The sequence below is a fragment of the Tenrec ecaudatus genome, chromosome 6 (genome assembly GCF_050624435.1).
Source record: "Tenrec ecaudatus isolate mTenEca1 chromosome 6, mTenEca1.hap1, whole genome shotgun sequence".
Taxonomy (NCBI): domain Eukaryota; kingdom Metazoa; phylum Chordata; class Mammalia; order Afrosoricida; family Tenrecidae; genus Tenrec; species Tenrec ecaudatus.
Genome location: NC_134535.1, coordinates 11,181,025 through 11,249,976, shown reverse-complemented (window position 1 = coordinate 11,249,976; position 68,952 = coordinate 11,181,025). Strand labels below are relative to the sequence as shown.

The 68,952-nt window shown below is 52.0% G+C and overlaps 4 protein-coding genes, 1 non-coding gene and 1 pseudogene across 5 annotated transcripts in view; 3 read left to right on the top strand and 3 right to left on the bottom strand.

Moving 5' to 3' along the window:
* The window catches only part of LOC142451872 (cytochrome P450 2D15-like), a 5,957-nt gene extending 2,693 nt beyond the window's left edge, over window positions 1-3,264 (bottom strand). Inside the window, exons 1-7 of the mRNA XM_075553629.1 lie at window positions 3,092-3,264; window positions 2,849-3,006; window positions 2,586-2,762; window positions 2,280-2,421; window positions 1,859-2,046; window positions 1,398-1,539; window positions 1-1,304 (exon numbers count right to left, since the gene is read on the bottom strand). The exon at window positions 1-1,304 is cut by the window's left edge and continues 2,693 nt beyond it. Of these exons, the coding sequence (XP_075409744.1) occupies window positions 1,126-1,304; window positions 1,398-1,539; window positions 1,859-2,046; window positions 2,280-2,421; window positions 2,586-2,762; window positions 2,849-3,006; window positions 3,092-3,236 (1,131 nt within the window). The 5' untranslated portion in view covers window positions 3,237-3,264 and the 3' untranslated portion in view covers window positions 1-1,125. The remainder of the gene's footprint in view (window positions 1,305-1,397; window positions 1,540-1,858; window positions 2,047-2,279; window positions 2,422-2,585; window positions 2,763-2,848; window positions 3,007-3,091) is intronic.
* A 355-nt stretch (window positions 3,265-3,619) lies between these two features.
* Window positions 3,620-4,650, bottom strand: LOC142450646 (cytochrome P450 2D19-like). Its single transcript, XM_075552623.1, has 2 exons — window positions 4,447-4,650; window positions 3,620-3,835 (listed from the first exon to the last, which is right to left on the bottom strand). Exons 1-2 carry the CDS (start codon window positions 4,633-4,635, stop codon window positions 3,620-3,622), a joined length of 405 nt encoding a protein of 134 aa, XP_075408738.1. The 5' UTR covers window positions 4,636-4,650.
* Window positions 4,651-28,310: 23,660 nt separating this feature from the next.
* Window positions 28,311-28,559, top strand: LOC142450645 (mitochondrial import inner membrane translocase subunit Tim8 B pseudogene; annotated as a pseudogene).
* Window positions 28,560-33,332: 4,773 nt separating this feature from the next.
* LOC142452131 (small nucleolar RNA SNORA16B/SNORA16A family) lies at window positions 33,333-33,463 on the top strand. The gene has a single exon (XR_012785174.1). It is a non-coding gene; the product is annotated as a small nucleolar RNA SNORA16B/SNORA16A family (small nucleolar RNA).
* Window positions 33,464-37,346: 3,883 nt separating this feature from the next.
* CHADL (chondroadherin like) lies at window positions 37,347-41,634 on the top strand. Its single transcript, XM_075552622.1, has 6 exons — window positions 37,347-37,360; window positions 37,419-37,605; window positions 38,054-39,745; window positions 40,164-40,330; window positions 41,358-41,511; window positions 41,620-41,634. The coding sequence occupies exons 1-6, from the start codon at window positions 37,347-37,349 to the stop codon at window positions 41,632-41,634; spliced, it is 2,229 nt and encodes a 742-aa protein (XP_075408737.1).
* A 3,541-nt stretch (window positions 41,635-45,175) lies between these two features.
* On the bottom strand, window positions 45,176-68,184 carry L3MBTL2 (L3MBTL histone methyl-lysine binding protein 2). Its single transcript, XM_075553628.1, has 17 exons — window positions 68,082-68,184; window positions 66,284-66,521; window positions 65,564-65,697; window positions 61,088-61,211; window positions 59,925-60,004; window positions 57,494-57,611; window positions 57,038-57,172; window positions 56,723-56,811; window positions 48,527-48,758; window positions 48,207-48,283; window positions 48,015-48,119; window positions 47,562-47,709; window positions 47,374-47,456; window positions 47,013-47,247; window positions 46,613-46,678; window positions 46,007-46,129; window positions 45,176-45,717 (listed from the first exon to the last, which is right to left on the bottom strand). Exons 1-17 carry the CDS (start codon window positions 68,103-68,105, stop codon window positions 45,605-45,607), a joined length of 2,124 nt encoding a protein of 707 aa, XP_075409743.1. The 5' UTR covers window positions 68,106-68,184; the 3' UTR covers window positions 45,176-45,604.
* Window positions 68,185-68,952: the final 768 nt, after the last annotated feature.

The following is a 68,952-nucleotide window of genomic DNA, read 5'->3' as shown; positions in this document are numbered from 1 at the left end:
GTCATGGGCACCACCTCCTGCCACCACTCCCTGCCTGGACAGAGGGCAACTGCGGAGGGACCTTGGCTGGGCTTCTGACTCATGATCTGACACATCTAGTTCCCCGTGGAGCTGGGGGGAGGGAACTCTATGTCATGCCTCACACGGAGGGTCCTCTGGGGTGGCTTCCAGACCTGGGTGTCTGTGTCTCTGATCCAGCTGTCACCCTAGTGTGTCGGGGTGCGCCTGAGACTCAGGGAACCAGACAGTTGTCATGGACGCTTGGGTGCTGCCGGTGTGCCCGTCCAGAGCAAGCTTTTGTCAGGGTCAGGACAGAGGTGCGGGGCAGCAGCTCCTGTGCACGCGGTAGGGTTGACAGGCCAGCACATTCTAGAGAGGGAGGTGTAGCTTGGGGGCCACCTGGGGCAACCTCTCCTGGGCCCAAGGAAGAGCACAAGCCCAGGGCAGAGTGGGGCTGGCAGATAGGGTGCCCTGAGCTGGCAGTCTGGCTCTGGCTCAGGCTGGATCTGGTTGTAGGCGTCATCATTGGGCCAGGTGAGTACAATCCAACCTTAGGGAGGTTGTGATGCTCTGAGGCTCAGGGAGGTGGCTCACTCCTCAACTGCCCCCAGGCCTTCACAGAGAGAACAATGACACTCACGGCTCAGTTGTGGCTCCGTTACCACCCTGGCACCCACTGCCTGGCCCTCCGTTTCCCCACCTTTTAGGCGAACACTGATGTGAGGAAGCAGATGGGGTGGTCCCGCTCCTGGTGCAGGCTGGGTGAAGGAGCCTGAGTTGGGGGTACCTGGTTGAGGGAAGCCCTCCCCATCAGGGTTAACTCCACTTAGCACCCCAATCTCACCCCACACCACACAGCCCAGGAGCGGGGCATCTGTACTGCCTTTGTCAACAGACCAAGAAGACAGCAGTGGGCGTTGATGAGGAATGGGAGGGAGGGCAGGGAAGCCTGCTGCCTTCTCAACCTCAGTATACCCGCCTCTCAAATGGGCAGAGAGACTGGCCTGCTGACTTCTGAGGCCCAGTCATGCAGGGGCTGGCCTGGGATGTGGCGGGGACCAGATGCTAGGCGAAGGCAGTTTTATTGTCAGGGTGAGGCTGGGGAGAAGCCAGGCTTTGGGGCCTCTAGCGGGGCACAGCACAGAGCTGGAAGGGGGCTGGGGACACCATGAAGGCATAGACACCATGGTCGCTGGGCAGGGGTTGTCCGGGGGGCACCGAGAAGCTGAAGCGCTGCAGGAGGCGTGTGAAGAAGAGGAACAGCTCCATCCGCGCCAGGGGCTCCCCGAGGCAGGTGCGGCGGCCTGGGGGTGGGCACACTGGCTCAGTAAGTCTGGGGGCTGGGGTCCCCCATCCATCCCTCACCAAGGCTCGTGGACCAGGCACCCCCCAGGCACCTGCTGAGAAAGGCATGAAGGCCTCCTGCTTCACGAAGTGGCCCTGGGCGTCCAGGAAGTGCTCCGGGTGGAAGCGGAAGGGCTTCTCCCAGAAGCGCTCGTCCTTCAGCACTGATGACAGGTTCAGGAAGAGCCCTGTCCCCTGTTCAGGAGACGCTGGTGTGGATGGGGGCCTGGGCAGGGGGTGCTGTGGCCCCAGCCACCACTGTACACACAGACACACACTCCCCTTTGGACACCCCTGAATCCACCCAAGGAAAGTTCCCCTTGGGAAGACACCCTAACCCTCCTGCTCCCACCACAGATCAGGGGACGAGTCTCCCACTGCAGGTGCAATGTCTCCTGCAGGCTGGGACTGGACCTCATGCCCAGCAGGCTGGACACACAGGATGGATGGACAGTCAGCCTAGCACCTGTTGGTATCCCCTGGTCAAGCCAGGATGAGGTGGTCGCAGCCCTACCTTGGGGATGATGAAGCCCTGGATTTCAGTGTCGCGGGTCGTCATGTGAGGCACGTTTAGTGGGATTATGTCTCCAAAGCGTTGCACCTCGTGCACCACGGCTGTCGTGTAGGGCATGCGGGCCTGGTCCCCCAGCTCAGGTCTCTTCTCCTGCCCTAGCACCTCGTCGATCTCCTGCTGGACACGACCTGGCAGAATAATCCCCGAGTGAACCAGAGCCCAGGGCCCTGCCCATTCCTCTGCTCTCAAAGAGAACTTCCTCTGTAGCCATGTGTCCACATGCCCCCGGTGATGGCAGCCAGGGCCAAGCTCTGCTGTACCACTGACCCTGCTGTACAATTTGTAAATGGAGCTGTGTAAGGGGGGAGTGTGGAGTGGGGGTAAACTCCTGTCCACCGAAACGGTACTCCCCGGTTCTCACGCTGAACGTCTGGGTGCAGGATCATGAGGAGGAGGGCCCAGGGCAGCGTGATGGAGGTGGTCACCATCCCCGCAGAGAACAGGTCCGCAACCACCAGGTACAAGTTCTCCTCAGTGAAGCTGCTCTCAGGATTCCCCTGGGCCTGGGCAGAGCACAAAGGGGTCAGGGGTCAAGGGGCAGCCCGATAGGCCCCCACCCAGCTCATGTGGCCAGGCCAAAGGGTGATGCCCAGGCCCACTTGTTCGGGCCTCATTGGAGCGTGCACCACCCCTCCACTCTCACCCCAGTCCGAGCAGCCGCCCCCACCTTGTCTATCTCGTCCAAGAAGGCATCGATCAGGTCTCGCGGTGGCTGACCCGAGTCCCGGCTCGCACGGTGCTCAGTGACCTGTCTTCGCAGCTGGTCCATGACTGCGATCTGGCCCGAGAAGAATTTGCGTGCCAGCGCCGGGATGTGCAGGAAAACGGGGAACATGTTCATCAGCTGCGGGATACAGCAGGGGCTCAGTGTCCTGGGACCCTCCAGGAGGCTGCCCTGCCTGCCTCCGCGTCACCTCCTAGCCCCCGCACCTGGGCGAAGACCGAGTCCATCTTCAGGCTCTCCTCCACCGCCGCCAGGAGCTTGAGGAAGGTGGGGTCGTCATATTCAAAGCGGCGCCCATGGGTGAGGGAGGCGATGACGTTGCTCACAGCTCTGCTAAGGAGGGTGTTGGGGCTGAAAGGGCGTCCTGCAAAGAGGGGGTGGTTCACAGGCGCCCCACGGCCGGCAGGTCGTCCCCCGGGCACCCTCAGCTCCTGCTGCCCAGCTCTCACCGTCCTTGGCGGCGAAGGCGGCGCAGAGGCAGTCGGCCTCCTCGATCGCCCACTGCTCCAGAGACTTCTTGCCCAGGCCGAAGTTGCGCAGTGTGGACAGGGAGAAGCGCCGCTGCTCCCGCCACGCGTGCCCATAGCGCGCCATGACCACACCTGTGGGCGGATGGGCTCGTGGGCGGGGCCTGTCTGGGCCACGGGGGCGGGGCATTGCAAGCCGGGCCCGCCCCGCCCAAATACCTGCCCCGGAATTGGCCCTTTCTGAAGCCCCGCCCCGGGCGTGCTCCGCCCCCACCAGCCACGCCCACCACCACCCTTTTCCGGCCCTGCTTGGGGCCAGAGTGCACAGACTGCCCAATGCTTTGGAAGCAGACGGCTTAGTCTGAGGGTCAGGCTCCGCCCCTTTCCCGCGCTCGCCCCGCCCAACCCCGGCAAGCCCCTCCCAGAAAGGGCCGCCCTTCTCTCAGGTCACCCCTTGGTGGCGGTCTGTCCCTTTAATGACTCTTGTGGCACTGCCAACCCAAACCCCTCTCAGAAGCGTTGGCTTATACACACACACATCCCCTGTCTCTTGCCTTGGGCTTGTGGCCCGAAGCCCAGGTACTCGAAGCCAGGTACGGGCGGTCGGTCGGCTGTGTCCTCGCCGCGGAGCACCAGCGCCTCGCGCACGGCCGCCAGCCCGTTGACCACGACTATAGGCGTCCAGCACATCTGTAGACTGAACACGTCCCCGAAGCGGCGCCGCAGCTGCAGGCCGAGGCCGGGCAGACGTCAGACCAGGACCCCACCGTGAATAGAGACATTTTCACCCAGCAACAAACTCTGATCAAGCCAGCTGGGCCCTTAGCAGCAGGTAAGGACAAAAGGCAGTCTCCTGACTTCGGGGCCATTCTCTCTCAGGATCCAGGTCTTCACCTGGATCCCACCGCCTACATGTGATTTTGCAGTTTACCCCGGGTAGCCTGCGAGCTGGGCCAGCGGAACCTAGGCTCTTAGGTGAGGTGGACAGTCTGACCCAAGGTCCCAGGAAAAGATGGAAACAAGGTCTTTCACCTCTGCCCTCTCTAAATCTTGATTTCATGGTGCTCAGTGCCCAGCCCCCACCCTCATTCCCAAGTCCCTTTCGCCTGATTTGGGTCTTGCACCATCTCTGTCGGTCGTCCAAGTGCTGGCCATCCTGGTCTGCAGCCAGAGCTGTAGCCTTCCCCAATCTGGCTTCAGAATTTTGTCTTTTGAAAATCAGACCTGACTTCTAATTTCTGCCCCCAGTATGAACCTGTGGGCTTCTGGCCCAGCTCCTTGGCCAGCCAACAGTTTCACCCACCACCCACTGTCCAGTCCCACCCCACCGGCCTCACCTGGCCCATGCTGTGTGGCAAGTCCTTGAAGTTCAACTGCAGCATGTTCCCCAGCAGGGGCAGTGGCAGAGGCCCTGGCGGATAGCGAGCAGCCCAGCGCACTCGCCGGTACATCAGGTCCACCAGGAGCAGGAAGACGGCTACGGCCACGGCCAAGGGCGCCAAGCCCTCCCCGGTCAGCAGCCCCATGGCTGCCTCACTGGCCTCCACACCCTGCTGCAAAGCAGCTTCCACAAGTGGACTCTGAGCAATCCTGTGCACACTTGGCACCCTTGGACCAAAGCAGCTTCCTATCAGCTCTCTGGAACCAGATGTGTTTTATAAGGGTTTGAGAACTGTCCTTTGCCCTTTGTCCTTAGCTGGATGGAGAACTAGTCTGTCAGGTTTAGGTCAGGGTGGGGTTTGTGGGGAGCACTCCTTTTCTAGCTCCATTTGATCCTGCAGGTTTCTGCCTGGGGGTGGTGGTGGTGGTGAAAGCCCCCACTCTCCTGATCCCCACAACCTAAGGTGGTACAAACTGGTCCCGAGACCAGACTCTCCCCACCCATTCCGCACCTGCCACTTCCTAGAGGGGCTTTCTCTCTCTAGGGTTGTCTCTGTCGCTGTCCTGGAGACAAGATACAGTTCAGAGGGCTGCATGGGACAGGGGAGATCAGGTCCTCAGCTTCCTTTCTACCTTTTCACACTACACAGCACACACACACACACACACACACACACCTCACATATGCACACACAAACCCCTCCCTGCACATATTCATACATCTCTGAAACCACTCCCACACAGATACACACACTCACACAACACACACTCACACTGCCCTCCTTACTCAGCCCCAGCCCCAACTAGGAGGGACACGCCCTTTCTGACTGAGCTACCAGGAAGCCCTGCACCAGTGCCGCTCAGGACAGAAAGGAACCTGCCCTCAGAGGAGGGGCCTTCTCCCTTCCTCCCCATCCCCTGTCCTGGCCAGGGAGCTGCTCGCCTTCTCTCAGGAGACTAAGAGGCTGGCACTGCAGTGGGGTGATGTAGCTTCCTCATGCTTCTCCCTAGCCACCCACGGAGTTGGGTCCTGTGTCCAACGGAGGCCACAAAGCAAGAATGCCCTCTTAGAGTGGTGGGCCTCCAGTTCTGCTGGGCCAGCTGCCTACCTCCTCCAGCTCCCCCCAAATCTGCTCCCACTATCCCCTTTCCTGCCCCAAGGATGACTGTGGGGTTGTCTGGCCCAGCACCTTGTCCAACCTACAGCTTCACCCACCACCCACAGTCCAGTCCTACCTCACCGGCCTCACCTGGCCCACGCTGTGTGGCAAGTCCTTGAAGTTCACTTGCAGCATGCTCCCCAAATCTGCCTCCACCGTCCCCTTTTGTGGGACCCAACCTCCCAGGACAGCTACCAAACCTTGGTGCTGGCCTGTGCCAGTTTTTCAGCTGGCACCATGGCTACCAGTTGTCTCCTCCTGCCCCTTCAAGCAGGGGGTGACCACACTGGCCAGTTCAGGGCCTCAGCCCCATTCGTTCAACAGGTACAGGTGTGGGATGAAGGTGTTACTGAAACCCAGTAGCTAAGGCCCATCTCCTGATGTGGGGATGCAGGAGCCCGGGCAGCAGAGAAGTGGCATTTCCAGAGGGAGAGGGCTAGGAGGGCCTGGGCGGGTCTGGGCAGAACTGTTCCCCCTTGGGCTCCTTGCCCAGCCCTGGAAGCTCTCATTCTTGAAACAATGAAGTGTGTCAGCATCCTGCAGGGATTCTCCCAGTCTGAGGCTCCCCACCTGGTGCCCTCCAGCCCCCTGTCCCACTGCCCAGTGAGGAACAGGGGTCTTCCCCAGGTGTCCTCTGACCATGCCCTCTGGATTCAGGTGGAAGTCAGGGGAGTGGTGTGTCCTTGTGGCAGTGGCTCTGTGTTTGACTTTTGCTCAGTTTGTGACAGCAATAGCTCTTAAATTTTTTTTAATTTAAAGATAATTTTGTTGGTGGCTCCTACAGCTCTTAAAACCATCCGTACATCAATTGTATCAAGCATATTTGTACACCTGTTGCCATCATTATTTTCTAAATATTTACTTAAATTTTTTTCTTACTTTTATTGGGGGCTCAAGTCTCAGACAATTTATGAGAGTTGTTGTTGTAGTCAGCTGAGGAGATGATGTTGACTCTTAGTGAGAAACGGAAGGCCAGAGTAGAAGTGCCCATAGGGTTTCCAAGTCTGCAAAGCAGAGTGCTACATCCTTCTATGGAGAATCTGGTGGGTTCAAACCACCGACCTTCAGGTTAGCAGCAGGGCACTTAACCACTGAGCCTCCAGGGCTATGTTTAAAAAATCATTTTACTGGAGGCTCATACAAGCAATAGCTCTTTTATTGCCCATAATTAACTTGTACTTTCCCTCCTGATAACCTATCTCTTTTGAGCTCTTTCATCCCAGCAAAGTACCCCATCAGAGTAAGCAAGTATTGGTTATGACCAGAGCCGGCCTGCCCAACATGTGCCTAAAGGACAGTCACAATCTTCAGGTCACCGTGGAACAAAAGTACTTTGGTCCAGGAACCCAACGTCCCAGGAATGATGTCACCAGACCAACTCAGAAGATATTTGACAGCAAGATATCTGAAGAGCCAGGTCTGGTCAAGAATCATAACCTGCCCTGATGCATATTCATGACCAGTCCTTTGAAATTTGTTACATATTCATAACCCCCTCTGTTTACAGCATGGTATTTCATGATGGATTTAGCGAGATCCTTTTGGAGAGTGAATGTCCCACCATTCTTCTTGACTGTGTAATTCCTTGCATTGTAAATCATATGATTTTCTGTTGCAAAATAGCCAAATACCAGTCCTTTTTAGCTCACTAATGCCGAGGATATCATTCTTTATGTGTTTCATTTAATTTTAGAAGACATCCAGTTTCCTAGGTTCATACTTCACACATTCCAAGTTCTGATCATTGCAAATCTTCGGAGCCACTTCTTGCCTTGAGCCATGCGCCATCAGCAAAAGAAGACCTCGAAGCCTCCACTCCTCTCGGCGTTGCCCGACTCACCCACCACGGTTGACTCCAGGGGGGGAAATCGGCCCCTGCTCCATCACAATTCCAGTGCCCATAGACTTGAGGAGCCCATTTGGGGCACGACCTCAATGTCTTGTTTCCTATGTTTAGTCTTTCCGTATCTGACAAAGCTTCGAAGCTGGGCATAAGGTTTTCAGCAGCTTCTCCATCAGAAGTGGGGCGTCGAATCCTTCTTCCTTGGGCGGTTCTTAGTCTGGAAGCTCCTCTGAAACCTGTGGAGTTAGAGCAGCCTTGCTGGCATTTGAAATACCAGTCTCACAGTAACGCACAAGCCACCACAGTACGACAAAGAGACAGACAAGTGGTGGATGGGAGGAAGGCTTATTAACAACCATCTATATGCAGATGACACAACGTTGCTTGCTGAAAGTGAGGGGCCCTGGAAGCACTTGCCGATGACGATCAAGGATCGCGGCCTTCGCTATGATGACAGCTCAATGTAGAGAAGCTCCAAATCCTCCCAACTGGACCGATGGGTAACATCATGATAAACGGCAAAGAGGGTGAAGTTGTCAATGGTTTTCTCCTGCTTGGAGAAAGGGGAAGGGGCAGCCAGGCGATCAAAGGATGTGTTACATTAGTTAAATCTGCTGCACAAGACTTCTTTAGAGTATTAACAAACAAAGATGTTTCTTTGGTGACTAAGGTTCACCTGACCTAAACCACGATGTTTTCAATTGCCTCATATGCAAGTGAAAGTTGGACATTGAATAAAGGAGGCTACAGAGGAATGGATGCATTTGAATTGTGATGGAGAAGAATATTGAAAGTGGACAAACCCATCTGTCTTGGAAGAAGTAAAACCAGATGCTCCTTAGAGGCATGGCTGGTGAGACGTGTCTTTCATAGTTTGGACATGTTGTCGAGAGAGACCAGACTCTGGAGAAAGACAAGGTTGGTAAAGAAGGCGGGCAGGGAAAAAGAAGTCCCTCAACACGATGGACTGACCCAGTGACTGCGACAACAGGTTCGAACGTAAGAACAGTTGCGAGGATGGCACAGGATTGAGCAGTGTTTTGTTCTGTTGTCCATAACGGTCACTATGAGTTGGATGAGGCTCTATCGTACCTAACCACAGCAACAGAGTCCAAAAGGGAGCCCTGAGGCACAGTGGGTTATGCCTCGGGCTGTGAACCACCAGGTCAGCGTTCAAAACCACCAGTTGCTCCGTGAGAGACAGTGAAGCTTGTCTATTATCATAAAGAGCTTCAGACTCGGAAACCCACAGAGGCAGTTCCACCCTGCCCCAGAGGGTCGCGAGGAGTTGGAACCAACTTGGTGTCAGTGAGAGAGTCCCACGCACATCTGAGAAGCGAGCTCTTGCTAGTAATAGCCCCCAAAGTTCATAAAGATAGGTGTGATCAAGTTAACCAATGGCGTGAAGGTCAGCAGGAAAACAGAAGAAAGCTTACTTCTAGGCAAACAAGAGTCTCAAGAATTTTTTTTACTGCCATAGGATTTAATCATTCAATCATATTGAGATTTGTGCACTCATCACCAGAATTGATTTCAGAACAATTTCTTCTCATACTCATTGCTGTTAGCGTTCTATTTCCTCTATCCTTCCCTACTGCATCCCAGACAATGACCCATCAGTTACTGCCGTTACTGTCTTACTGTCTGTAGGTCTACTTATCCTGGATTTCATAGAAAGAAAACCATACAAAACATAAACAGAAATGTGGTGAAGAAAACTGACGGTGCCCGGCTATCAAAAGACAGAGCATCTGGGGTCTTAAAGGCTTGAAGGTAAACAAGCAGCCATCTAGCTCAGAAGTAAAAAAGCCCACATGGAAGAAGCACACCAGCCTGTGAGATCATGAGCTGCTGAAGGGATCAGTTATCAGGCATCAAAGAACAAAATATCAAATCATTGTGAATGAGGGGGAGTGTGGAGTGTGGACCCAAAGCCCATTTGTAGGCCACTGGACATCCCCTTACAGAAGGGTCTCGGGGAGGAGACGAGTCAGTCAGGGGCAGTGTAACAACGATGAACCATACAACTTTCCTCTAGTTCCTAAATGCTTCCATCGCCCGCCCCCACTATCATGATTCCAACTCTACCTTACAAATGTAGCTAAACCAGAGCATGTATATTGGTATAGATAGGAATTGGAAACAGGGAATCCAGGTCTTGATGATCCCTTCAGGACCAGTGGTGAGAGTGACAATACCGGGAGGATGGGGTGGAAAGGGGAAACCGATCACAAGGATCTACATATAACCTCCTCCCTGGGGGATGGACAACAGAAAAATGGGTGAAGGGAGATGTCAGACAGCATAAGATATGACAAATAATAATAATTTATAAATTATTAAGGGTTCATGAGGGAAGGGGAAAAGGGAGGGAGGGGAAAAAATGAGGATCTGATACCAAGGGTTCAAGTAGAAAGCAAATATTTTGAGAATGATGATGGCAACAAATGTACAAATGTGCTTGACACAATGGATGTATGTATGGAATGTGATAAGAGTTGTATGAGCCCCCAATAAAATGATTAAATGAAAGTAACATAAACAGAAAGTAAACAACAGCAATGACTGGACATAGCCTAGAAAATCCTCAATCTAAAAGCAAAAATTATTAAAAATTGAAACAAATTTTAAATGGGTCCAAAGGGAGATCAAATGATAAGGTATTACATTAGAAAAAAATCATTTTCAAAACACCATCTTTCTACTTGAGCCCTTGGTATCAGCTCACTTTCTCTCCCTCCCACCCTCTCCCCACCCTACGAACCCCTGATAATCTATAAATTATTTTTTCATATCTTACACTGACCGCTGTCTCCCCTCACCCACTCCCCTGCTGTCCATCCCACTCGGAGGAGGTTAAACGTATTACATTTTAACCCAACTTGTTGTTGTTAAGCGACAGAGTTTGTTCTGACCCATAGCGACCTTATTCATAATCGAAGGAAGCCCTGTCCAGTCATGTTTCATCGTCACAATGATCCTCATGCTTGAGCCCAGTGTTGCAGCCACTGTGTCAGTCTGTCTCATCAAAAGCCTTCTTTTTTGTTGCCTCTCCACTCTACCAAGCACTCTGTCCTTCTCCAGGGACCGGTCTCTTCTGACAACATGTCCAAAGTATGTAAGACAAAGTCCCCCAATCCTTACCTCTAGGGAGCACTCTGGCTGCACTTCTAAGACAGATTAGTTTGTCCTGTTAGCAGTCCGTGGTCATTTCAATGTTCTTCTCCAGAACCACAATTCAAGCGCATCCATTCTTCTGCTGTCTTCCATGTTCAATGTCCAACTTTCACAGGCATATGAGGCGATGGAAAATATCATGGCTTGGGTCAGGTGCACCTTAGTCCTCAAAGTAACATCTTTGCTTTTCAAGACTCTAAAGAGGTCTTGTGCAGAAGACATACCCAATGCAACACGTCTTTTGATCTCTTGACTGCTGCTTCCAGAAGCTTTGGTTGTGGATCCAGGCAAGATAAAATCCTTGACAACTTCAACTTTTGGTCCAATTTTTGTATACACAGAGTTGTAATCCATACTAAAGACTACAATCCTTTATCTTTATCAGCAAGTGCTTCAATTACTCCTCACTTTCAGCAAACAAGGTGTATCATCTGCATATTGCAGGGTATTAATGTCTTCCTTCTATCCTGATGCTACACTCTTCTTCATCTAATGCAGCTTCTTATGATCTGCTCAGCATACAGATTGAATAAGTATGGTGAGAGGATACAACCCTGACACACACCTTTCTGATTTAAAACCAGACAGCACGTCCCCAACCCCAGCCAGCTTTAGGGCTCGACTCAAGGGGAGTCCCTCTGGGACATGAGGGTACAGTGGATGGTACGACCCTTTGCTGGGCAGGCTGACACAGTAGGATATGCTGGGCCCCTCTAGGGTTTCCCATATGGGCTCCCATAAATTTCTTCCCTTTTGCTTAAAAAAATATAATAAAACCAGACAGCATTCCCTTGTTCTAGACACACAATTGCCTCTTGCTTCATTCACAAGGTGTTTTTATTTTATTTTATTGGGGAGGAGCTCTTAAAACTCTCTTAACAATCCATCATTCAATTAAATTGAGCACACAAAAAAGCTCCTCTTGTTCCCCTCCCTCCGCATCATGTGCAAGTTCTGAAGGAGAACAATGAAGTTTCTAGAATTCCCATTCTCCTCCAGATTATCCACAGTTGGTTATGATCCACACAGCCAAATGCCTGGCATAGACAATAAAATACAATTAAATATCTTTCTGGTATTCTCTGCTTTCAGTCGAGATCTACCCGGCATCAACAATGACATCGTTCATTCCAAGTCCTCTTCCGAATCCAGCCTGGATCACAGCTGGCTCCCTGTCAGTGTCCTGCCGCATCTGTGGTTGGATGATTGAGCTTCAGAACACCTTCACTTGTATGTGGTATCGATGGCATTGCTCTATCATTTGAAAACTGGGTCACCTTCCTTGGGATCTCTGTCAGTTGGACACGTTGCTGTTTTCCACATTTCCTGGCCTAGATGAGCGAGTGCTTCCAGGGCTTCATCCGCTGGTTGAAACATTTCTATTGGTGTTCCATCGGCTTCTGGTGTCTTGTTGTTGGCTGATGCTCTCAGGGCAGCTTGACTTCTTCCATCAATACCATTAGTCCATGCTCATGCGCTCCCTCCTCAAATGGAGTAACGTTGACCAGTTCTTTTTGGAACAGTGATCCTGTGTTCTTTCCAGCTTTTGATACCTCCTGCATCAGTCAACATTTTGCTCGTGGAATCTTTCCATATTGCAACTTGAGGCTTGAATTGTTTCTTCAGTTCTTTCCGTTTAAGCATTTTCTTCCTCTCTTGGCTTTCTAACCCCAGGGCTATGCCCATTTCATGATAATATTTTACCTTGTCTTCTCCAGCTCTCCTAGGAAATTTCTGTTCGGCTCTTTGACTTCATCCTCTCTTCCAGTTGCTTTACCCATGCTAGGATTAAGAGAAGGTTCCAGAATCTTTTCTGAGAGCCAGTTTAATCTTTCTTTCTTTGCTGTTTTTTTAAACAATCTGTTGCTTCCTTCATGAATGATGCTCTTGATGTCCGCCCACAGCGCATCGGGTCTCCTCTCACAGGTGCTCAACGTGACACAGATGTTCTTGAGACCTTCTTAACATTCACATGGGATAGACTTTAGTTTAGCTCTCCGGGACTTGTTTTCATGTTCCTCAGCTTCAACCCGAACTTACACATGAGCAACTGATCATCTGCTCCATAGTCAGTCTCTGACCTGGTTTAGTCGCTGATATTGACTGAGGGGACCAGTCCTGCCGCGTGGCCCGGCTTCAAAGAAGCTGGACGGTGGGAGTTGGCTGCCCAAACCTGCTCTCGACATGTATTTGGACTTGTTTGATTGGCCTTGCCATAATTATTTGGAGTGCTTTTGTGCAAGATTCTAAAAAAGTTTATCATCCTCTTCCCACGGTTTTTCCCTTTCCTTATCTTGGTTACCGCATAGGGGGCAGAATACGGCGTCCCCCTCCAGGAAATAACCCAGAGAAATAGAGTTCCTGACCCTGATTTACCTTATACGAGGGCCTATAATAAGAAGGGCATAAGAATAGTTAACAAAGAAGGTGTACAAGTTCCTTTTAGTAGTTTAAGTTTTATGGAACGGTTAGCAAGAAGAGGGCCTCCGTGATGTTTGAAGTCCACTGAAGCAAAGCTACCTATTGTGAGGCAACGCATACCTTGGTACAGAAAGACTTTTGGGAGTTTAATTATGGGAACTTAGTGGAAAAGTAAGAACAAGAAATGAAAGCCCTAGAGGAACAGCCTAAGAAAGAACAGCCAAAGCCTTTCAAGTACTTTTTGATAATGAAATGTATTAATGCTTTATTGATTTCATAGTTAGAACAATGCGCCCTAGTTGGATGAAGTGTGCTCAGTTATTGTTAGAAGGTTTATGTCTATCACCCTTGTATGAGAAAGTTTTAGTTTCAAGATGTACTAATTTTTAACCAAGAATCATGATGTGATTGATGTAACTTGTCATGGTCTCGTGGCCTGAGAATTTCCTGATGTACGATCTCAGGCCATCAGCTTTAAGCCAAGAAAAAGAATATATAAGTTGAAGCTTTGCATGAATAAAATTGGAACCGTCACCGCAACCTTTGAGTTGTGTGATTTGTCTCCCACGCGTCGAAGCCTTACCCACCTAGCGGGGGACCCGAACCCGCTGCGGCTGGACCGCGGCAATTGACCTTTTCCAGCTTCTCTTCCCACAGATGTAGTCAATGTGAATTCCATCTAGAGAAGTCCATGCGGATAGTCACCTTTTGTGTTGTTGGGAAAATGGTATTTGCTATGAGCCAATTGTTGGTCTTACAAAAATCTATCACGCAGTCTCCAGCTTCATTTCTATCACCAAGTCCACTTTCCCCCAACTCTGATTTCCACCTTTCGCATGCCAACTGCCAATCAGTAGGACAGCATCTTGACCCGTTTCTGACTGAAGATGTTGGTAGAAGCCTTCAACTCCTTCAGCACCGACTTTTGTGGTTGGTGCATACATTTGAATAATAGTTGTGTTGATTAGAAGATGGAGAGAGATAATCTTGTCACAGACAGCACTGCATTTCAAGACTGATTTTCGAAATGCTTTCTTTCACAACGAAGCAACGTCATTTATATCAATTGTACTATTCCCGGTAGAGTACAGGGTATAATTTTCTGATTCAAAATGGCCAATAACAGTCAGTTTTAGCTCACTAATGCCTAGGATATCAATATTTATGTGTTGCATTTTATTTTGACCACTTCCAATTTTCCTAGATGCTAACACTCCAAGCTCTGGTCCCTAGCAGGTCCTTGCGGCCGTTTCTCACTACCTTGAATTGTGCCCCATCAGCCACAGAAGGTACTGAAGGCCCCACTTCCCCAGGCTTTACCTAACTTAAGTCATCCTGGTGGACTCCACGCTGAGAAACCAGCTCCTCCTCAGTCCTGAGTACCAGCCAACTCCAGGGGCCCATCCTTGGGCACTATTCCAGGCAATAGGCCATTAGTCTCTAGCAGTAGTTCCAAGATTTTCAGGGGCTTCTTCCTCTGAGGTGGGGTCCTGAGACCTCCTTTGTGGTCTGTTGAGCGGAGAAGCTCTGCTGAAACCTGTTCACTTTTGAGTGGTGTCCCTGCCGGCACTTGAACCACCAGTCACTTAGCTTCCAGTATCACAGCCGACCACCAGCCACCGCAGCATGACACACCGACAGACAAGTGGCCTGTTAACGTGGGCTCTGTAGGTTTCTGTAGTGTGCTTCTTGAGTGGGTCTGTGTCTTGGGGAGGTCTTGCATGTTGGTCTCAGGCTGCTGTCGGTTGATACTCTGCCCAAAGAGGTTCCTTTAGGGTGCTTTTGTAAGGCTGGTTTTGTGTTTTACAAATTCTTTCCATTTTCCTATGTCTGAAAATGTCCTGATTGGGGGCTGGAACTGAGGTCAGCCGGCTGCCATCCACCCCCTCCACCACTCCCCACCCCCCACCAGCAACAACTGCTTTGACAAGAAGGATTCCCCAGACCTAGGGCTGCACCTCTGCACTCTCTTGGGTCCCGTGGGCACCACGGTAGGACCCTGGCCTGGAGGAACCCACAGGCCCGCCTGGAGGACCCACCGCTGCCTGCCACCCAAGCCCCAGATGGCTTACCCTGTAGGCAACAAGAGGCGCCAGGCCTGGTTTGAGAATCTAATCAAGAAAATGATTTGCTGTGGGAGAAGTGTCCTGCAGACCCGCCACAATGCTATGAGCCAAGCGCTTGACCAGCATCTTCCTCGGGCACGGCTATTCCATCGCGCCCGGTTACAGGGGGGCTGGAGTCTGAAACCTCGACTTCTTTTCACCTCTTCTCCATTGGAAAGCACCCCAAGAGGCGCCAGGTCTGTAAGGCAACCGAAGTGACCTGCCCTGGGAATAAACAGGTTCCAGCCTTCCGGCGAAGCCTCATCTCTGGGCTCTGTTTGATTCCTCAGGTGGAAATACCTCGGTCCCTGGCTTCGCACAGGAAAGAATTCACGTGGAAGCCTGGTTTGTGATCCAAGTGAGTGTTTATAAAGGAGAGAAGCAGTTTCAGGGTTTACACAGGCCCCCCCAGGGCACTGCACACCCGCATGTGGCGACTTGAGGCCAGAGAAACCTAGTATGTATGGCAGAGGAGCCGCTGGAAAAGAGGTGGTGGGCTCCCGGTTCTGACTTTTTCAGGGCCCTCCGCTGGGAGGCATGGTCACCGGTACCCGTTGGCCCCATTGGCTGAATTAAGCCCACCTGGCCTAGATTGAGGCCCATCCAGGTGCACTGGCTTCCTGTCTCACAGGCCTGAATGTGTGCATGTCCTTCTAGCCTTGATCAGCTTCCTGTAAAGGGGGAGGGAGGCCTTGGCAGGTAGAGGGACACCCCTGGTTTCAGCCTCCAGCTACCGAGCAGCTCCATCCTTCTCTGGACTGGCTGCCACTGTTCCCTCCTATCGGTGCAGACAGAAACATGGCCTGAAAGACGAGCCCATATTAAAATAACAAAACCCTGCAACACCGTTTAGTGAGTGACTGGTCAGTACGTTTTACTTCTCTGCACAATCTGCTGAAAACAGACGTTTGCCCCTGGTTTTACCGCGCTTGTCCTGTTTAATTTCCAACAGCAGGATTTGCTGGAAGTGATGTCGTCCAGCTGTCATATCTCCCACAACCAGAGGTTTAATAAGAGAAGCTATGGACAATGAAGGCATTGCCTTCTCTCTGCCTTTAATAGAAGACCCTGGCCACGAGAAGGAAACATTGGACCAAGCTTGGGACATGGCGAGGAGCCGGCCTTCCATGATGAGGGTGAAGAGGAACGTTTTGTGGCTCGGGGAGATGGCAGCTGGCAGACTCTCTGTCAAGCCATGAACAGAGAACCATGAAGCCTGCGTCTGTTGTCCCGGGGAAAGGAGTCATTGCTCAGTTTGGGGGTCACCTGTAAGCTGTGATCCCCTCTGCGAAGGGGCCACGGTGCAAATGCTTAAGGCACAAAGTGTAAGTGTGAAGACGCGAGCTCCTCCTGGATACAGAGATCAGTCTAGCTTGGGAGGTTATGGGTCCGATGATGCCGCATTCTCTACATTCTGCAGTTACATTGCTCAACTCCTCACAGGATGGATCTTACTCAGCAGGACTGTATGCACGTGAGCCACCTGCTGTTACTAACATCTGCCCACTAGTGGAGAAAGTACTGGATAAGGAGATTGTTCACAAGGAACTTGCTAACTGAGGGCTGCATCCTGAAACTCGGGACCATCTAAGTCAGATACCATACTGGAAAATCATCCCCAGGGCTTGTGGAATGAGTGTCTACGTTTACACGTTAAAACTGGAGATCCTGAACGCCAGAGGAAGCGAAATGGAGATTATGGGGGGGGGGGAGTGGGGAAGCCTTCTAGTGAGGAAATTCAAGATAATAATGGCTATAAAGTTCTTTTTTGGAAGATAAATGGAATAGAATATTCAACTGTTGCTTGTAAACTTTCTACATTAACTTTTATTATATGCATTGAATTAGGATTAAGTTCTTAAATCTTTTTAAAAACTATTTTCAGATATTCAAACAGGAAGGTTGACCCCAAACTGTTCTAGAAACTGCCTCAAGTAATTTGAATGTAAATTCTAGATGTTAAAAATTGAGTTAGTGCTTGCTTCGGCGGCACATATACTAAAAAATTGAGTTATATGCCCTCACTGACCCATAGTCCTACAGGGAACAACACTGGAGACATTGTGTGGGAATTCCATTTGATCTGATCCCACCACACCGAGGCAAAACACTAAGGGAGTGCAACAGAACAGCAAGGGGAGCAGAGCAAGGAAGTCCCCAGGGAATACCAAAAATAGATTTTGGGGCCAGGGCTTGGCACCCTATCAAACTTAACTGGAAAACACTCCTAAAAGCTAACAAACAGTCCTTGAACTAACGACAAGTTTTTCTTTTTTGTTTTGTTGTGATATGTTTTTGTTTTGTTTTGTCATTGGCTTTTTGTTGTTGTTGTATTTTTTAATAAATCATTTTATTGGGGTTCATACAACTCATCACAATCCATACATACATCAATTGAGTAAAGCACCCTTATACATTCGTTGCCCTCAGCATCCTCAAAATTCGCTTTCTACTTGGGTTCCTGGAATCAGCTCATCTTCCTTTTTTCCCTCCCCCTCCCTCTCCCCTACCCCTACCTTATGAACCCTTAATAATTTATAAATTATTATTTTGTCTTATCTTACACTGCCCGGAATCTCCCCTCACCCACTTTCCTGTTGCCCATCCCTCAGAGAGGAGGTTACATGTAGATACCTGAGATCGGTTCCCCCTTTCTATACCCCCTTCCCTCCCGGTGTCACCACTCTCACTGCTGGTCCTGAGGGGTTCATCCGTCCTAGATTCCCTGTGTTTCCAGATCCCTACTGCACCACTGTGCATCCTCTGGTCTAACCAGGTCCGCAAGGTAGAATTGGGATCATGATAATTAGTGGGGAAGAAGCATTCAAGAACTAGAGGAAGGTTTTGAGTTTCATTGTTGCTACACTGAAGCCTGAGTGACTCATCTCCTCCCCACTACCCCTCTGCAAGGGATGTCCAGCTGTCTACAGATGGGCATTGGGTCCCCATCACACACTCCTCTCATTCAGGGTTATATGATTTTTTTTCCCCTTTGTTGTTTAAAACCTGGTCCCCTCGGCCCTTCATGATCACACATGTTGGTGTGCTGCTTCCATGTGGGCTTTGTTGCTTCTGGGCTAGATGGCCACTTGTTTACTTTCAAGCCTTTAAGGCTCCAGATGTTATATCTCTCAATAGCCGAGCATCATCAGCCTTCTTCACCACACTTACTTATGCACACATTCATCTTCAGCGTTTATGTGGGAAAGGTGATTACACAATGGTGGTTTTTGTTCTTTGGTGTCTGCTACCTGGTCCGTTCAATACCTTGTATTCGCTTAGGCTCGTGTGCCTCTTCTCTGTGGGCTTCGTTGCTTCCGAGCTAGATGGCCGCTTGTTTGCCTTCAAGCCTTTAAGACCCTAGACACTATATCTTTTTGATACCCAGGCACCATCAGCTTTCTTCATGTTTGCTTAGGTACACGTCTGTCTTCAGTGATCATGTCAGCAAGGTGGGAATCATGGAATGACCGTTTAGCTGAGCAAGGTGCTATTGTATTGAAGGAGTGTGTGTGAGGAGGCACAATGTCCACCTGCTACCCTACTACTGAACCTATAAATATATGCACATAGGTCTATTTCCCCCATATGTTTTGTTGTATATTGTTGCTTTGTTTTGCTGTCTTGTTTTTATGCATGTTCTTATCTCTGCAGGTCTGTCTAAATAAGATAGGCTGGATGAACAATCTGGAGGCGAAAACAACAGGACTGACAATTCCGGGGGGACATAGGAGTGGGGGAGGTGGGGGGTAAGAAAGTGGTGTTAACAAATCCAGGGACAAGGGAACAACAAGTGATCCAAATCGGTGGTGAGGAGGGTATAGGAGGCCTGGTCGGGCGTGACCAAGGGTAATGTAACCGAGAGGAATTACTGAAACCCAAATGAAGGCTGAGCATGATAGTGGGACAAGAGGAAAGTCAAAGGAAATAGAGGAAAGAGCTAGGAGGCAAAGGGCATTTATAGAGGTCTAAATAAAGGCATATAATATGTAAATATATTTATACACGAGGATGTGGAAATAGATCTATGTGCATTTATTTATAGGTCTAGTATTAAGGTAGCAGATGGACATTGGGCCTCCACTCAAGTACTCCCTCAAAGAATACTTTGTTCTATTAAACTGGCATTCCATGATGCTCACCTTCCCAACATAACCGCTGAAGACAAAGCGGGTGAATAAGCAAATATAGTGAAGAAATCTGATGGTGTCCGGCTATCAAAAGATATAGTGTCTAGGGTCTTAAAGGCTTGAAGGTGAACAAGTGACCATCTAGCTCAGAAGCAACAAAGCCCACATGGAAGAAGCACACCAGCCTGCATGATCATGAGGTGTTGAAGGGATCAGTTATCAGGCATCAAAGAACAAAAAAACATATCATTGTGTGCTCACTTTCCCGATATGATCACTGAAGATCAAACGGGTGCATAAGCAAATGTGATGAAGAAAGCTGATGGTACCCAGCTATCAAAATATATAGCATCTGGGGTCTTAAAGGTAAACAAGTGGCCATCTAGCTCAGAAGCAACAAAGCCCACATGGAAGAAGCACACCAGTCTGTGTGATCATGAGGTGTCGAAGGGTTGAGGTATCAGGCATCAAAGAACAAAATATCATATCATTGTCAATGAGGGGGAGTGCAGAGTGGGGACCCAAAGCTCATCTGTAGGCAACTGGACATCCCCTTACAGAAGGGTCGTGGGGAGGAGATGAGCCAGTCAGGGTGCTGTGTAGTAACGATGAAACATACAACTTTCCTCTAGTTCCTAAATGCTTCTTTACTCCTACTATCATAACCCCAATTCTACCTTACGAACCTTGCTAGACCAGAGGGTGTACACTGGTACAGATAGGAACTGGAAACACAGGGAATCCAGGATGGACGATCCCTTCAGGACCAGTGGTGAGAGTGGCGATGCCAGGAGGGTGGAGGAAGGGTGGGGTAGAGAGAGGGACCTGATTACAATGATCTACATATAACCTCCTCCCTGGGGGATGGACAACAGGAAAGTGGGTGAAGGGAGATGTTGGACAGTGTAAGATATGGCAAAATAATAATTTATAAATTATCAAGGATTCATGAGGGAGAGGAGAGGGGGGAGGGAGGGGGAAAAATGAGGAGCTGATGCCAGGGCCTTAAGTGGAGAGCAAATGTTTTGAGAATGATGAGGGCAATGAATGTACAAATATGCTTGACACAGTGGATGGATGGATGGATTGTGATAAGAGTTGTATGAGCCCCCAATAAAATGATTAAAAAAAGAAGTTTAGGTGAAAAAAATTGAGTAACATGAAAATAATAATCTATAATTTATCAAGAGTTCTTGAGGGAAAGAGGATGGAGGAGGGAGGGGGAAGAAATGGGGAGCAGATATCAAAGGCTCAAGTGGGAAGAGAATGCTTTGAAAATGATAATGGTGGCATATGTGCAAATGAGCTTGACCCACTGGATGAATGTATGGATTATGATGAGATGTAAGAGCCCCCAATAAAAGTATTTTTTTAAAAAGAACAGAAAGAGAGGGTGTCAGTAAAAGAGCAATGGAGATGAGAGACTGCAGCCTCTACCCATGTAAAAGTTCCTTTAAGATGTAAATGCTGACACAACGTATGGAAGCACATATTGTGATTAGAGCTGGAGCCCCAATAAAGTGATTTTTTAAAATTGTGTTATAAAGAGACAATTAATAAAAATGTGTTTCCTTGCCAATGGGAAACTAAGAGTTGGGCATTATTTAATGGCTTTCTGACCAGGGCACCGGCCCAAGGTGCAGGAGCAGTTTACCTAACACCAGTTGAATTTCATTCTCCTGAAGTCGTTCCTCGGGCTCTTCTTCCTCGGAGGGCCCCCTGGTTTGTGGCTCGCCCTCGGCTTTGCCTGCACCTTGCTTTCTCCTGTGCACTGAGGGGAACGCTGTTTCTGAGACACAGTGTTGTCTCTGTGTGTGTTTGTTGATCAGGTGGAATTGGGGTGGGGAGTGATCCTTGCATAGAGTTGTAGTGGTTGAAGGTTCAGGGGGTCATTTGGCAACAAGGGACTCAGAGAAATGACTGCTCACAAACAAACTAAAACAAACATAAGAACACAGAGACACATCACAAAAACAAACTACATCACACCCACGGGGGGGGGGGGCACCCCAGTAGAATACAAATCCTGAAATTGGAACCAGCGGTTAGGTCTTTGTTTTAGAAATCATTTTACTGGCGGCCCGTAAGCTCTTATCACCATCCACGCATCACTTGTATCAAGCACATTAGTACATAGGTTGCCATCACTGCTTTCAAAAGATTTTCTTTCTACTTGAGCCCTTGGGATCAGCTCCTCTTTCCCCTCCCCCTCCCCCCCCCCCCCCCCCCCCCCGAGCTGGCTGTTAGCTTTGGTCAAGGCCTCAGTCGCCAGGTTACCTTCTCTGGTTGCCAGAGAATGTGGCCCATGACTGAAGTAGCTGTTTCTCAAGACAGAAAAGCTGAGAAGGGAGGAAGAAAACACATGGCAGAAAACCTCAGCTTGTCCTTCTGCTCTGAGACACCCTTCTTCCAAAGCAGAGCTGGGGTCAAGGTCTTCGCTTAAGCCAAGTGTTGGCGCCAAGTGTCAAACCGCAGCATCTACAGCCTCCAGAGAATGGTGTGTGTGTGTGTGTGTGTGTGTGTGTGTGTGTCTCCTTTTTTTGTGCTTGACTAGGGAGAAGCAAGTATATTTCAGCTTTGCGAGTTTTTCTCCCAAGGCCATGCCCCCTCAAGTCTGCCGCAGCCAGGATGCCCAGTCCCAGGTATGTGAAGGGAGGGGTGCTACCCTCCTCTGTGGGACTATATTGGGTCCCAGGTTAGTGAGAAGGGTAGCACAGCTCGAAGGTTGTAATCAATGGCACTGAATCGGACATCTAGAAATGGTTGGTTCGCAATGACGATTACCAAGAAGTTTACCATGAACTGAAGAATGAGAGAAAGATGAAAACTCAATTAACCTTCGTTCTAAACCTGAAAGACAGATACAAAGAAAAGGGAAAATAAAAATCTCAAGAAGTCAATGTCCAAATAATTTTATAAGTATATGCAAATATATCATGATGTGATATGAGGAGAGAGGGGCTAAATTGGGAACTACACACAGAAGTTTGAATAGTGGGTGGGAAATGACCAGTTATAGAACAAAATTCCAGGCCAGGGATAGATGTTCTTGGGCTAAGAGCCCCCACACAAGGAATGAGGCAAGGGACAGTTTTCATAACGTGGAGAGAGAGAAGGAGCCATCTGAAGGCCAAAGCAAAGGGGGAAATAAAGGTCCCAGGGCAATCTTCGGTCTCTCCCCTTTGGGATGTGTAGACAATGCATGCCCTAACATCTATGTGGCAAGCCTGCATTTTTATCTTTGCTTACCAACCTTTCTAACTCTGAGGCCCTTCAGACAGTTCCTCTTGTGGTGGTGACTACGCCCCCACCAACCATACATTTATTTTCTTTGCTACTTCATCACTGTCATTTTGCTACTGCTATGAATTGGGCGACCCCTATGAAAGGGTCATTTGACCCCCATAGGGGTCTCGACCCACAGGTTGAGAACCGCTGCCCTACCTAAAGGAAAGTCAAGGGGCCTTGGTGGTGTGGTGAGTTAAGTGTTAGGCTGTTAACCACAAGGTCAGCAGTTTTATTAGGGCAGGGAAAGAGCTCCCAGGGGGGGAGGGAGAGCAGAGAAAGGGACAGGAGCATCTTGAGGTCCTGGGCAGTTCCAAGACCCAAGGAGTTAGGTCAGGGAAATCGCGCCAGTTGGTCGGGCAGTGGGATATTTTGTAGGGTTTGGGTCAGGGAAATATGCAAATGAGGTGAAGAGAGCTGCTGGTGCTTGAGCCAATAAGGAGAAGGGAGGCTTCCTGGTGCTGCAGCTGCAGAGTCTGAGTCCTTCCCAGACCAGCTTCTTGGAATGTGGGGGGAGAGGCTGCAAGTCCAGCTCTGGGACTGTGTGGACCCTGCGCTGAGATAAGCTCCTTGGAATGCTGGAGGCAGGGACTGCAAAGTCCAGCAGATGATCCCATCTTTCTGAGAGGCTGGGGGAAGGGGCTGCATGGTCCGGACCCAGCCCAAACAGCCAGTCCCTATGTTTGAGAAACTAGAGGGACAGCAAAAGAGAGGAAGACACTTGACAAGAGAGATGGACACAGTGGCTGCAGCGGTGGACACAGTCTGGAGGACCGCCGTGACGCTGCACGGGTCTGGGCAGGGTCTCCTTGTGTCCATTGGGTCGCTCGGAGTTGGAACCATTCGATGGCACTGACCAGCAGCAACAGTCAAAGTCTACAGGTGACACAGCAGACCCCAGAGCAGGGGTCTTTCAAGTACTATGACTTTTTCTTTTTTAATAATTTCACTGGGGGCTCATACAACTCTTATCACAATCCATCCATCCATCCATCCATCCATTATGTCAAGCACATTTGTACATCTGTTGCTATCATTGTTTTCAAATCATTTTCTTTCTACTTGAGCCCTTGATATCAACTCCTCATTTTTCCGTTTCCCTCCCCCTCCCTCCCTCATGAACCTTTGATAACTTATACATTATTATTAGCTTTTCCTGTCTTGCACTGTCCAATGTCTCCCTTTACCCACTTGTCTGTTGTCCATCCCCCTTGGAGGGGCTTATACGCAGATCATTGTGATCAGTTCCCCAGTTCCCCCCCACCCTTCCCCTGCCCCTCCTTGTATGGCTAGTCTCATTATTAGTCCTGAGGAGTTCATCTGTCCTTGATTCCCTGTTTCCAGCTCTTATATGTACCCATGTACATGCTCTGGTCTAGCCAGATTTGTAAGGTAGAATTAGGGTGAGGATAATGAGGGGAGGAAGCACTAAAGAACCAGAGGAAAAACTTTCCTCTAGTTCTTAAACACTTCCTCCCACTCCCACCCCCCAACTATCATGATCCCAATACTACCTTGCAAATCTGACTAGACCAGAGCATGTACATGGGTACAGATAGCAACTGGAAACACAGGGAATCCAGGACAGATGACTCCTCTAGAACAAGAGCGGCAATGCCTGGAGGGTGGAGAGAATGTGGGGTAGAAAGGGGGAACTGATTACAGAAATCTACACATAGCCTCCTCCCTGGGGGAGGGACAGCAGAGAAGAGGGCAGGGGGAGACGTCAGACAGTGTAATATATGACAAAATAATAATAATAATAATAATATATGAATGATGAAGAGTTCACGAGGTGGGGGGAGTGGGGAGGGAAATGAGCAGCAGCTATTACGGGCTCAAGTAGAAGGCAAATGTTTTGAGGATGATGATGGCAACAAATGTACATATGTTTTTGACACAATGGATGTATGTATGGATTGTGATACGAATTGTACGAGCCCCCAAAAAATGATTTTTAAAAAAAGATTTAAAAAAAAAAGGACCAGAGAAAAACTGTGTTTCATCGGTGCTACACTGCACCCTGACTGGCCTGTCTTCTCCCTATAGCCCTTCTGTAAGGGGATGTCCAATTGCTTACAGATTGGCTTTGGGCCTCCACTCCTCTGCACTACCCCCCTAATTCACATTATGATGTTTTATCTCTGGGTCTTTGATGCCTGATACCTGATCCTATCTACACCTCATGACCACACAGGCTGGTGTGCTTCTTCCATGTGGGATTTGTTGTTTCTCAGCTAGATGGCCGCTTGTTTATCTTCAAGCCTTTAAGACTCCAGACACTATCTTTTGATAGCCAGGCACCATCAGTTTTCTTCGTCACATTTGCTTATGCACCCGCTTTGTCTTCAGTGATCGAGTCCAGAAGGTAAGCTTCTCAGAATGCCGGATTATTAGAACAACGTGTTCTTGTGTTGAGAAAGTACTTGAGTAGAGGCCCAATGTCATCTGCTTCCTTAATAATAAACCTATAAATAAATAAATAAATGTACACACACATATAGATCTATTTCCCCATTCCTGTATATAAATATATTTACATATGTACATGCCTGTGTTTAGAGGCCCTTTGCCTCTTAGTTCTTACCTCTATTTCCATTTATTTTCCTCTTGTCCCACTATCATGTTCAACCTTCATTTGGGTTTCAGTAATTCCTCTCAGTTACATTGCCCTTGATCAACTCCTGCCAGACCTCCTACAACTTCCTTGCCATTGATTTTCGGTCACTTGTTGTTCCCTTGTGCCTGGGTTTCTTAATGCCCACTTCTTTTCCCCTGCCTCCTCCTCTCCCATGTCCCCCTGGAACTGTCTTCCTGTTGTTCTCTCTTCCGGGTTGTTTATCCCACCTATCCCATCTAGATAGACATGCAGTGACAACAATATGCACAAACACAAGACCGAGCACAACAAAGCAACAATAGAAAACAAAACAATAGCTGCTACAAACAACAACAAGGCAACGACAAAAAAAAAGTCTATACATAGTTCAAGGTCTATTTGTTGTCCTTTACAAGTGTTTTCCAGTCGAGTCTGATGGGGCACCACACCCTGGCCCCACAGTCTCTTTTTGGTGTTCCTTGGGGACTTCATTACTCTGCTCCTCTTGCTGCTCTGTTGCACGCCCCCAGCGTCTCGCCTCAGTGTGGTGGGCTCAGGGTGGCACAATTCCCACCCTTTGTCTCCAGTGCTGTCCCCCATGGTGCTATGGGTCAGTGAGGAACGTCGTGTCTCGTGGTGGGGCCGGCCCTATGGTCCTCCCTGTGCATCGGCTGCTCTGAGCAGAAATACTGTCCTCAGGGCTTGGTGGGCCAGGATGTGCTTCACTCTTTTTTCCTCCCCCCTTGTTAGCTCGTGTGTGCTCTGATGAGACACAGCCCCCTCCTTGAGCTGTAGCTTCAGTGCTGTCCTCTGAAATGAATGCTTCTGGGCGGAGGAGGGAGGGGAGAGGCGGCAGTGACTGTCCACTTAGTTGGTAATAGGGCCGGCCCCTCAGGCCTCTCTATCGGTTCCCTGCTTCATGTCAGTGTGTTGTGTTCTTGTCTTGGAGCACTGGGTTGAAGTCTGGTCCCTCTTTTCCTGTGTAGACACAAACAATATCCTCCCCCTGTGTGGATTAGTGCCCTGTTCCCCTGGCTCCCATGTCTCCCCCTCCCCTTTTAGTGAGCTACCATATGTATCCCTAGTTTTAGTCTGGCCCTGCCACATTACCTGGACCTCACCCCAGGAATGTATGCATACAGTAGCTTCTTCCCTATGTTCCTTTTGGATTTGTTGAGCTCACCTCAGCGGACTCACGTTGTGCCTGTCCTTTTGTGCTTGGCTTACTTCGCTGAGCATAATTTCCTCCAGTTCTTCCCATGGGGCAATGTGCTTCATGCGTTCGTCACTGCTTTTTAGGGATGTGTGATACTCTATTGTATATATAGTACTATGACTTTTCTAACTAATAATAGTACGTTGAATGTAAGTCATACTTTTAGTTTTTATTTTATGTGGATTAACAGGTCACAGGTTTATCAGAGTTCTTAACCATATTGGACCCTATAGGGTAGATCCTTTACAGTCCTAAACAAAACAAAACTCTCAAAGTTTTTCCAAGTAAAAACATTAACAGCTTTCATGTCATTCCATAAAAAATTATAAAGACTGCTTTTATGACATTCCACTTTATAGTTATACCATAAATGAGTCATGATGAATATTCTAATTAAATTCAGGATATGGTCACTTTTTCATGATACAGTCTATAGTATAAATTCTTTAATGGGAAACTTATACATTATATGTTTTATAATAATTTAATGGCTATTTCTGTAGGATTAATTTCTAGGTTGAAAAAATTAAGTAACTGTGTTAGTCTGGGTACATTAGAGAAACAAATCCACAGAAAATCATATCTATGAGAGAGTTTTATATAACAGGTAAGTGCACATCAAGAAAACATCCCAACCCAGTGCTGCACAAGTCCAACATTAGCCCATATGTCCGACAACAATTCACAAAGTCTTCCCCCGTCTCACAAAACACACACTATGATGCTGACTGCAGGAGGAAATCTGAGTCAGTGAACGTGTAAGCATCTCAGCGCTGGCAGGGGTCTCCAGCACCCAGGGCTGCATCTGGGTAGGTCCATGCAGTTTCTCCTCAGGGATGTCTAGCCGGAAGTGAGCCTTGCCAGCTGAAGCAAGGTAAGGCAGCTGCAGCCTGGTCCAACCATCAAAAAGCAAGAGACCAGAGAACTAGAAAGGCCAGGCTCACTGAGCCATTTATCCCTCCGCCCTTCAATTAACTCCACATGTGTTTATCAGCCAGGTTAGCACAATAAACAACCTCAGTAGCATTTCAGAATGTTAGTATACACTACCCAATTTCTGGATGTAATTTTGTTGTCAGCTCAGCCCGGTCCCTGGAGAAGGCCATCGTGCTTGGTAAAGGAGAGGGGCAGCGGAAAAGGGGAGGCCCTCGTGAAATGGAGCGACACCGTGGCTGCAGCCAGGGGCTCACAGAAGAATGATTATGAGGCGGGGGCAGGGCTGGGCAGTGTTTCCTTCTGAGGTGCACAGGGTCGCCTGAATTGCAACCTATTCAAAGGCCCCAAACAACACCAACAACAATTTCATTTCTGTCACTCTGTTCAACAGTTATTCCCAATCCCCCCAAACATGTATGCCTTTGCTCATTAGGGACCGAGTCCAACAGAATTACAGAATCGGGCCATCTGTAAGTCACATATGGATGACAATTTAGTAAGTATGGGCATTTTAGTTTATGAAGTAGAAACAAGCACAGAGAGTTAAAAGGCAAGATAAAGGTCAATCAGGAGATCCTTAGAATTTAAACTGACCAGGCTGCCCCAACTGTCCATGGTACTGCACAGGAGAGGTTTGATGGGGGCCCATCAGTGACTGAGCCATCCCCATCTGTCCGAATTGATTCACATCTGTGAACACATGTACCGCATGAGAAGAGCATCCACAAGGAATTAGACACTAAAGAGCAGCGTGAATCGTTTTGCTGATTCTACCTGGTTTTATCATGACAAGGAAACCTGTTTGCAGCCTAAGAACTGTAAATGAAGGCCTCCTTGACAGGAGGCACACAAGGACACTGTCCGTTCACTCAGGGTTTCTCAATCAAGGAAGGAATTCACCTTCCTTAAATTCCACTTCTGCGGAGGCCGAGGCCAAGGCTTGGAGGCGATGGCGGAGCTGGGCGAGGCAGACAGAGCGGAATTGCAGTGCCCTGTGGTGGCCGAGCAGCAGAAGGTGCAATTCACTGCACAGGCGCATCGTTTCATGGAGCTGTGTTGGGATAAGTGTGTGGAGAAGCCAGGACATCGCCTAGACTCTCGCACTGAAAATTGTCTTTCTAGCGGTGTGGACCACTTCATCGATACCAACCTTGCCATCACTAGTCGGTTTGCCCAGATTGTACAGAAAGGACAGTAGGCTGTCTCTTGGGAACATGACAGAAGCAGCAAAGGACTTGCCATTATTAAAATGTCCATGGAGTAATGATAACATCTATTATCAGGTGGTCAGGCTGATGCCAAGCCTCTTGGTGCTAAAAAGTAACAGATCAAATGTTCAAAACATAAAATTTATTTGAAATTCCCAAACTCCAGATTGTATCTCATCAATTATTTAATAAATGTGACTTCTCAAAAAAAAATTCCACTTCTGCAACTGTAAATGGATTCTTCATCCCTGGATGCCAGGGGGACTCTAGACCTGCCCTCCCTGCCAACCCTGCTCTTCACTCTCTGCTGCTCCTGGACAATTCCAGGACACTTTCTGGCTTCTCAAGTGGGTGGTGATGATATGTGTTGTTGTGCAAGGAAGAAGGCAGAGACTCTTTTGCAAGGGCCTGGCACATGGATTTCGGTCACAAAACACCAGGCTGTATTGTGATGCGGGACATCATCTGGTTTAGCTCACTGTCAACAATCAGACTTAAATCCGAAAAAGTTTCCTCTAAAATGAAAAAGTAGAAAAGCTAAAGACTCATATTTGAACTGGTTGTCCTTCTCGTTAAAGAAATGAAGGAGAAAATCCACAACACATCGTTTAACACTATCTAGGAGCGTCCAGTCTGACTGAAAAGACAGGGGCTGTCTGACAGGGGCTGACATCATCTGGTGTCAACTTGAGACGATTAAGAGTGAAAGGGTGGAGCTTACCCTGTCAATCAGGTCACAGCTTGATGACCTCATTTGGTGGCGCTAAGGAGAAAAATAGCTCACTGGAGGCCAGTTACACACTCCTCTCCCTGCGAGACATTCCTGTTGACAAGCCACATGGAGTCACACTGATGGAGCCAGTGCTCTGGAGCTGGAGGAGCCCCATGGAGACCCATGCCAGCGCTGAGATGCATCTGCAAGACTTGTCAACCACTGACCTGTGATCTTCCTGCTTTTAGCATCAGTGCATGTGCTGTGAGTCTGTAGAAGAATTCATGGACTAGTGTCAGACATATGGGCTAATATCCGACATATAGACTTGATCTTGACTGAGCTGGGGTGTTTTCTTAATTTACAATTGCTCTTTATATAAAGCTCTTATATACATATAAGTATCTGGATTTGTTTCTCTAGTCAACCCAGACTAACATGGGCCTGAAGACAATGCGACTTCAGGAAAACACAGAGGCCCCCCCACAGTCACCCTTCGTCTCCTCATGGACCAGGGTGATGATGGGAAAGGAACGTCAAGGCTCCGAAGGATACGGCTGTTGGAGTCGTCACAATCTGCAGCAGGTCCGCTGCACGGGGAGGAGCCACTGCTCTGTCCAGTGGCACCAAATCGAGTGTGTGTCCCAATAAAGGGGTTTTTCACACCTAAGCCCATGAGGATTTAAAAATCATATAAGATGCATCAAGAAGCTTGTGGAAACCTGAAAAGATTTCAAAAACTTTCTAAGGACTTTTTCAAGTGTGCTCAGAGGCAAGATTCTAACTTTCATCAAGATCCATGTAAATTCTACCAAACTCAAGTATCTCAATCCGGCCTCCTATTTCTACTTCCTGGTTCAAATGCTCAGAGTACTGAAGAACCGTCTCTCACTCTGCTCCTGACTCTCCTGGGTCTGGACATTTGTTTGCCTGCCGACTCTTAACCACACTGAAAAACACCCATGTTTTCCTGGACCTGGTCCTTGGGTCTCCAGACAGGCCGTTCCTTCTGCCAGGAATGCTGTTGGTTCTTCCCAACTGGATTCACCTCACGCCCCAATTAGAAAAATGTACCTGAATGGCACCTTACAATGAACAAATGAGGCTGCTGAAAGCCACTGCCTGACAACCAGTGGTTCCCAGCTTTACTACCCTGGGCTGAGGGGCTCAGTAACCTAGAAGCCACCGCTGGTTTGTACCTCCCGAGAGGTGGTACCTGCTGGTTCATGCGGCACTTCCGACAGGAAATCTCTTTCTCTGACTCAACAAATGTAGGATTACCCGTTTCCCAGCCTTTCCCACAGTGAGACCCTTTGTTCTTCCCCATTATTTGGAGCTCACGTCAGAGTTCAATGTTTGGAACCTACTACCTTCCAGGAAAGCCCGGGTCCTTAGAACAAGGTTTGTGGAAGTCTATGGGATTTTACAAAAGACACTAAATCATAAAAACCAGGGAACTCTATGAGAGAAGACTATCTTGGGATCTAAAAATGGAGCCAGGCTCTCTAGAGATGCTAAGTATTGAGTCTCTGAATCATAATACAATCTCGCATCCACTCCTACCTCTCTGGCTGAACACTGAATGAGGAGTTGATACTTAGTGGGCCCTTGATCAACTCAGAGCAAGCCAGGCTTCTGGTCCTTGCACAATTAACTCACACCCTTTCCGTGTCCGCACCTATTCTCCAGGTTTCTGTCGGTAAACATTAGAAAACACTAGCAGTTCTTTTGAAGGATAGCATACTTGTTCCTGGGTCACCATCTGGCCTTTACCTTCGGCAACTCTGCGACCTAAGTCTATTTCTATCAGGTCTAGAGACAACCATGAGAAGCCCTGGAGGTGTGGTGGTTGGACTCTGAGCCAGAAGGTCAGCAGTTCGAACTCACCAGTGGCTCCTCAGGAGGAAGACGGGGCTTTCTGCTCCCGTGAAGAGTCACAGTCTTGGAAACTCACAGGGGTCCCTAGCAGTCGACATGCACTTGATGGCAATGCATTTGATTTCAGTTGGGAGGCAATGACGCTGGCAGCCCATCTTGTTGAGGGCCTTCCTCTTTCGCTCCCTCCCTACTTTGCTGAGGATGATGTCCTTCGTCGCGGATTGGGGTCTCCTGGCAACACGTCCAAAGTCTGTAAGGCCAAGTCTTGGCATCCCTGCCTCTAAGGAGCACTCTGGCCATAGGTCTTCTGAAATAGATCGGTTTTCCCTTTTGTCTGTCCATGGCACTTTCGATATTCTGCCCCAGCACCACCAGGCTCCATGCCCAGTGTTCACATGCCTATGAGGCGATTGGAAAGACCATGGCTTGAACCAGGTGCACCTGACTCCTCAAACTTGCCTTGGTGGCTTTTGTTAATCACCGCAGAAACTGTCCTTCCTGTTTATCCACAGGGATCGGCCTCACCTAGACCGAGTTTCAACCTCTCCTGACCTGAGTGGTCCCTGGCATCTAGAGATGCCACCACACACTGACTGTGCTGATAACTGGTCAAGCTGGCAGTAAGTCATTCTGACATTTCTGGTCACTCTGACCAGCAAAGACTCTTGGGCTCCCTCAGAGTTCCGCTGCCAGAGTTAGAAAGTAAGATACAAGCACCTCCCCATCGCCATCCTGCACAGCCCAGGCCCCTTCCCTCATCCAACAAGATAGGGAGGGAAGAGTGCCCTTCACTTCTGCTAGACTGTGCTTAGCTATTGGAGCTTGTCCTCTTCTCCACAGCTAATTCGCTCCGGTGTTCGGCTACCTGCTGCTGTCCAGTGCTGAGAATGTCGAGGGCCTCTGGTCCCCACCCCACCTGCCACATCTGGCCCAAGCTGTAGGGCATGTCCCAGAAGTCCAGCTGCATCACAGTGCCTCCCCAGTCAACAGCCCCTTATCAGCCTCACCACCTGCGGGGCTGGGAGGGGGACTTGCAGCGGTCAATCCTAGGCAACCCTGTGCATACCCGGCACCTTCAGAGGAAACCTACTGCCTGGGACCCGATCTGGGGCTGACCACAACCACTGTGTCCTGCCATATTTTATAAGGGGCGGAGGGCTGGCAGTGGTCCTCCACCCTTAGCCAACCAGTTGTCATTGTCCATACTGCCAAAGGCTGGGAGGGAGGAGCCAGTCTGTCAGGTTGTGTCATCTGATAAGAAACTGCCCACCACAGAGCGACTTGACCAAGGGCCAGCTCCACGACTTCTGATGGAGGACCGCCCGCCAGTGTCACCGCAAACCAACACAGACTCAACATGACGAGTCTCACACGGTCACGTAAAAGTGAATGTTTGATAAATATATGGATGGACTTGGGCTCCGACTTAATTCTAGCCCCAATCTAAGGTCCTGATAATACGACCCTGCTCAATGCTCCCGCTCATGAAGAGGTCACTGAAGACCTGGGTGCTATTGGAAAGAGCGGGGAAGAAAGCAGGTGGTGCCTGCCCATCAGAAGGAGTGTCTGGGGTCTTCGAGACTTGTCTTCAGACAAGCGGCTTATCTAAGTGAGGCGTCAACTGAGTCCACCTGCAAGAAGCTAACAGAACCCATATCCAAAGGAGGAAATCGCATCAGAGCTTCACGCGTGACCGCCCGCTTTGCAGAGGTTGTGGATGACAATGGAAAGCCCCAGCTCCATTCACAGGGCTCCCACACAGATTAAGTGTCCAGTGACTTCCCTGTGTCCATAGTCAAGGGGTGTGGATAGCCCTGCTCTCAGAGCGCCTCGTGAAGTCGATGGTGGCAGATGTAGTTAGGTTAAAATGTAATGCCTGATCACTTGATGTCCCTTTGGGCCCATTTTAAAGTTGTTTCCGTTTTTAATATTTTCTGCTTTCTCTTTTATGGTAGTTTTTCTGTGTTTCATCTAGTCATTGTCGTTGGGTTTTTTTTTTTTGTTTGTTATTTGTTTATTTGCTTTGCATACCTTTGTGTGGCTGTGTTTTGTTTTGTATGGTTCTCTGTATGAGAAATTCAGGTTAGGTAGATCTGTAGAGACAGTAACTGCATTATTAGTTCTTGGGGTCGAGGGACGTGAGGAGATAAAGGCGAGCATGAGAAAGAAGCACACAGGCTCTTATGGGGCTGCGTTGCTTCCACTTAGCTGCCGTTGTCAGAAAAGAGCCCACGTGAGGTTTCCCTTGACGGCCGCCGCTCGGTTTGCTGTAACCGATCTGCAACATTTCAGGAAAAGCCATTCCCTTATCGTGTCAGCCATTAGGGTCGGAGTGAGTCATTGTTCAAGCTGGCATGCTTTCCGGAGCAGCAGCAGTGCTGACGATGGCATGCACAATAAGCACCCTGAGGGCTGGGGACAGTCACGGGCCTGCAGCTTAACCAGGACTGAAGATGAAGCACACAGTGAGGGCCACCTTGTGCTGAAAGCTGAAACGTTTGGTCCAGGTGTCCTTAAAAATATTGTGCTTGGGCTCCAACCTTAGTTACTGAGGAGCAGCCAGGTCAGGTCATCCGGGACTGTTGGTGTTCTGTTCTCGTCACAGCTGTGCGGAAGATCCCAGGATACCTGAGATGGGTGGTCTCTGGTGGAGGACAATTGTGACAGGGAGCGGAACCATGTGCCCCGGGACTTGGATGTCCTCGCTTTTCCTGGCTGTTAAAGAAATTTGAAGATGTAGCTGTGCTTTGTAAAAGTCTGGACAAACAGCCTTAAAGATCTAGAGTTTTCCGCACAGAAGCACTATGGGAAGAAAGAACTTCAAGCAGGCCGTTTTATATGCAGCAGAAAAAAATTTAAATGTACCTTGCTTAATAAATAAAAAGACTCGTGGGAGTGAGAAAAAAAAGAAGCACATGTTCTACAATGGCTTGTAGTTTTGATTGCAGAGCCCTTCTTAATGTTCAAACTGTTGTGTGATATGTGAATTCCATGTCAATAAAACTGTCAATTAAAAAAAAAAGAATGTTTGAGAATACTGAATGGCCTGTGTCCAAAGCAGACACACCAAAGTGTGAGTATAACCCTAAGGGCACTCGTGCGTTTTCCTGCATGAGAAACAAAACAATAATCATGTCTTTAAAGCGACCCAGGGACTTACATGAACTATAGATACATGAATGGATTTTGAATTCAAACCTAATCTTGGCCCTACTCTAAGTATGATTAGCTCTTGTAATATGACCCCATTCAACACCTCCCCATGAAGGGATCACTGAAGATATACGTGCTCTAGCAAAGTGTGATGTAACAATGAGATGGTGCCCGGCTATCAGAGAGAACAGCATCTGGAGTCTCAAACGCTTGCCTTCAAACAAGCAGTCACCTAGTGAGATGTCAGCTAAGTCCACACCGGTCAATGTGATTCGGGAATGGTCAATGATCAAATCCAAACTTGGAGGAGGGACTTGTTTCAGAGCTCGAATTCTGAAAACCCAGTTTGCAAAATGCTGCGGATGACAGTCAAGACCCCAAACCCATTCTCAGGGTTCCCCATGCAGATTAAGCCTCAGGTGAATCCCCTCTGACTGGGTATGGAACAGAGACAGGAGAGACCTTGTCATTAGACAGCGTACACGGCAGGGTGGATCACTGTAAGGGCAGCTAGGTCAAGAGGTGACACCTTGCCATTGGTCTCCCTTGGGATCCAATGTGTGATGGCTCCAGTTTTTAATATTTTCTGCTTTGTTTTCGACTGAGGTTTTCCTGTGTTTTAGAATGGCATTGCTGTCGGGCTGTTTGTTTGTTTCTTTTAAATGTTTTATTAGGGGCTCACACAACTCTTATCACAATCCATACATACATCGATTAAGTAAAGCACCCTTATACATTCGTTACCCTCGTCATTCTCAAGATTCGCCTTCCACTTGGGTTCCTGGAATCAGTTCGCTTTCCTTTTTTCCCCTCCCCCTCCCTCCCTGCTCCCCCGCTCTCCCTCCCCCCCTGAACCCTTAATAGTTTATAAATTATTATTTTATCTTATTTTACAAACAAAACTCTTTACAGCAGTGGAAAAGCCCTGTCTTTCTCCCGAGGGAGTTTCTAACTGCCAGCCTTACACATCACAGGCCAGTGTGGCCACGGCAGCACCACGGCTCCATCCCATGAACACTGCAGACTAGAAAGTTCTATGGGGCAGTCCTTTTCCACCATATAGCATCTCCATGACTCAAGAACAGCTCAAAGGCAGCTATCAGCAACAGGACATCAGGGCTGGGTGAGGGGCTGTCCCTGTCCAGGGCCACATGGCCTGGGAGGGAGCCCAGATCGCTGACTGCAGGCTGGGTCCTTGCAACCCCGACCACCCCTTTGCTGCTGACCAGCCACTCTGGCCACCTGGGCCAAGCCCTCCGGCCTGGGCTGCCTTCCTGAGCCCAGGCTGGGCAGGAGGCCTGGAACTCTAGCCGCTGCTCCCAGCCCCTCCCTCGCCTCCGCCTGGGAAGTGAGCTGTGAGCTGCGACAATGCCTTCCATTCAGCCCTGTCCTTGACGCCAGGCCTGTGGGCCTGGGCCGGAGAGGGGGGCTCCCGCGGCCTTCTCCTTGTGCTGCTGCTCAGGCTGGGCTGGAAGGACAGAAGCATGGAGGGGTGAGTCTTGGGGACCCTGAAGGTGGAAGGGGCACTGAAAGCAGCCAAGTGGCCTTGGAAGGGGAGCCCCTTGCACCTTGTGAGACTCTGAGAGGCTGGGGGCGGGGCTCTGGGTCTCCCTGGGTGGGTTTCTGAGGAAGACACTGTATTGGAAGGTGACAGCTCCTGTGGACTCCTGTGATCCAGTCCTTCGGGAGCCTGTCTGAAAGCTCAGCAGCCATCTGAGCCTTGGACAATTGTCCCTTCAGGAATCTGTCCCCACGAGCCCCCTTCCTGGGCCACAGCCTTCACCACAGGCTCTGGAGAAGGCCAGGAGCCCTAGGCAGGCTGAGACCCAAGGGACACTGCCCAACAGCCAGTCACAATCGAGTGAGGAGGTGGGGGATGCTGAAAGATGTGGGGCCCAGCCCGGGATCAGGAAAGGCTGCTGAGGGACCTCTCTGGAAACCGAGGGAAGAGTTAGTTAGCATAAGGCAGCACAGGCAGCTAGCGTGGAGGGGGTCTGATCAAGCTGTGTATATGTGTGTGTGTGGGGTAGGGGGGCAGTAGTGCTGGGGATGACACAATTGGGGAAATAAGGACTTAGCACTTTCCACCAAAGGCAGTGGGGGGCTTTTAGGTGTGGGTGTCATGGTTTCATCTGTGTATCTGAAAGATTTCTTTGGCTGATGGGTGCTAAGTGGTGCCCAGGGGAGTCCAGGAGAGTCATGCCAGAAGTGATGACCCTCTAAGAAGGTCTGGGAAGTGGTGTGGTTGTGAGCAGAGGGAGCCAAATCAGGGCCTGGTGGGTGGGTGAATGAATGGGTGTGCGGATGGATGGATGGATGGATGGATGCACCGAATGGATGATTGCTTGAATGGATAGATGGATGGATGGGTGGATGGGTAGATGAATGGATAGGTGGGTGGATGGATGGATGGATGATTGCTTGAATGGGTATATGGATGGATGGGCAAGTGGGTAGATGGATGGATGGGTGGATGGATAGATTAGGTAGATGGATTAGCACAAAGAACTACCCCAACTCCTTGTCCTCAGTTCCCTGGGATCCCATCCAAGCCAGCTGATGGGACTCCATTGAGGGTAGAACACAGGAAAATTAATGCAGGAGAGAGAAGAGGGCCAAGTCACCTCGTCACCCTGACAGTGTGGTTCTGACTGCCTCAGTAAGGATTGTTCAGGGGTCTCAGGCTCTCCACCACCACGCTCCCCCGCCCCGAGGCTGGTCTCATGACTCTGAGCCTGGGTCTTTTCTCACCCACTGCCCGGCTTTCTCCTCAAGGTGGGCTCTGAGCCACATCTGCCAGGAAGGCTGCTTCTTTACCACCACCTCTCCCTGCCAATGGCCCCCAATCTGAGCCCCAGTAAATCCTCGCTGAGCTACCTGACCTATGGTCAAAGGACTCTCTGGGTGGTCTTCCTAAGCCTGTTTCCTCAAGGGTAAAACAGGGCTAATCATAGAACCGCCAGGGGTGTGTGACAGGCCTTCCCTGGCCAAAGGGCGGGAGGCACCTGAGAGACTCGGGAGCAGGAATGGTACCATGGCTGTGGCTCCGTGCGTGGAGGCGTGGGGCCCATGCCCGTGGACAACTGACCTTCCCTCCTCCTTCCAGGTCCCAGAGTTCCACCCCTTTCTTCTTGGTGCTGCTGCTGCCGCTGCTGCTGCCGCAGCTGCCGGGTCCAGCACAGCACACAGCTGCTGCCCAGCGCTGCCCACAGGTCTGCATCTGTGACAGCTCCAGGCGGCATGCTGTCTGCAGGCAGCAGAACCTCACTGAGGTGCCAGACACCATTCCCGAGGTCAGCAGGGCAGGGACGGTGGGAGGAGCCTGGGCTGGGAGACCTTGTCTAGTCTCTTCACCTCTCTGAGCCTGAGAGGTCACATCTAGAAACTGGGCAATAAACACAACTGGTAACAGGGAGATGATCTATTTAAAAATCTGTACTGTGTGACCAGATGGTGAATTCATTATAGGGGAAAGGGCAAGCGCAGGGTTAGAAGTGGCGTCTGTCCTAAGGAGCCATGAGATGGTTGGGGGCAGAGAGGGTAACTGGACAGTGACATTCAATGTGCAAAGCACCAAGGTGGGGGAGGTCCAGGTGGCTGGGAGGAGGGCTTCCTGGAGGGCTTCCTGGTGTCAGGAAAGCTGAGATCAGCAAAAAGGATAGGAATGAGCCCAAGGTGGCGAGGAGTGAGGGGTTCCTGGTGTGGTCCCTGTGCCTCTCAGCCCCCATCCCTCCCTCTCAGCTGACCCAACAGCTGGACCTCCAGGGCAACAAGCTGAAGGTGATCTCCCCAGCGGCCTTTGGGGCCCTGCCATACCTGACACACCTGGACTTGAGTCACTGTCGGGTGGAGCTGGTGGCTGAGGGGGCCTTCCGGGGCCTGGGCCGCCTGCTCCTCCTCAACCTGGCCTCGAACCGCCTGCGTGTGCTGCCCCAGGAGGCTCTGGATGGGCTGGGCTCGCTGCAGAGGCTGGAGCTGACGGGGAACCTGCTGGAGGAACTGCGCCCCGGCACATTCGGGGCGCTGGGAGCACTGGCCACCCTGAACCTGGCCCACAACGCCCTGGTCTATTTGCCGGCCATGGCCTTCCAGGGGCTGCTGGGAGCCCGCTGGCTGCAGCTGTCCCACAACGCGCTCAGTGTGCTGGCCCCCGAGGCCCTGGCCGGCCTGCCGGCTCTGCGCCGCCTCAGCCTGCACCACAACGAGCTGCAGGCCCTGCCCGGGCCGGCGCTGTCCCAGGCTCCTGGCCTGGTGCGCCTGGAGCTGGGCCACAACCCACTGACCTACGTGGGCGAGGAGGATGCGCTGGTGCTGCCCGGCCTGCGGGAGCTGCTGCTGGACCACGGGGGACTGCAGGCCCTGGGCCCGAGGGCCTTCGCCCGCTGCCCACGCCTGCGCACCCTGGACCTCCGCGGGAACCAGCTGGACATGCTGCCTCCGCTGCAGGGCCCGGGCCAGCTGCGGCGGCTGCGGCTGCAGGGAAACCCGCTGTGGTGTGGCTGCCGGGCCCGGCCGCTGCTCGAGTGGCTGGCGCGAGCCCACGTCCAGGCGGACGGCACCTGCGGGGGTCCCCGGCGGCTGCGCGGGGAGGCCCTGGACGCCCTGCGGCCCTCAGCCCTGCGCTGCCTGGGCAATGGCGCAGAGGAGGAAGAGGAGGAGGTGGCAACCCGGCCCCGCGCACCCACGCGCACCCCCCAGGAGGATGAGAGGGCAGCCCGCCCCTGCCCGCGCAGCTGTACCTGCTCCTCCGAGTCCCGGCACAGCAGCTGCGAGGGCCGCAGTCTGCGAGCGGTGCCCAGCGGCTTCCCCAATGCCACCCAGCTCCTGGACCTGCGGGGGAACCGCTTCCCCTCGGTGCCTCGAGCGGCCTTCCCGGGCCTGGGCCACCTGGTGTCCTTGTACCTTCAACACTGCCACATCACCGAGCTGGAGAAGGGAGCACTGGCGGGGCTGGACCGCCTGGTCTACCTCTACCTTGCAGACAATCAGCTGTCAGGCCTCAGCGCAGCTGCCCTGGAAGGGGCCCCCCACCTGGGGTACCTGTACTTGGAGCGCAACCGCTTCGCGCGGGTGCCAGGAGCCGCCCTGGGCGCCCTGCCCAGCCTCTTCTCTCTGCACCTGCAGGACAACGCCCTGGCGCGCCTGGAGCCAGGGGACCTGGCGGGGGCTCGGGCCTTGCGCTGGCTCTACCTGAGTGGCAACCGCATCACCCAAGTGTCCCCAGGGGCACTGAGCCCCGCGCCAGAGCTGGAGAAGCTGTACCTAGACAGGAACGAGCTGCGCGATGTGCCCACCGGGGCCTTGGCCGGGCTGCCGGCCCTGGCGGAGCTGCAGCTCTCCGGGAACCGTCTCAGCACCCTCCGAGCCGGAGCCTTCCGGCCGGTGGCCAGGTCTCTGCAGCGGCTCTTCCTGAACGGCAGCGGTCTGGAGCAGGTGGGCAGGGCAGGGCACGAGGCCACACACCGCACTCACTCGACAGACGTTGCTGCCCTCGACAGATGTTGCTGCCTCTTGGTGCCAGGCTGTGCTGGGCACAGAGACCCTGACACCAGCTGAACCCCAGTGCCACACAGCAGGAGGTCTGCTGGGAGGGGGGAGGGCACTGCAGGACGAGGGGGAGGAATGCAGTCCAGGGGGCTGCAGCTGTTTGTACTGTGTGGGAGCCCCCAAGCTTTGCATCATGGAGGGGGAGAATTTCTGCGGAACAGGAGAGCCATGGACAAGGCATCTGGGTGTCAGACTCCCTGGGTTTCCACCCCAGGTTATGCCGGGCTCCCTGGGCCACTGCAGGCTCCCCAGCTGACCCTCGGCCAGGGGCAGGGAATCTGGCTGTGACACATGTTTCCTGCAGGTTTCTCCTGGCGCCTTCGAGGGCCTGGGGCCCGGGCTTCTGAGCCTGCACCTGCAGGAGAACCGGCTGCAGGCCCTGCCCGCCCTGCCTGCGCTCACACGGCTCGAAGACATTGACCTCAGTGGCAACCCCTTCTGCTGCGACTGCCAGCTGCTCCCGCTGCACAGGTGGGCCCCTCCCAGCTGGACCCCTTGCCCAGACGCCGAAAATGCCCCACCCTCCCACTCATGCCTGCACAAGTTCCCTGGGGAGCATGTCTGCCCAGCAGCTCAGAGGCAGGGTTCGTGCCAGCTGCCCTTCTCTGAGTCCTGATTCCTTCATCTGTAAAATGGGAAACCGAGTATGGTGTCTGCCCTGCTCAGAGTGGGGAGATGGGTGTTCCTTGGGGGTATGGGGATACTGCGCCCAATTATCACCCAGAGAGAGCGACAGGCTGGTCCAGGCTCAGCCCCAGCTGTTAGTGACCTCTCTGTGACCAGTTCCTCAACTGTGAAAACCGCTCCCTCCTGTGGTGGCTGTGAGAATGAGGCTGTCAGTTGTCACGGACTCTGGTGCCTGGGGACCCAGCGACAGCATAAAACACCTTGCCGGGCTTGGAGCCATCTCCACCACTGCCACGCTGGTGTCTGAGCCCATTGCCGCGGGGTCTTGGGCGTCTTCCCCTGAGCGTGCCTTTGCCATCACTACACTGGACCATATGCTCGGGACCCCTGGGGTTCCCGTTGGTTCATCCTGGAAGTTGATCACCGGTATTCCTTCCTAGTCTTTGTGTAGCAGCTCTTCTCAGACTGGCCCACATGGGGACCCTGCTGCCATTTGAATGCCGGGTTGGAGGCGTTCAGCTTCCAGCAGCACAAGTTTGTCAGCTGCATGCTGGGGCCCAAGTCGGCCAGCGGAGATAACCTGACGTGAGCAGCGCTGGTCCACCCCAGGCACTCAGGAACTCATGACTACTGTAGCCTTAAGATGACCTCTTTTTACAGAGATGGGGCTGGATGACCAGGGAGTCAAGAGCCAGGATCTGACCCCAGGCCTTGCTCTCACCCATTGGCCACACTACTTCCTCACACAGTGGCCCTCCCCCTCACACAGTGTAGGCCCCCTCCTCCCCACAGACAATACCCCCAGGAAAGCCCCTCCACCTCTGCCCAGGCCAGTGGCACCAAGGGTCTTCAACTTCCCCCCCCTCCTCAGGTGGCTCTCGGGGCTGAACCTGTGGGTGGGGGCCACCTGTGCAGCACCCCCTAGTGCCCGAGGCCAGAGTGTGGCGGCCGCCATGACTGCATTTGAAGACTGTCCTGGCCCCCGGAGAGCCCACACTGAGGGAAGACGTCGGGGAGCCCACAAGGTTGGCAGTGGGGCTGCAGGTGTGGGGGTGCATGGGTCTGATGTCTCTAGATCGTGTGGCCCCAGAGCTGGGCCATCAACCTGCCCCCTCCCTGCCTTCTCCTCTCAGGCGGGCCATGGTTGAGCACTTGGCTGCTAACAGGAAGGTTAGCAGTGTGGATCCACCAGGTGCTCCTGGGCGGGAGGTGTGGCAGCTGCTTCCACAGATTCCAGCCTTGGGAACCCATGGGGGCAGTTCTACCTGCCCATGAAATCACTACGAGTCAGAATTGACTTGATGGTTAAACTTTTAAAAATTTTGTTGTGTGGAGCGGTAATCTTCCAAGGGAACCAGTCTGAGTCCTGTCCATAGAAACCAGCCCCATTGTCACTATATTTGCTGGCAAGGCAGCCAGGTCCCATCCTGACCACAGGACCATGCTCACGCCAAGGGTCAGAACTGACCAGCAGGCGCACTAGCTTTGCCCCCCTCTCATCACCCCCATCCAGTCTGGGCCCCCAGCTGTAGCAACAAAGTTTGCCTTGCCAACTGACCCGTTAGCTAGCACATCGGAGAGAGGTGGGTGGGGTTTGAGTGTCTTTCCATGGGGAGAGGGGGAGGCCATCCCAGAGGCTGGTCTTTTGGGGTGGGGGGAAATGAGCCTAGAGAAAGTGGGCACTGGGAAGGTGGGGCCAGGGCTCTGGGCTGTTTGAAGTTTTGGGGTGTCTCAGGGGCCGTTAGCTGAAGTTCCTTATGGAGTTGTCAGGATACTAAGCAGAAGGTAGGAAAATTCTAACAGAAAACCAGGCCAGGAACCACCAGTAGTGACAATTCTCATCAGCTCCTGGTACTGACTTGTGGGGGGGCGGGGGTTGCTCTTGGCAGAAGCCTGCCCACTTGGGACTGGCCCGGAGGAGCTCCTGTGGATGGCCAGCTGGGTCAGGACTGGAAGCTCCAATGGGTCTGCAGGTCAAGGAGTTAACTGGGAAAGACTAGTCCTGCTCACAAACGCAACATAGCCCCTCCTTGTGTGGCACCCCTTTCCTCACATATGAAGCACACACACACACAGCGGCTGCAGCAGCTATCAGGCAGCTCAGACCTGGGGTCTAGGCATCCTACACACACACACACACACACACTGGGGTCCAGGCATCACACACACACACAGCGGCTGCAGCAGCTAGCAGGCAGCTCAGACCTGGGGTCTAGGCATCCTACACACACACACACACACACACACACTGGGGCCCAGGCATCACACACACACACACACACACATACACACAGCGGCTACAGCAGCTATCAGGCAGCTCAGACCTGGGGTCCAGGCATCCTACACACACACACACACACACACACACACACACACACACACACACACACACACTGGGGTCCAGGCATCACACACACACACACACACAGCGGCTGCAGCAGCTATCAGGCAGCTCAGACCTGGGGTCTAGGCATCCTACACACACACACACACACACTGGGGTCCAGGCATCTCACACACACACACACACACACACATACACACAGCGGCTGCAGCAGCTATCAGGCAGCTCAGACCTGGGGTCTAGGCATCCTACACACACACACACACACACACACACACACACACACACACTGGGGTCCAGGCATCACACACACACACACACACACACACACACACACAGCGGCTGCAGCACCTATCAGGCAGCTCAGACTTGGGGTCCAGGCATCCTTCCAGGCATGGCGATGACTACTGCCACAGCCTGAGTTTTCATCTTGCTGAGGAAAGTAGTTTCCTCCTGGAATTCAAGGGAGTTGGAGGTCAGGGCTCGAGGGTCACATGGGGCTCTGCGCTCAGGGGTGCTCACCTTGCTGAAGGCCTGAGGTGAGGCACATCTGCCGCGAGGCTCCCATATGCGCCTAGCACGTGAAGCCCATTGACACTGAGTGCTAGTAGTAGCACGGTGGACCAACCAGGTTTAACTCCACTGCTATCGCAGTTGTAAATTGTCAAGTCACCAAACCTAATCACACCTCACTCCTCACCTGTAGAGCAAGGGCATATATACCTGGCAGCTGCTGAGATGAAATCAGCTATTCCAACATTATCTTCATGTAGTCACACGGATGTCAGGCAGAGTGCTTACAAACGTCAGGTTTGTCCCAAGAGCAGCGGCTCTCAATATACGAGGCGCAGGGGGTCTTTCTGGAGTTCCTGTTCCAGGGATGCCGGGTGTTGCTAGGCTGTCGGGATGCTTCCCAGCCAGGGCTCTCACTGCTGTAAAACTGAGACCTTTCAACTCCAGGGCAAACTTGGGCCACTACACACAAGGTTCCCCTCTCTGTCTTGAGGGAAACATCCTGAGGGCAGTGCTTGCCATAGCAGTGACAAGCTGACGTCTGGGCCCTGCACACTCATTCATTCTAGCCACCAGAGGCAATTTAGTATCAGGCCTGTGTGTAGGGACAGAGTCCCAGGCCTGGGGGAAGGGAATGGAGCTGAAGCCCTGGCCTCATGGGGCCTTCATTCTTGCTGCACACCTCTCGTATTCTGTCCAATCTTCCAACCACGTAATGGAGTGGTACACCAGAGACCACCGCTGCAGGTGCAGAATGAGGATGGGTCTGTCTCCTACAAGTTAGGAGGGCCCAGGCAGCCAGTCCAGGTTTCAGTGCAGCAAACACATGCTCCTGCCCAGCCGTCCTTACCATGTGGCTCTGGAGTCCCAGGCAGGAGCCTATGGCTAGGAGGGCATAGGGAACATGATCTAGAAGCCCTTCTGTCAGGGCCACAGGGGCCTCTGGGAAGATGAGTAAAACCAAGGCTCTCTGAGCAGCCCTTCTCCTTCCCAAGGTCCCACCTCCACAAAAGTTCTGGTCCATATGTTACTGCCTGGGCTGCAGAGTAGGATGTGTGTGTTCATGACATGATAGGAGAAGGGGCACAGGCCTGGCCACTGTCACCTAGGGTCACTTTGGAGCTCTGCCATCAGGCTTAGCTTCTGCACCATGTGGGACCCCCACGAGCTTTTGGCAAAAGAGAGAATCCCTTCTCTCTGGGCAGAGGAGGTTGGGAAGGCTGTTTGCCCTGGGGGTGGAGGGAGCCAGTGCAGGGCAGGGCGGCTCCTGCCCAAGCAACCAGGAGAGGAAGGGCAAGAGGGCCACTGCTGACCCGAGGCTCCAGGAAGAGGGGTTACTGACAGACTGGGAGATGCGACGGTAACTGGAATCTTGGGTAAAACTAGGTAAGCGTCTAGAATGTGGTTTCAGGGACTATCAGGGAGAATCGAGTTCTATGCAGGACTCAGGAAAGACAACGAGGGGAAAGGAGTGTCAAGGGTCGCCTGGCATCCCTTCCCGCCTCCACTGACAGTGCTGGCCCCTCCCTTACTTCAGGAGTCTCCGGCAGAGCTGCCATTAGCCCCATCCCTAGGGGAGAAGACACAAGGAAAGAGGGCGGTTCTGGAGCCATGTCCCAGGGCAGAGGAGGCTCCATGCTGGTGGCTCAGCCTGGATGAGGCCATGTCCCCGACCGCCGCAAGCTGCTGACCTAAGAGCCCTCCCCACCTCCACCTTCCCTGGTCAAGCCCAGCCTTCCCTGCCCATCCCTTCTAGGGCACAGGCGTCCATGCTCAGGCTGCTTGAGAAAACCAGTCAAGACCACCTCACAAGCCACTGACCCTTTGTGTTTCAGCTGCCTGGGGAGCCAGGGCCCCTGCATGAGGTGCACCTGTCCCACCCATCAGGCCGGGCAGCCTCGGCCTTTATTTACAGACACAGTACACTGTCGGTCCCTGGTCCTGCCTTCCCGTGTGGCTGGGTGTGCTGTGACTAGACAGCCACCAGGGCCTGGGTGGTGCTGGAGTGGCTGCAAAGGAAGCACACATGGGGTGACTGACCCCGTCAAGTTCCCTGATCTCTAGTTCCTCAGACATGAGTGGGGGCCTCAGGAAGAGGCGAAGGGGGTGGAGGGAGAAGATTCATGAAGGGAACCCAGGCTGGTCCTTTAGGGCCTGGCCTGGCCCCCCAGATTCTGGGTGAACTTCTATGAAAAGGCTCAGTCTCTAAATTCCAAGGGGCAGGGGAAGGGGGTGGCCCCAGGGATGTCCTGGTGGGACGGTCAGTCGCCTGCCTCCTGCTTGACATCCTGGATGGGGACAGGCAGCTCGGGACTCGAGGCCTGGTCAGGCGTGGCCACGTCCAGGGCTCCCTCCTTCACCCACACAGTGGAGACTCCAAAAGAAGGGTGGCAGGGAGGGGGTGCGGGGGTGAGGTGTTGTCTTAGGGAGGGGGCAGCAGCAGAGCAGGCCAGCCAGTCTGCCACCACTCGGCTGAGCACCAGTGTCGGGGCCTGGGAGACAGAGCAGAGTGGGGGGAAAGGGCCCAGGAGCCCGGGGGTGGGTGGGGGAGACGGGCTGCTGGGGCCCAGGAAAGCTTCTTCAAACGCTGTCTCTCCGCTCCTGTGCCAGGTGAGGGCGGATGGAAGGCGGCTCTGAGCGCGGACAGGCCGAGCTCTGCTCACCAGGCTCGGGCTCGGGCTCGGGCTCGGCGAAGCTCTTCCCTGATGCCTGCAGGTCGTCCTCCAGCAGGGGCTTCTTGGAGGCCTGCCTCAGGGGCCTGGGCTTGGCGGGTGGTATTCTCTTCCCTTTGAATAAAGACGGGGTCATGTCCAGCATGGGGCGTACATGTGTGTGGGTGTAGGCATGGACACAGCCCACTGCTAGTGCACACACAGAACCAGAGTCCCCAGGGGCACACATACCACCCCCACCTAGCCTGCACGTCTGCCTCCTGCAGGACCACACCCCACCGCACTTGCTCAGCCCTGGACCTCCTCCTCCTCCCTGCCTCGTGGGTCTGAGCACACATCACCACAAGCCGGCCGCCCTGGCAGACAGACACGCCCCACACTGCACCCAGCCTACCGCCCTGCTCGTCCTATCTCCCGTCCAGCCAGACCCCGTTGAATGAGCTAGGTCACCAAAGGCACAGGTGACCCGCAGGAGCGGAATCGAGGACAGATCCGAAGTGAGCTACTGCGGTGAGATGGGTGGGGAGGTAGGGGAGGGGACAGTCCTGGGGGCAGCACCCCACCCCGGCCTGACTGCTGCTCTGAGACAACACTCACTTTTCTTTCCAAACTGTTTCTTTTTCTTCTTCGTGGTCTCTTTGGCCTTCAGAGGGGTGGCTGGCTCTGAGGAGCACAAGAACCCAGAGGAGTTATGGGATGTCACGTGTCCTGTGCTCTCCCCCTCCCCCATGACCCAGGACTCCCCAGGAAGGGACTGAGACTGGCGGGGTGGGGTGGGGGGCCAAAGACAGCATGGCTCTAGGAGGGATGCCTGTGGGGTTTCCTGGGGGGGGTTGTTCCCCGCGTGCACAAGGACAGACAAGGACAAGGACTCCAGGTGTTCTATAGGGCGGAACCTGGGCACGGTGAGGCACAGTCCCGATGCAGGGGGTTGGCGGGAGGGAGGAAAGGAAGGCAAGTCGCGAGCCCCCAGGGTGGGAGTGGTGAGCGCGCAGACCTGTGGCCACAGGCGGCTGGAGCTGGTAGCCGGTGAGCTCACACCAGCCCACGGGGTAGATGTCTGGGGACTCGCAGTCCACCCACTGGTCATACTCGTCGTCCCAGCCGTCAAAGTGGATACTGAGGAGCCGCTGCACCACCTGCTTCACGGTGGCCACACAGATGAGCCGGGGCTCCATCAGGTCCACGGCCTCCAGCTTCATGCCCACCTTGAAGCCATGGTTGGGACAGTCCTGCGGGGAGGAGGCAGTTGCTGAGGACCTGCTGACGAGGGCTTGAGAAAGGACCCCACACACCTCTCCCCTGGGCCCCAGGGCCAGATTCTTGGGATAAGGGTCGCTGCCCCGCAGGGCCCTCACCATGTTGAAGAGTCTCGGGGGGGCCGCTTTGGCCTTGGTCTTCTCCAGGTAGGCCTCCCAGCTGAAGGTCTGTGCCTCATACCCTGGGGAGCAGGTTCCAAGGCTGAGCGAGGGGAGGGCAGGGTGGGCAACTCCGCATCCCCGCTCCCAGCCCCTCTGGAGTTGGCACCCCAGCCCTCTAGTCGCACCTTTGGGGAGTGTGAGCTCAATGTTGTTCATCTGGCAGAAGTTGGTGGGGAAGATGGCGTGCGAGGAGGCATGATAGCAGAACCAGTCGGAGCCATCCGTGGAAGGGCCCCCGTCCACACAGATCATCAGGTAGCCATCCAGGAGAACCTGTAGGGGCAGAGAGGCGCTGCATCCCCGGCCCCAGGCTGGGGTGGGAGCCAGAAGGCACCACCATCTGCACAGAGCTTCCCCAGAGCAGCAGAGAGCAAGGCTGAGCAGAGGGACATGGCCTCCTCGCTCCGGAGGGTTGAGGGGGCTCGAGCTCTCAGGCTGTGGTGATCCCACAGTAGAGCTGGCTCTCAGCCACTGGGGCTCGTGGCCAGGCCGGCACACTAGCAGGAAGGTCCCAGGAGTGGGCCAGCCAGTGTCCTGAGTAAGGTTCAGAAGGACACCCTCCTGGTGGCCGGGCTCACCTTGCAGATGGTCGCCACGCAGATGTTGCCAAGATTCAGAGGGTCAATGGCCTCCAGCTTCATTCCCTCCTCAAACCAGCCACCTTTCGTGTAGACGGCTCGGACCTACAGGGAGCGGAAGCAGGTTGCTGGGTGGCGGAGGGCACCAGGGGGAAGGGCCCAGGGCCCAGGGAAGGAGAGGGTAGGGCGCACCTTCTTGAAGAGATAAGGGACAGCGTCACAGTAGATCTTCCGGAAGGTGGGGTGGTGGGCCATGTCGCTGCGCCTCTCTAGCGGGGTGATGGGGGTGGAGGAGAGACGGAGGTGAGGGGGACCAGCAGGGCCTTCTCCACGACTGCCCGGGAAGTGTGCGGGTGACTCCTACCCTGTCCCAGGGGCAGCCACGGAGGGGTGCGGGCACAGCAGTCCTTGAGACCTGTAGGCTTCCCACAGATCAGGAGCCTTCTGTTTTTAAGTGTGACCTCAGCTTCCCTGGGCGTAGCCCATCCTCCTGATCCTGGGGCCCCGCTTACCTGACATCTTGATGCTGTGGCCGACCCGCCGTGACCAGCCCACGGGGTGGATCAGGGGGCTCCACATGTGGCACCAGAAGTCGTCATCGTTGTCCCCATCCTCATAGAGGAGTCGCAGGCGGCCCCCGATGACCGTGTCCACCACGGCCATGCGAGTACGTGACACCTGGGCTTTGTCCACCACCTCCAGCCGCATGCCCAGGCGGAAGGGGTACTTCATGCTCTCCGCCATCTGAGAAGACACAAGCACATGCTGTTGTGGCCTGGGGAACCCTGGGGAGCCTAGGGGACTGGGCTACCAGCCCCATTCCCAGGACGACATCAAGGGCAAATGGCAGGGCTGACAGTGTGGGCACCACTGCCCAGCACCAAATACCAGAGTTGACCTGATGGGACTCAGCCCATTTCAGATGAAGGCTACGGAGGGGCTGGCCTGAGGCTATGCGACCTGATCGGAGTCATGGACACATGGCCAGGGTTCAGCCTCGAGGGGTGTGGGCTACTGCCTCTGCTCCTGCTGACGCCCCCTCTCCCTTGACCTCTGCTGAGGCACAAAGAAAAAGCATGTCTGTCTGCACAATTCCACTTCTGCCCTGAACAATCATGGCTCGGGCCTGCTGTCACAGCACCTGAGAGCAACCCAGTCAAGGGTCAGGGAGGAAAGTGGGCTGGGAGCTCTTCTGGCCCCAGGGCAATGCTGACTGGGAAGGCCAAGGAATGTGGTGACCTACTGTTCAGGCCTCACCACACCATGAGGGGAGCCCCAAGTGGCCACAGCAGAAAAAGCAGCTCTCAAACCCGCAGGAGCAGCCCCTTGGAGCAATGGGAAGAGCTCTGTTGCCAGGTGACCATCAAAGCACGCCAGCGGACGGTTTCTTCCACGTGAGCCCAGCTCCTGCTCTTCAGGCCCTGACAGTGCCCACTGCAGTCTGCCTCGTCTTAGATGAGGGCAGCGAGACAGCGCTCCACCAAGTCTGTCCAGTGTGCCCGGCCTGCCGAGAAGCAGCTTCCAAGTCTTTTGAAGCAAGAATGTGGGGAATATGAAGACAATGTATGATGTCTGTAGTGACAGATGTGGTACCCAGTAGGTCCACCCAAAACCACACCAAACTCACTACCATCGAGTTGATGCTGACTCTCAGGGACCCAGGGCGGATCTGCTCCTGTGGGTTTCTGAGATGGTAACTCTATAGGAGTAGAAAGCCCCATCTTTCTTCCGTGGAGTAGCTGGTGGCTTCCAACTGCTGACCTTGTGGCTAGCAGTCCAACTCATAACCACTGCGCCACCAGAACTCCTCCCAGTAGGTCCAGAAAGGAGAAAACTCATCTCTCCTTTTGGAGAAGCTGCCACGGTTCCCAAAGGGGACATCCTTTCTCCCAGTGCCCAGTGGGTTACAGAACCTGTTTCCACTCCATCCTCCTTCTCCACTGGTGGCTTCCACATTACTCTGTCTAATGGAGCCCCAGCCCCATGGTGCTCTCTCAGTGCCCGTGTGGGTGGCAGCCCACGGTGACTGAGCCACAGGCTAGGAGCTCCCAGGGGTGATGCAGCCCGGGCTTGGCACACAGACAATGGGGAAGAGACAAGCCGTCCCTGCCTTTCGGGTCCCTTTGAACCTCTACCACGTTCATGAACGCCTGCTTCCATTACAGAATGATGTTTTTCAAGAAAACAAAGGGCCCCCCCGATGACTCAAGGCACAACCACGGTTCAGAACAAGGCTGTTTTGCCAATTATCCTCTTATAATTATAAGTATCTCCTTCCTCTGCCCAGCAGAGATTCCTGGATGGCAGGCTCTGTGTTCTTTCCCGTGCCCCCCAGTCCCATAGAACAACTAGTGTACCAGCAGAGGAAGGTGAGTCAGGAAGAGGAGCCGGGAAGGGACAACTGCTTCCTTTGCCCCCGAGAGCAGAGCAGACGGTGCCCGGCGCCCATTACTGAGCGTTTTCATAAAAGATGCTACCTGAGAATTCTGAACCCAAAGGGGGGGAGATATAGGGCAAAATCTCAAAGTCTCATGGAATCTAGGCTTTCCAGAGCCACGAGGGTAGGCGAGCCCCTGAAACTATTGCCTTGAGCTCATCTTTAAACTTTTAACCAAAAATACCCCTTAACACCATACAATTCACATACACCAATTCACATACACTTCTTGACACCATACGATGTCTGTGCTCCAGCTAAAGGTCTTCTTTGAAGACCCTCCCACAGGGGCTCAACCAGTAACTGGAAAGATTAGATAGTAAACTCAGGTGTTAATGTGGGGGGCGGAGACAACAGCAAAAAAGGAGGGTATGGATGGACCTACAAAGAATGCTCTTAATGTCACCGTCACCGAATTGTACATGCAGAAATGGCTGACTGGTGCATGTTGTTATGTGTATTAGCTCTCTGCGGACCTGGCTGCTGAGATCACGGCTGTCCTGGAGGTGCTCTGGTCAATTTAAGGATCCCTGTTGACATTGTATTTACACGTTGGGCTGTGATCTGCAAGGTCAGCAGTTCAAAACCACCATCCATTCCTTGGAAGAAGATTGAGGCTTTCTACTCCTGTAAAGAGTTACAGACCTCAGACCCTCCCCGTTCCCCCTCCACATCCCACTTCCTCCCAGAAGAATGCACTTCAGAGGACAGCACTGAAGCTGCAGCTCAGGAAGAGGGGTACTTCTGATCAGGAGCAAAGGAAGAGGGAAGGAGAGAGGGTAGAACACATCCTGGCCCACCAAGCCCAGAGGAATATATCCTGGCTCAGAGCAGCCAATGCATGGAGGACCATAGGGCTGGCCTCTCCATGAGACATGATCTCCCTCACTGACCCACAGTGCACAGGAGACATGGTGCAGGAATTTGTGCCTGATCTGACCCTACCACACTAAGGGTATACAGCAGAGCAGCAAGGGGAGCAAAGCAACAAAGTTCCCGAAGAATGCCATGAACAGACTCTGGGGGTCAGGGTATAGCACCCCGTCAGACTCAATTGGAAAACAATCATAAAGGTCAACAGACAGACCTGGAAATATATATTTTTAAATTTTATTTTTGACCCGGAACTATTTAAAGGCTCTTTTTTTTTTTTGCTGTTGGTTTTGTTGTTGTTTTCTTTTGTTGTTATGTTTTGCTTTGCTTTGTTTTTGTTCTCATTATTGTCTCTGCATGTCTATCTAGATAAGCTAGGCAGGATAAACAATCCAGAGAAAAAAATGGGACCCATGGTTCCGGAGTGCGGGGGACATGGGAGAGGGGGAAGTGGGAGAAAGAAAGGGGGGTGTCAACAAACCCAGGGACAAGGGAAAATCAAGTGATCTAAAAATCTATGGCGAGGAGGGCATAGGATGCCTGAGGGGGCTTGATCAAGGGCAATGTAGCAGAGAGGAATTACCAAAACCCGAATGAAGGCCGAACATGATAGTGGGACAAGAGCAAAGTAAAATAGAAGAAAGAACTAGGAGGCAAAGGAAATGTATAGAAGTCTAAATACAGGCATGTATATAGGTATATAAATACATTTATATATAATGATAGGGAAATAGATCTATGTACTTACATCTATTTTTTAAATATTAAGGCAGCAGACAGCTATCGGGCCCCCACTCAAGTACTCCCACAATGCAAGAACACTTTGTTCTAATAACCTAGCATTCTGTGATGCTCTCTCTCCCTGACACGATAGCTGAAGACAAAATGGGTGCCTAAGCAAATGTGGTAAAGAGAGCTGATGGTGCCCAGCTATCAAAAGATATATTGTCAGGGGTCTTAGCGGTTTGAAGATAAACAAGCAGCCATCTAGCTGAGAAGTAACAAAGTTCACCAGTCTGTGTGATCATGAGGTGTCGATGGGACCAGGTATCAGGCATCAAAGACCCAGAACAAAAAATCTTATTGATGTGAATGAGCGGGAATGCAGAGTGGAGACCCAAAGCTCATCTGTAGACAAGTAGACATCCCCTTTCAGAGGGGTCACAGGAAGAGATGAGCCAGTCAGGGTGCTGTATAGCACTGATGAGACATACAACTTTTCTCTAGTTCTTTAATGCTTCCTCCCCGCGCCCCCCCCACTATCATGACCCCAATTCTACCTTACAAATACAGCTAGACCAGGACATGTACACAGGTACAGATAAGAGCTCACAACACAGGAAATCCAGGACATATAAAATCCTCAGGACCAACAATGAGAGTAGCGATACCAGGAGGAGAAGGGGAAGGTGGGGGGAGAAAGGGGGAACTGATCACAATGATCTACATATAACCCCCTCCCAGGAGGACAGACAACAGAAAAGTGAAGGGAGACAATGGTCAGTGTAAAACATGAAAAAAACAATAATTTATAAATTATCAAGGGTTCATGAGGGAGGGAGGATGGGGGAGGGAGGGAAAAAATGAGTAGCTGATACCAAGGCCTCAAGTAGAAGGAAAATGTTTTGAAAAAGATGATGGCAACATATGGACGAATGTGCTTGACACAATGGATACATGTACGGGTTGTGATAAGAGCTGTAGGGTCCCCAATAGAATGATTAAAAAAAGAGAAAAGTATTATACAATCAGTGCTTAACCAAATCCACTGAATGAACACACAGCGAGGTGCTGCCATGAGCAAAGTCTGGGGTCGGAGAGAATTCCCGGTGGACTGCAACATGATCCACGTGGCTGGAAGGGGGGCCTGCAAGAGGCTGGAGCAGCAGATGGCAACTACATGGTGGCAGAGTTGGAGGCATCTTGGGATGTGTGAAGGTGCTGAAGATTGTCCCAAAGGGAGTCTTGGGGCAGGGGTGGGGGATATTCCAAATGAATGGCAGGAAGAATGGGTTAAAGTAGCAGAGAGAAATGAATCAAGACACAGAATTTCCATCTTTCACACATACACACACACACACACACACAAAATCAAAGTCAAATGGATCACAGAGCGAAGTGTAAGATACACAACACTGCAAGTTCCAGAAGACAGGAGCACAGAGGGGAAGCCAGGTGGCCTTGGGTTGGCGATGGCTCTTTTGGGCACAAAGCCCCAGAGCACGCTCCAGAAAAGAAGCGATGGATGAATGCGACTTCCCTAAAAGCGGAAACTTCTGTTTAGAGAATAACGCTAAGAAAATGAGAAGACAATACAGGGGAGAAATATACGCAAAGTACACATCAGCTGAAAAGGATTTGTAGTTAAGTAACACCAAGAATATGGAAAACCCAAAAAGGCAGATCAACTAAAAGGTGGACAAAGGATCTGAATAGAAACCTCACCAAAGACACATACAACCCAAACCAAACATGACAAACTGCTCAGCTTTGCACATCGTTAGCAAACTGCCAGTCGAAACAAGAATGAGAACTCACTACCTTTACTAGAATGGCTACAGTCCACAACCACTACCACCCAAAGCTGGCAAGGATGTGGGCAAGGGGCACTCTCCCTAACGACCGAGGGGAATGCACACTGAGAGCCTAGGGAGACAAGGCTGGCAGTTTCCTACCTGCCACCCCTGGCTGGGGCTAGATGTTTACCGTATATACTCGTGTAGTTTTCCAGCACATTTTTAATGCAGCTTTTGTGGTAAAATTAGGTGCCTTGGGTGGTGATATTTGGGTCAGCTAATACGTGAGTATACTCGGTACTAAGTGAGAAGCAGAGGCCACATAAAAAGCTAAGACCCCTGATGCATTGTAGAGTGGCCTTACTTACAACTGCTAAAAAACTGGGAGCAACCAGAGGCCCCTCAATCGATGGAAGGGTAAACAAAGCTCAGTGAAGTGTAAACCCACTGGCCTGGAGTTGGTCCCAAGGCTGAGCTACTCCACAGGCAGAGAACTGGTGGAGTTCAACTCCTCACCTTGGAGTTAATTGGCAGCCCAATGAGCAACCCACTGCCCCCGAACAGGTTCTTCCTCAGGCAGCGCAAACTCGCCCTGTCGAGTTTCAATCTTTCCATGAGCTGGCTGGTGGGTATGAATCTCTTGGTCAGTAAGAAAGCAACAGCTGCCTGCAGCGCATGCTGCAGCACGACTCAGCCATCAAGATAACAAGCTATCAAACCCCCCAAAGGCACGGAAGAACCCGGACTGCTAAGTGGAGGGGGCCACCTGTAAAATGAGACATGTTATATAACTCTAGTAGCAGTCATGATGTATGCCTGGCTTCATGTCAACAATACAGTTTATGAAAGAATGGCATATGCTTTGGCCATTGTACAAACACCCAATCACAGTTAGCAGACAGATGGGCCTCCATTGTGGCCAGCTACATTCACTGATTTCCCACGTCTATGTCGACAACCCTGTGTTTCACTTCTAATCTGACATTTCTCCTTGGCTTCTTGCTGTGCTATTATCACTAGCACTGACCTTGCTGCACTGGGGGGGGGGGCAGCATGATGCACTGCGCAGTGATGCTTTCTAAGGAAAATTAAACATACGTTTATTATAACACCCAGGAGATGCCCAGTAACAAGAGTGGTGCTACTGTCTATGAACTAAAGCATACAGTGGTAACCTTTTAGACAGAAAGCAAAATACAGTATGTATGTGTGTGTGTGTGTGTGTGTATATGCCAGAACCATAGGCATTTGATGCCCAAGAGTCTGCATGATAGGCTATAGATCTTCTGCACAGGCCACCTCCAGCAGCGGCACAATGGCTTTGCAGTCAAGAGGCTCAAGAAGCTCACTGTGCGCGCAGCTAGTTCGTTCCCTAGCTGCCTGTTAGGGCCACTACAGCCTGGTTGTCTGATCAGGATATTTGACTTCTATCATCTTAGGAGATATGGGTGCTATGTGGTCGGATGTTGTGGTGTCTGACTGGCTATGCCATGCTGGAGAAAACAGAACTATACAGAAGGCAAACATCAGTGGCTATCAGGAGAACCCGGGGAGGGGGGGGGGCACAAAGCATTTTTAGGGCGGCGGGCAGGAGGCACCATTCTGTTGGCTACTGTAATGTTGGACGCGCTGCGGTTGTAACGATTCCCAATCACACTGACGCTGTTGGACAGGGCAGAGCTGCTCGCTCCGGTTTCACCGTAACGGAGGCAGCTAGGGGCATCTTTCTCTCAGGGCATGGCTGGTGGGTTCGACCGGTGACCTTGTGGTGAGATGGTTGACAATGACTGCAACAAAGGAAGTGAGGAAAGGTGTGGCACAGGGCTGCATCCTCGCCATACTTATTCAATCAGAGCGCTCAGTAGACCGTCAGAAAAGCTAGCTTCGAGGAGGGAGAACGGGCATCAGGATTGGAGGAAGGCTCATTATTAACACGCTGAGATATGAAGATGGCACAAAGTGAGGAGGACTGGAGGCACTTGCTGATGAAGATCAAGGAGTGCAGCCTTCAGTGTGGGTTACAACTCAATGCAAAGATGACCATCCTCACAACCAGACCAAGAGATAAGATCACGATAATCAGACAAAAAAGTTGACGTTATCAAGACTTTTGTCTTGTTGGGCCCCAAAATCAACACTTACGGGCGCAGCAGTCAGTAAATGACGGGCTGCAGTGGGTCGGTCTGCTGCACAGACCTCTGTGAGGTGCTGCAAAGCAAGGGTGCTGTTTTGAGGGGTAAGGTGAACCTGAGCCAGCCATGGTGTTTGCAGTCACAGTTATTCCACATTGCATGTGGAAGGTGAACACTGACTAACAAATTAAAATGAAACCAGAAGAATGACTGCTTTTGAGTTGTGGTGCTGGTGAAGAGTCCTGAAAGTCCCATGGACTTTCAGAAGATCAGACACATCTGTCTGGGAAGAAGTACAGCCAGAATGCTCCTTACGAGACAAGGATGGCCAACTTTTTGTCTCACTAGTTGGACATGTCGTCACAGGGACTGGCGGACATCATGCTTGGTAAGGTGGAGGGGCCGTGAACAAAGACCCCTTTTCAACCCAAGATGGTTAGACACAGGGGCTGCAACAATGGGCTCCAACCTAAGACCAATCGTGAGGAGGGTGCAGGACCGGGTAGGGTTACGTTCCCTTGTGCACACTCACAGCACCTAACAACACCAGCAAGCGATGCAGAGCCAGAAGGGGCGCTCAGGACAGGCATCCTGCATCATTTCCGTGAAAGTCACAACTACAGAGAAGCATGGCTCTGTCATCATCGTCAACACTGTCTGAGAAAGAGTCTGTTTCAAAAAGGTAAGAAGGAAAGAGTCGAGGGATGATGGGAAGGAGCATGTTAGCCTCGCCTATGCTCACTGCCAGACCTTAATATGGAAATCCACGGGGAGGGTCCTGGCGCCCACCAGCCGCTTCATGAGGTAGCCCTTCCAGTCGGTGAATTTGGCGTGAATGGCTGTGGAGACAAAAGCAGAACCCCGGTTGCAGTTGACAGGCCTCTCTGACCAGCTCACCTTGGTCCTACCCCAGGGCCTCTGGCAGGGAAAGGCAGGAGATCAGCAGGGTCCATCTGTTCTCCCATAAAGACAGAAGGCCCCGCCTCCTCTTACAAAGCACCGCCCTCCCGGCCCCCCCGCCCCGCACGCCCATGAAACATGGCAGGAGCTGTTCCCTGGACTCACTTCGTGGAGGCACCAGGATCTTGCTGTTGATGGCACACCAGCCGATGGGGTGGACGTCCACAGTTCCCAGGTTGCACCAGAAGTCATGGCTGGCGTCATTTTCAAAGCCTTCGTAGCGGAGCAACACCCGATAGCCTGAGAGGAAGGGGAGGTGGGATGACGAGGAGTGGCCTTCCCTCGCCTCCATGGCCTCCCCGCCACCCACAGGGCCCAGGCTCCACCGGTCACAGCCAGAACAAAGCCGCCCACTTATTCGGAAAGCATTGGGGCAAGAAGCAACGGTCACAGCCTCAGCGCCCCCAGTAAACCTGACAAACGAGGGCTTCCCAATGTGCCCGCCTGTGGCCCCTGCCGAGACAGATAAGATGGGAGAAAAGGGCCCACACTCCAGTTTGAGTTTTGTTCTAGGCCGATTGCTGCCCACCCGACTAGGGGAGCTCCTGCTGAGATGCCCACCTGCTGCCTGGATGACAGAGGCGATCCAGTACACCCGGCTGGGGAGCACTGCATCACTGTTGAGCACCTCCACCTTCATCCCCTTTATCACGTCCTCCCACTGGTCATAGAGCGGGACCTGAGGGTGAGAGGTACCTGGTGGGAGAGCTGCTGGGGCCGGCAGCTAAGACCGACCATCCGATTCAGGAGCCTTGGCTCCGTACACCTAGACACACCACCTTTCTAGGTCACCAGAGGTGCTGGCTAGGGACTGGGGTCAGGTGGCCTTGACTTCTGATATTTACAGGACCAACTCGGGGCTGTATGAACCTTGGTGAGGCTCAATCCCTTTGTTTCTTGGGCAATGAGAGTGGCCGATACTCCCTCTGCTTAGCCTGCACTGTCATCCGCACAACCACCACCTCCCTCTGCCCTCCCACTGCTGTGGCCAGCACTGTTACCCCTCGGAGAACTTGTGTCCATGCACTATGCCTGGCCCCCTCTTTCTCCATCTCTGTGAAAACTCCAACTACCAGTAGTAGGCTCATCTTTAGTGGCTGCCTCTGATATTTAATGCCCACCTTGCTGCAAAGAAGAAACCCTGGTGGCACTGTGAGCTAAGCACTGGGCTGTGAACCACAAGGTCAGCAATTCAAACCCACCAGCTGCTTTGAGGGATAAAGATGAGGCTGCCCATTACCATAAAAATTTACGTCTGGGAAACCCTAAGGTAAGGGCAATTCTACCCTGTCTTATAGGACTGCTATGAGCTGGGATTGATGGCATGGCTGTGGGTTAGGTTTTTTCGTTTTTTGGTTGCTGTCAGCATTACTTCGATGCTTCTTGGTGGAAGTGTATTAGAGCTTAGAATGCGGAGCACCACGCTTACAGAAGGCTCTGGTTTTAAGGTGGGAGCCCTAAATCCATATTTGAGTCTCCACATAAACTCAACCTTCAATAAGTTCTTTCTGACCACTGATGGGCAGTGTGGAAAGCGGAATCTGTACCAAAGTGGACTACTAAACTGTCGTAGCCACCTCAGAGAAGGGGAGCCCACCCTCAGGGACTTGGCTGGGTGTGCCCTTGATGGAACTTAGGGTATTAAGGTGAGTAGTCCAGACAGCCTGGGTTGAAAGGCCCTGAACCAATCTTGTAAGCATTTATAAACTCAAACCGTGTATGCATCAATCAGGGTCCCTTTCCCGATGCTGGAGTTCAGCCTGCCCCTCGAAAAACAGATCTGCCACCCAACATGCTTTGTGACAGTCTCCTTTGCTCCCCCAGAGCCCAGCTACGGGGCTGTGTTTCTATAAATCCTCGGACACCGTTAAGTCTTGCGCTGCTGGTCTCCCTAGTCCAGATGATTTGTCTTTATTCTGTTTAAGACTGATTGTGGGATAAAATGCTTAAAAAAATAAATAAAAGATTGGCTGTGGGAAGGGAGAGGGTAAAAAGAGGACGCAACAGAAAGTAAATGTCTAGAAAATGATGGCAACATATGTACAGATATTCTTGATACACTGGATCTATGAATTGTTGTAATAGTTGTAAGAGCTCATAATACAGTGATCTTTTAATAATTGTAAAAAGAATTGTAGACAGTGAGATATTGTAAATAAAGAATTGGACAAATTGGGGGGGGGGTGTTGAATGTGTCTTTATAAATTACATACAGGAGCCCTGGCGGCATAGTGGTTGAGAATTAGGTTGTAGCCACCTGTCAGGTCAGCAGCGGAAAGGGGCTTTCCCTTCCTCCAGTTAGAGTCTCAGTGACTCACCCAGGTAGTTACTCGGCCCATTAGGGTCAAGAATTACATCTGAATTTAGGATCTTTTTTCTTGCCCAGGGCAGAAGTCACCTTTTGTCTAGTTCAGCCCTGGCCTGAGCTAGTCAGGTAGCCCCGCCCACCCCTGGCTAGTCAGATAGCCCCCCCGCCCACCCCCCTGGTTGCAGAGGTTGGATCCACTTCCAGCCAAGCACGCCTGGCCTTGGCAAGCCAGGGGGAATGGATTCTCGGCGGAACACATTGGATCAAGTGCTAATAAGTGTGGTGCAGTGTACTCCCCCTGCAATCCCCTATGGAATTCAGGATCAAAGAAGGTTTCTTCATTAGCAACCCAAAGAAGAGGAATTGGAGGAGCCAAGTGAAGCGGCAGCCAGTGTCAGGTCGGGGCCAGTTCAGAAAGGAGGAGCCTCCCCGAGTTTGGAAAACTCGTTTGAAAGACAAAGCAAGAGTGCTACCCAGGACATCCTTACCTACAGACCCCAGGGCTCCAGCTGCCCAGGAAAAAGGCCTTCCCTTCCAGGCTAGCCAGGCGGGGCCTCCTCGCCCCTTGGTGTATCTCAAGGTGGGGGCCCAGGCGCCTGCCCAGTCCTGAGCCACCAGGAGGTGGGGTGAGGGCCAGACCCAGCAGCTCCCACCTCGTCCCACCCCTCGCCTCCCAGGACTCACGTGTTTGAAGCAGCTGACAGGAGCAGCCTTGTAACTGTGATCCTTCAGGAACTTTCCCCAGTCGAACCCCAGGACCAGTGCTGCAGAGCAGGGGGAGGGGAGGGGAGGGGAGGGGAGGGTTGCAGCAGCCTCCCTAGGAGCCAGACCCCTTCCCCACCCACTCACCAGCTCCTAAGCCTGTCCCACCTGCGGCCATGGGAACCAGAGGGCAGCCAACCAGCAGGCGACTTAGAGGGAGCGTGCAGGGGAAAGGCCTCACCCTTCTTCCCTCAGGGAGAGCGGGAAACTCAAAGCCCTTGGCCCTTTGGCCCCACCCCATCCGATGGGGGCGGGCTGGTGAGTTCCAGGCCCCCAGCCAGTGTGAGAGTGGCCGGCTCAGCCGACACTTGATTGGCTTAGAATCTGGGACACCTGCTCAGAGGAGGAACTCCTTTCCTATTCCCACCCCTCTCCCAACCACACGTGGGCTGCCCCTGCCCAGCAGCTGCCCCTGCTGGGAGCAGAGAGGAGCCAAAGAAGTCACTAGGCTTCTGAATCTCCAGGATAGCACACGCTGGCACAGTGGTTACACACCAATTGGGCTGCTAACTGCAAGAGCAACAGTTCAAAATCACCAGCAGCTCCATGGGAGAAAGGTGGGGTTTTCTACTCCGCAAAGTTACAGTCTTGGAAAGTTGCGGGGGCAGTTCTACCCTGTCCTATAGGGTCTCTATGAGTTGCCATCAACTCGATAGCAGTACGTTTGGTTTGGAAGGGGTTTTCTGGGGTCATTTCTCTAATACCCAGCAGGAGAAGCTGCTGTGATCCACACGAGGCAGGCTCAGGGAACTTTCTAGACTGGTGGTTCTCAGCCTGTGGGTTGTGACCCCTTTGGGGGTAGAACAGCCCTTTCAAAGGGTCATCTAATGTATCCTACATATCAGATATTTGCAATAGGATTCACAACAGTAGCAAAATTACAGTTAAGATGTAGCAACGAAAATAATGTTATGGTTGGGGGGGGGGGTCACCACACCATGGGCCACTGTATTAAAGGGTGGCGGCATTAGGAAGGTTGAGAACCACTGCTCTAGACCCTGTGCTGGTCTTGGTTTTCACCCCTCATACTCCGGTCCTGCCCACATCCCCTCCTCATCCCCCCCACCCCCAAGGCACCATCGTACCATCTTGCCCTGTCGGTGTCCCATCTGCCAGCTGGCCCGTCCCTTGGGAGTGGAGGAAGGCTCCAATCTTGGCTGACCAGGCAGCTTTGTGCAGGACTTTGGCCTTCTTGGTGGGTGGTTTTCCCTGGAGGGAAGGAGAGAGGCCTGGGGTTCAGGTGGTCAGGTTCACCTCCTAGTCCAGTTATTAGCCTCTCCAGGGTCTTCATTTGTAAAGCAGGCGATGGCAGCTGCAATGCTCAGCTCAGCAGGTGATGCTGCAATGGGCCTTGGGCCGGAGTTCCCTGGAGAAGGATGGGGAGAGGGGCGGCAGAGCAGAGCCCACCTGGTCTCTCAGAAACTTGAGGAATGGCTCAGGCATTTCCGTCCACCAGCGTGCCCACTCCAGGGCAGGAGTCAGTGAACTCCCTGAACTGGCCAAGGATGCTCTGAACTATGTTGGAAGGGGCGGACGGGAGTTTGCGGCATGCACCACATGCCCTGAAGGGTATATTCCAAAAGGAGTGGGCTACTAGCCTGGTCTATCTCCAAGACTGAAGTGCTGATCATAAAGAACAACTATTCTACTTCCTAGGTGGTTGCTGGGAGCCATCGAGTCTCACTCAGGACAGAGAACTGCCTGCAGGGAGGGTTGCTCTGGGTTGTCGTTTTACAGAAACAGAGGGCCAGCTCTTTTGTTCTGTGGAGTTACTTGGCGGCTATGCACTGCCAATGTTTCGTTAGCAGCCGGGCGCTTAGATTTGTCACTGTGTGTCCTGGAGTCCCTTACAATTCACATAGTCACTCTACAGGGCAGGGGAGAATTGCTCCATAGCGGCCTCTAGGCTGTCACTTTGAAAACACATAACATTTTATTGTGTTTTCAGTGAAGACTTACAAGCCAACAAAGTTTCCACTTAAGTTCTATACAACTTGTTTAGTGACGTTGCGGACTTTTTTTTTTTTAATTTAAAAGAAAGCAGGAAATACTAACTGAAAAAATCAGAATGGGCTAAAAGGGAAACAGATGATAAGACACTACATGTTAACCTAACTCGTAAGACTTGTGTGCAATGACTCCCTTTCTGATGTCACTGGTCTGACAGCATCCTCCCGTGGGGCCTCTGCTCATGGACTTGGGCACTGACGGTAGGAGCAGATCACCCAGTCTGCTCTCCTGCTGAGTCACTGAGAGGTTTGAACCATTCACCTTTCCGCGATCAGCCAAGTGCTTAACTGTCCCGCCACCAGCCAGAGATCCCACCACCAGAGACAGAAAGTAGAAATTTGGGCTTAAGTCCCAGGCTGGCTTGAGGTCAAATCCCGGCTGGAAAAATTGTGTCCCCTTGGAATTGCACCTTACCTGATCCCACCACACTGAGGCAAAGCACTGGGGGAGTGCAGCGGAACAGCAAGGGAATGGAGTGGCAAGGTCCCCAGGGAATGCTGAAAGTGGACTTTGGGGCCAGGGCGTGGTGCCCCAACACACTGGACTGGAAAACACTCCTAAGGGCCAACAAACGATCCATGAACTAACTACAAGCTTTTCTTTCTTGTTGTGTTTTGTTTTGTTCTTTGTCAGTGGTTTGTTGTTGTTGTCTTGTTGTCTGGTTGTATACTGTTGCTTTGTTTCCCTCTGTCTTGTTTTCGTGCATGTTATTGTCTCCACAGGTCTGTCTAAATAAGACAGGCTGGATGAACTATCTGGAGGAAAAACAACGGGACCAACAGTTCTGGGGGGACTTGGGACTGGGGGAAGTGGGGGGGGGGGTAAGGAAGTGATGTTAACAAACACAGGGACAAGGGTACAACATGGGACCCAAAATGGTAGTGAGGGGGGAGTGGCAGGCCTGGTAGGGAATGATCAAGGGTAAGGTTATATAAAGAAGAGGTATAGCTGTAGCCCAGGTGGGGACGGAGCATGGTAGTAGGGCAGGAGGAAAGTCAAGGGAGATGGAGGAAAGAGCTAGGAGTCAAAGGGCATTTATAGAGGTCTAGACAAAGACATGTACATGCAAATATATATATGAGGATGGGGAAATAGATCTATGTGCCTATATTTATAGGTTTAGTATTAAGGTGGCGGAAGGACCTTGGGCCTCTACTCAAGCACTCCCTCAATGCATGAATACTTTTTTTATTAAATTGGCACTCTAGGATGTTCACCCTCTAGGATGTTCACCCTCCCGACATAACTGCTGAAGCCAAAGCGGGTGAACAAGTAAATGTGGTGAATAAAGCTGATGGTGCCTGGCTATTAAAAGAGATAGTGTCTGGGGTCTTAAAGGCTTGAAGATAAACAAGCAGCCATCTAGCTGAGAAGCAACAAAGCCCACATGGAAGAACACACCAGCCTGTGTGATCGCGTGGTCCTGAAGGGATCAGTTATCAGGCATCAAAGAACAAAAAATCATATCATTGGCTGCACACCTCCACGATACGATCGCCGAGGACAAACGGGTGCATAAGCAAATGTGGCGAAGAAAGCTGATGGTGCCCGGCTATCGAAAGAGAGAGTGCCTGGGGTCTTAAAGGCTTGAAGGTGAACAAGCGGCCATCTAGCTCAGAAGCAATAAAGCACACATGGAAGAAGCACACCAGCCTGTGGGATCACGAGGTGCCAAAGGGATCAGGGAAAAGGTATCATGCAAAAAAAAAAATATATATATATATATATACCATAGTGAATGAAGGGGGAAGTGCAGAGTGGAGACTCAAAGCCCATTTGTCGGCCACTGGAGATCCCCTCACAGAGGGGTTTAGGAGAGGAGATGGGTCAGTCAGGGTGCGATGTAGTACCGATGAAGAACACAGCTTTCCCCCAGATCCTGGATGCTTCCTCCCCCCAACTACCATGATCCGAAATTCTACCTTGCAGGACTGGATAGGGCAGAGGTGGTACACTGGTGCACATGGGAGCTGGAGGCACCGGGAAACTGGGCTGGATGATACCTTCAGGATCAGGGGTGTAAGGGGCGATGCTGGGAGAGTGGAGGTTGAGTGGGTTGGAAAGGGGGAACTGATTATAAGGATCCACATGTGACCTCCTCCCTGGGAGATGGACGGCAGAGAAGGGGGGAAAGGAAGACTCCGGATAGGGCAAGATATGACAAAATAACAATCTATAAATTATCAAGGGCTCATGAGGGAGTTGGAGCGGGGAGGGAGGGGAAAAAAAAAGAGGACCTGATGCAAAGGGCTTAAGTGGAGAGCAAATGCTATGAGAATGATTGGGGCAGGGAATGTATGGATGTGCTTTATACAATTGATGTATGTATATGTATGGATTGTGATAAGAGTTGTATGAGCCCCTAATAAAATGTAATAAATAAATAAATAAAAAGTACTTTTAGATATTCATTTTAAAAAATTGTGTCCCCTTGAACAAGTGACTGCAGTTCTTGTGCCGTAACGATGGAATCTCTAGACTGAGTGCGAGTGCCAGACCCGCAGCCATTCTCATGACCACAGCTCTGAGGGCACCGTGGACTGCTGATGTTTTCCTGTCTTGACAAATGAAGACAAGAGTCTCCAAAAAGGTATAAATTGTAGAATGGAAAACTAATTTGCTCTGTAAACTTTTCAACCAAACCACAATAAAAAATAAAACGGAGGGATTGTTTCACAGAAGTGTTCTCCGAGGCGCGATAAAGTGTGTGAGCTGGCGCTCAGCAGCCTCCCTCTGGTGTCAGCCCTCCAGCTCCGGTACAGCACACCTCCCTGTCCCCAGGGAGCCCAAGGAGGCCAGGCCACCCTCCTTCCCCACTAAGGCAGCCACTCTGGGAGGGGCCACCCAAGCACCCATTCTTTAAATGCTCCACGTCATTCATGCCACTGTGCGGTCATGTCTGGGGCCCAGCATAGTGGATGTTCTCCAGGGTGGCTATGAAACAGCACAGGCTGAGCACTAGAGAAGTATCCCCCTGACCCCCACCGCAAGTCATTCTCCCTCAGGCAATGTGTAACTTTGAAAATATCGAGGATTGTACTAGATAGACATTTAGAACAATAGAAAATAGATTGAAAAAAATAAAATATGTGGATGCCAAAATGTATCTCTGACTCCTTTGAATATCTCAAAGTCCTATTCTTGTCAAAACTTCACGAAAGGATGACCCAGAATTCCCAGGTTGTGCCTATGACGATACAAAGCATCAATTTCCTACACCCAGAAGGTCGCAGAGACCCTGTGCCTGCCTCCAAAGCATGCTTCCTTCCTTTCAGAATGTTTGAGGTGTGGGACAATGAGGCCGATTTAAAATCTAGCGAATAGATCGTGGGGAAAGGGTTGGGTGGAGGCTGAAGCTCTGTGTTTAAATAAGTCTCTTCAATTAGTTTCTCTGCCTCTCAAGTTGGAGAGCCTAAGATCTTCATTTTCCAACCTCAGAGGAGCACAAATAAGGTCCCCAACCCCAGATGGCCCCTGCTGTTAGGAAGTGGGCTGCTCCTGTCTTGGTGCCCGGGCTACCCAGAAAAGTCCCCCACATGGCCGCCTCTCACCTGTAATCTTGCCAAGATACTGGCTTTCTTGGAGTTGGAGGAGTAGCTCCTGGAGCAGGAGACGCTGCAGAACCGCTTGGTCTTGGAGAAGAAGGCTTCTCTTGTGCCCACAATCCCACACATCTCACACACAGCTGGAATAGAAATTAGCACGTGACTCCCCAACAGGGTCTCCCCAAATCCCACAAGGCCCAGGGTCTTTCAAACCAGGGGCATCATACTAACCAGGTGAGCCCCAGCCCCTTATGCAACAGGTAGAACCAGAATCCCATGTGCCGCCAGTTCTCGGGTACACCTGTGAAACCTACTGTCCTGGAAACAAGCTGCTTGGCTCCTGAGCTGCGAGTGTCAACAGTAACCCACCCACACTGTTTCCCTTCCCTTCCCTTCCCCTCCATTCCAACCCACCCCTTGTTTCTGGACCATTCCCAGAATGCAATCAGCACTTTGGCTGCCCTTTCTTCCCAACACCCAGACTCAGCAGCCCCGAGGCTGCTCACACAAACTGACAGCTGCTACTTAGTGCATGCTGGGTATGGGACAAAGTCTGAAAACATTGCTTGAAATCCAGCGACAGCAGAGAGGTGGTTCTTGTGGCCACTCAAGGTGCTTGTCGCTCTCACAGCTCCTCAGACAGCCCATCCCTTGATATCAGATCAAACAGCCCTCAGCGTGTCTTCCTCCAGGGCCTCCTGGCTCCTCCCCATCTCGAGCGCACACCTGGTTCAGAACCGCTGCCATCCAAAGAACGGGGTGTCCCTGAGTTGAGCAGATGCAGGGGCGATGTGGGCAGCTCCCCAGCTTCCCGTGCCTCATTTTCTGCTTCGCTGGATTCCTCCAGGTAGGAGCTGCTCTCGCTGGCCACACTGCTGTTGTAAGCCCGGAAGCTGTCGTAGCCACCAAAGAGCTCCAAGTCATCTTCCTCCTCTTCCTCCATGGGTTCTGAGGAGGGGGTCTCCTGAGGCGGATGGCACAAAAAAGGGAGGAGGAATCATGATGGGCTCAAAGCGTGGGAAGAACGGCCCCTTCCCCAGGTCTGCTGAATTAATACTTTGTGGGTTACTGGAGGATCATGATTCCTGTCCATCTATTTCCCCACAACTCACGAACTTTCAAACAAACAAACAAATCGACTGCCTTTGGATCACTACCGACCCAGCGTGACACTACAGGACAGAGGCAAACTGCCTCATTGGGTTTCCAAGCCTGTGTACTTGATGGAAGCAGAGTGCCGCATCTTTGTCCCACTTTTACAAGGATGGAAAAATACATGCTAGGAATTCACCAGGTTCCTGTGTGGATGTACAAATGACGTCCGTCTAACCTGGTGTACATAGGAAACAACATTGCGAAAATTGGAAGACACCTCATTATCATGAGCTACAAGGTGTGGAAGAAACCCCATCTTCTTCTTCAGCACGTGTTCACTGAAAGAGCATCTCGAACACAGTTTACGTCAGGGAAACGCAATTCATCAGGGACCCAGATGGTCTCAACAAGGATTTGGGGGAGGCAATTGGCACACCGATAATAATGGCATCAAGCTAAGTACCACAGTTAAGGATTTAGCTCTGATTCTAACCAGCTCTGAATGCCTGGCCAAGCCACTTAATCTCCCTGGGTCTCAGTTTGCTCAAATGTATTTGTGATGTAAACAAAATCTTTAGATATATCTACCTGGCATCCAGTAGAAAAGGTACAGCAAAGCGAAGAGTTTAAGCCAAACGAAGAAGCCTTTGTTTAGAGAGCTGTTGTAAGGATGGGGTTATTCAGGGTAAAATTCCTCTCCAGTTCAGCACTCTGACAATGTAGTGTTTGGAGCGATTCCATTTTCTATTTGCAATGATAGGTCTAAATGTGGTAGAGAGAACACTGAATTCAATTGTGGGGTGCCCAGAAGCCAAATGATGAAAGAGTGGGTGGGTTGCAGGTTGGTCACAGGAGAGTGGGAAAGCCCGCAGGCGGGGTATGGAAGCCTGGCAGGTTCCGTGCACACTTCCTTCATTCACTTTCCAGGGGAAGCGGGTGGGTGGGTGCGGGCTCCGGGTGGGGCATTCCTGGGGTGTGGCAGCGCCTCTCCGAGCTTCAGATGCATTTAGTTTGGGAAAGAAATGATAAGATTGGACCGAATACGGGGAGCTAAGGCACGTGGCGAGTGATCATTAAACACTAACCTCCCTTCACGTCACACCAGGATGTGACAGGCCACGCGTTCTTAAAAGAACGTGACCACGAGACGAGGAAAGGAAGGAAGCCGGGGAGAGCTCAGATCCTGGAGCCGGAGGCTCTTCTCCGAGGCCAGCGGGGGCTGCTCCTTTCTCCAGCGTCGCCCGACGGGCAGGCCAGTCGTGGGGCATGAACAGCGAGACCCACCCCTCTTGCCCTGGCTGCCCTCCTTCCCGCTTCGCCGAGCGTCCCACCCGCCACTCTCAAGGCGCCTCGGAAAAGCCTAAAGGAGGGTCTCGGGCGAAGCGCTGGGGACTCCCGCGCCCCTCGCGTTCCGCCTTCCCCGGCTCACCTCGACGCCCCTGGGCTTCTCCATGGGACCCAACACAACTGCTCCAACCGTCACCGGGCGTGAGTGGCCATATTGCCCTCGCGGCTCGCCCCGAGCGCTCTCATTGGCCGCCTTCCTGAGCAGGGAGCCAATCACGCTGCAGGAAAGCGGAAGCGCCCGTCCCGCGGGCCCCGCGCCCTCCCACCCACCGCGGCCTGGAGCCGCGAGCGGTTGTGGGACTTGGAGTTCCCCGAGCGGTTGCGCGCGTGGCGGCGTTGCCATGGTGACGGGGAACTCCCTCGGCGTTGTCCTGGAGGGCCTGGGGGCGGGGACGTTTCTGGCCTCCCGTGAGCGTCTGTGTCCACCTCTCAACTATTTGCGCGCCTCCTGGGCGGCCCGGAGGCCGGGAAGAGAAGCGAGGCTTCCGCAAAGACCGGCTCGGAGAGCCGCGGGGGCGTTAGGAGTGGGATTCAACGCCCAGAGCCACGGGCTTGGCGTTAGTAGGCACCGTGCCAGGCACAGCCGGGAGCGCACAGTCCGGTTCGGAAACCGGCCTGCTTTCATGCACAGTGCCATAAATGCGCCCCGCGTTCAGAAGCCTGCAACATTTTTCTTCCACCAAGATTTCCTGAATAAAACCTGAGCCTCGCTCCATTTGGGTTTCTCTCTGGGAGCGGAGGGCACCAAAATGACTCTATAAAGTTGCCATGTAGTGTTCCAGCAGGAGAGCAGTCATTTTTTCATTTAGAAATTTCCCCATCTTTAGGAAAATAAACACATATTTCATAAGCTTACATGTATCAAAATATAGTATCTGGCTATAGTATAGCGGGTTACTGATTGAGTATAGGATTGCATAGTGGGTTACCTGTTTAAAACCACCAGCTGCTCG

Excerpts from the sequence above, each read along its gene's own strand:
- LOC142450646 (XM_075552623.1), bottom strand. The coding sequence starts at position 4,635 with ATGGGGCTGCTGACCGGGGAGGGCTTGGCGCCCTTGGCCGTGGCCGTA. Across the intron at positions 3,836-4,446 it reads TGCCACACAGCATGGGCCAG|CTGCGGCGCCGCTTCGGGGA; the intron begins GTGAGGCCGGTG and ends CTCGGCCTGCAG.
- CHADL (XM_075552622.1), top strand. Across the intron at positions 37,606-38,053 it reads TGCCAGACACCATTCCCGAG|CTGACCCAACAGCTGGACCT; the intron begins GTCAGCAGGGCA and ends CCTCCCTCTCAG. Across the intron at positions 39,746-40,163 it reads ACGGCAGCGGTCTGGAGCAG|GTTTCTCCTGGCGCCTTCGA; the intron begins GTGGGCAGGGCA and ends TGTTTCCTGCAG.
- L3MBTL2 (XM_075553628.1), bottom strand. The coding sequence starts at position 68,105 with ATGGAGAAGCCCAGGGGCGTCGAG. Across the intron at positions 60,005-61,087 it reads GACACCGACAGGGCAAGATG|CACTGGTCCTGGGGTTCGAC; the intron begins GTACGATGGTGC and ends CCTGCTCTGCAG. Across the intron at positions 47,710-48,014 it reads GCGTGGCGACCATCTGCAAG|GTTCTCCTGGATGGCTACCT; the intron begins GTGAGCCCGGCC and ends CTGCCCCTACAG.